The sequence below is a fragment of the Pseudorasbora parva genome, chromosome 13 (assembly GCF_024679245.1).
Source record: "Pseudorasbora parva isolate DD20220531a chromosome 13, ASM2467924v1, whole genome shotgun sequence".
NCBI classification, from domain to species: domain Eukaryota; kingdom Metazoa; phylum Chordata; class Actinopteri; order Cypriniformes; family Gobionidae; genus Pseudorasbora; species Pseudorasbora parva.
In genome coordinates this window covers 30314140-30386228 of record NC_090184.1, presented here as the reverse complement: position 1 = coordinate 30386228, position 72089 = coordinate 30314140, and the positions used below count along the sequence as shown (strand labels likewise).

The following is a 72089-nucleotide window of genomic DNA, read 5'->3' as shown; positions in this document are numbered from 1 at the left end:
AGCATTTGGGTCTGGACACCATTCAATTGTTGGATGTATTCTGTGTTACAGGTTGCTCACCTCTGGGTGCACGGGAAGAAGGTTGGGACACAGTATCTTCTGCGGTCACTGGTGGTCCCTCCCCAGTGACCTCCTCTCTTTTAACGCTTGACTTTTCATGAGACAGCCCACAGCTCTGTGCCCTGCTTGACCACACAAGAAACAGTGAGTACACACTTCAACATTTTAGGAGATACACTGTTTGCATTTACCCTTCGTTTCTGGTTTTAATGGCTGTTGTGCACTTGCTGCAACTATTTTGGTTTGCTGTTGAACAACCGGGCCCATGGACATGACCACTTTCTCCAGATTCTTGGTCAACACAGATACTTGAGCTGAAAGTTCATGAATGGCATCACGATTGGCTTTAACTTCTGCGCGGCTCAGGGGAGAACATTGCCCATCCACCTCATCCTGCTGTGTTACACTTGCAACTGTAACTTTGGATTTGTACGTGTGACCTATTCGTTTTTGTCTTTCAGCGTCCTCACTAACAGACTGTGTAATCAGTTCTAAGATCTGATCATCTGTGATTGCCTGTGTTGCTATTGCGGCTTTAATGTCTCTCCGGACAAATGTGTGTTTTTCATTCAGACCCTGATACAGTGAGTGTAAGAAAACACCTTGGGCTAGTTTCCGATCATACTGAAACTCAGATTCAGTTTGTTCTGAAGCAAACAACACTCTCTGCTTAAGCCCAATTAACCTATATACAAACTGTTGAGGGGATTCTTTGTCTTGCTGTTTTGCATTACTCAGTTCCTGAAATAATTCAGTACTACTTTTGTCCCTAAGATGTGCTCTAAGGAAACGTTTCAACTCAGCTACTGTAAGGCTGTCTTTCGTGATAAGCATCTCTTTGAAAGTACCAGGTTTGATTACCTTTAACACTGTTCGAATGATTTCTGACTCTGTGAAATTTTCAGCAATACCTTCATCAATTTGCTTACAAATGCTGTTGAAACTCAAGTCTGAATTTAAATCAGAAATTTGTCCACCATAAATTTTAAACTCCCTACGTGGCAAAAAGGATGCAACATCGGAGAATTTAATCAGACCAGTCATTTGTTCAGACACTCTAGGCAGTGGAACAGTTTGTTCAGCTCTTGAATGTGATGACAGACCTGTAGTTTGTGCTACCTGCATCTTGGCAGCTACTGATGTCGATGCAGATTGTGATACCAGTCCCACAGTCTCTTCGTTTTCTTCGACGTAGGAAGCGAAACCTTGTCCTGTAGCGGTCAACTCACGAACGAGGTCATGAAGGGTCAGCAAGCGGGCCATTCCTTGGTCCTCTAGACTCTGCAGTTGTTTTCCTCGCATGAAATCAACGATGAAGTCGTAGAGTTCCACCTCTGTTGCATCCACGCCTGGGACCTCTTCTCCTTCCTCCTCCGCACAGCACAGGGCTACATCATAAAGTGCTTTGCAGTTTGAAGAGCTGACCAGCAGGTGGAGCTGCTTCTCGATCTCCCACCGTAGTTCTCGAAGAGTAGCCATGACTGGACTGCTGGTGTCTGCCGTTTAACTCACTGATCTGGGACAAATGACGTTTAACCACTGTGGTTCTTTACTGATCAGCACCCGACCACCAGGTGGCGCTGATCCCGGACGAGCCCCCAAATTGTTACCCGCATCAGGCCTGGAAAGCCTGAATGGGTAAGTTAAATGAATCACTGTAGAAAAATAAGAGAAACGCTGTGAGACAGTAGTACTGGCTGCAAGCTCTGGCAAAGTTTTATTAACTCTGACGCACCCGGTGCAATACCTTAATTCAACAGCGTTAAACGCCCTCTACAGGAGACAATAATAACAGCAACATTTTCTTTACCATAAAAAGAAGGTAACAATGAATTTAACCATCAATAAATGAATGCTCATATATTTTTGAACCATACCAAATTTTAAGGGGGGGGGGGGGGTCCTTTTTCTCTCTCCTTTGCTTTAACATACATGCATATATCTTTCAACCTACTACATTAGCTAAGCTATGTATCTCCCTCAACTCAAGTGTTTTCCACATAACTTAAGTTACTATTCAGATCAAAAAGATGTTAGAAAGCACTTGTTAGAAGAACGAAACTTACTTTTAGTGTTTGGTAACATTATGTGCCTATTAGTACCAACACAATCCAATCTGAAGTTAATACATGCATTGCTGACCGGGCATAATAGCTGTCGTTGTGTTGCAGATGAAGGCGAACAGAACAATCCCAATCACAAAGGCTGATGCCGGAACTTTATCAGAATATTATATATTTTGTGTGTGCGCGTGTGTGTGTGTGTCAAATCATTATAAATTGTTTCAACTTATTAAAATATCTTATTTTACTTCAACTCTCTGTTTCTGCTTCTTTATCATATAGATATATTGTGTGGTTTTATAAATCCCCGTATATCCTATATCACATATTTTGATTTTGGACGTCTGGACACTTTATATCTTATATCAGAATATTATGTAACTGTTAAGCCCACTATAGCCCTATTCGGATGGTAATGTTAATTGTTTCTCATGTGGACGTCTGTAAAATACATTTGCATGCCACCTCAGTGATAAAACTAGTCTATTCGGATGGCGATATATTCCCGGTGGAGGAGCGAGTGTTCCTCCGCACCTGGGAAACAATGCTCACGTGGTAATTCAAATGATTGTCTGCTGTAAAAATGTCATATGCTTGGAATAAAAAGAATTAAAAAAATCATATTTAACAATAAGACATTATTTTATTTAAATGTCTTGTTTAAAAAAAAGTAATTTTAAAAATGAGCGGAAATAACGGCTCATTTCAAATGTTTAAGTGTTTTTTTCTCTTTCTCTTTTAAGTGGTGATGAAAGATTATTCTTGTAAATACTTTCCAGCATTTTAGTAATAAAAGTGTAGGCTTTAGATCTTTAAAATGCATCCGAAAAATACCTTACGACCCCACGTGAAACAATTACCATCCGAATATGGCTTAAGAATATTAAAATACGCTGAACCATGTGTCCTGTATCATAGCTACATTAATGACCTTTGCAGCAAAAAAACCCGCGTTAAAATCGGTTAGGTATTCAGTGAGATGTGATTAATTAAATGCGCTGACAGCTCACTGCGCCTGGCAAACAAGTTACACTGAGTGGAGCTGGCGACCGGTTCAAGATGGCGGCTCCACGGCTCGACCGTGCCAATAGGCAGTAGCGCTCGATAGGGCGTCTATCTATATGATGTCTATGGTTGACATAGGCTACAGCCTAGGCTGTAAGAAAAATAAATGATTGCACGGACAATTCCTATCCAGTGTCTCTCTTTCTGTAAGGGAAATTTAAAAGATAGATTCTGGAAACAAAATCTAAATTTAGCTGGATCAGTCGGGTCGGGAATAAAATAATTTATAGCGGGTGAGCACCGAGTGAATTTTGCGCGATCGGAATTGTGCGGTGCGGTGCGGAATAGCGGGAGCAGGACGAAAATACAGCCCCGCGCAGATTATATTTTGAAGGCTATTTAAAGAAAGTGTATGGGGAAAAAAGAAACAGCGAAAAGGGTGATAATGGACTGATTCCTCTTCTTGAGATAATGGTTGAGAAATAAATAGCATTTAAAAATTGGGAAATTAAAGTTTATCTTGCTCAGGGCAGGGAACTGGGAACTTTTTATTTACTTCAAGCGCTTGCGCTGTTGTGTTCAATAGTACCCAGGCGGAAACTTTTCAAATGGACTGAACTGGAACGCCCTAAGCCCTTGATCACTTAGAATCCACTATGGAGTTGATATATTATTTATTTTTTACCTCTACGAAACTGTTTAATGCAGCATTCTATATGTATATGGATGTGTTTGGGTTGTTTTAAATGTTTTTAAAAATAGTTATAGTTGTTTGTGGTGGGGTAAATTAAACGTGATATGTGGTGACGTCACAATCGCGTTGCATTGTGGTATATGAAGCTGCCTGAAGTGTACATATGAAGTAGACTCGCTCACTCGGTCAAAATCGAGGGAGCAAGGGTCTGTCCATACAAACTTCCCTTGTCCACTTCACGAAGTGGAACACACTTAAAAATGGCGGCAGGGATTCCCCCAAGGGGAAGTGCTTAGGGAAGTTTGCAAGTGCGTGTCTTGTGCGTGGAGTGGAACGCAGCACTGCTGTACCCTTCCTTTGCCTGAGAACCGAAGGGCGCATTTTGAAGTCGCTCATGAATTGCGGCAGCCTTCGTCGCACCGCTGTGACGTAATCGCACTTCAAATGCGGCCTTCAGAGCGCTTCAGAGGTGCAGCTTTCACTTTGGGACAGCCTACGTAGTGCCGCTGTGACGTAATCGCACTTCAAATGCGGCCTTCAGAGGGTGCAGCCTTCACATTGGGACAGTCTTCGTAGTGCAGGTATGACATAATCGCACTTCAAATGCGGCCTTTGAAGTGCGCGCACTTCACTTTGGGACACAGCTATGGTGCTCCATTGGATTTTTCTGACATCCTTTACTCTTCCCTGATGACCTCTGGCCTACTTTCTGTAAGATCTGAATTTCTGCGATCTGAATTTTAGAACATTGAATTTGATGATCTGAATTTTAGAATATTGAATTTGATGATCTGAATTTTAGAATATTGAATTTGATGATCTGAATTTTAGAATATTGAATTTGATGATCTGAATTTTAGAATATTGAATTTGATGATCTGTATTTTAGAATATTGAATTTGATGATCTGAATTTCTTCTTCATCTGAAATCTTGAATCTGTATTTTCAAAAACTGAATATTTCCAGTTGATTAATTCAGAACAAAATATCTGCTGTTTGAAAATACATGTCTAAACAATTTCGACATAAAAACATTTCAAATGTGTTCAATTTCAAAGGTTCTATATTCAACATTTTAAAAAATTCAAATTCAGAACTATGTAAAATGCAACATAATATTCAGTTTTGTTAGATTACACTTGTCAATAATTCAGATTTATACAATTCAAATTCAGATCATTTTGTCATATTTCAAGCTCCATACAAACGAATGTGTAAATAGTTTGAATACATGATGAAAGAAACACCACCCTTGTTCAAGAATGTATTTATTTATAGACCTCTTTTACTTCAATAATTGCACAAAAGGCAACAACAACAACAAAATCTTCCCTTTATAACTCTTATAGCTTGACCAGTGCAAAGATGGTTATAGTGTGGATCTCGGAGAACTCACAAAGCAATCGTTTTCACAGCTGAGAGGCGCTGTTATATTTTATGTGTACCATCAGGTTCCACTATGTGAGGAAAGAAACCTGAATGCATTTATAACACATGACAGCCTGTTCCATTTTAAGTGAGCCTGCTATGGATGTCTCAGCCCCAGCATTTCAAAAACTGATGTCTACAATCCTCAGATATGTTTCGGGTGTCCAGTTTTATCTGGATGATATAATTGTATTTAGAGAGTGGGTTGAACACAACTCGCTCAAGTGTCTTTGCAATGAAAGGCAGAGGGGATACCGGTCTGTAGTTTTCTTAAAGTGCTGGATTCAGAGAGGGTTTCTTAAGCAGCGAAGGGTTACCCGAGCCTGCTTAAATGCTGTGGGAAGATCCCGTGCGAAGAGAAGTGTTGATTTGTGAGTGAGTGCAGGAGAAATTGAAGAAGAAATGGCCTGAAGGAGGGGAGAGGGTATATCGGATCAAGCGGACAGGTACTAGGGTGAGTTTAGAGATTTCTGCCTCGAAGAGCAGGAAGAAGTGTGTGTGTTAGTTGTTAAGATGTGCATGTCAGTTTGCGGTGAGGAGAACTGGCTGCTGATGAAGAAAGTTTGTTTGTGAAAAATGATACAAAGTCATCAGCTGTAAGAGTTGATCAACGAGGGGGAGGAGGAGGACAAAGAAGAGAGGAGACTGTTTTGAAGAGTGTGCGAGAGTCAGAGCAATTGTTGATTTTGTTGTGGTAGTATGTTGTTTTAGCAGTGGAGACATTTGTAGAGAAAGAAGACTGATACAAAGTGTCCAGGAGAGTTTTTAGATTTCCGCAATTTCTTCTTTGCCGCCCTGAGTCCAGATTTCTGTTCACAGAGAACATCAGACAACCAGGGTGCAAACGGGGTGGGGCGGGCTGGTCTGGATGAAAGGGGGGGAAAGCTGTCTAAGCAAGATGTTAGAGTGGAGCAAAGAGTGTCAGTAGCACTTTAACTGTCCAGTACAGAGAACTGTGCAGGTGGAGGAAGTGAAAAAAATGTGAAAAAAATCTGCACCTGTAGCCTATGCAGAGAGCACGCGCGCGCTGCCTGCACGACATCCACTGTAGTCCCACGTTGGTTTGATTCGACAGTATCCATAGCTCCGCGTACAACACGTGACTTTGGGCTTCTTTTTTTGGCAAGTCGCGGTAAAAAATCTTAATTTGCGGGGTCGCGGTTCCCTTTATCGAGGGAACTCGCACTGCGTCATCGTAGATGACACATTGGGGAACGCCCTCGGCGTGACGCTGCTGAGTTCATATCAAAAAAGTCCAATCTTGATTGGTGTTGCGTGATGACGTAACGAGTGACGGCATACCCGGAGGTATAAAGGGACGCCGGCACAAGCAAACGCAGCTTCCTGCTTTCAGCGGTCGCGCTCTGTGTTCTGTCTGTCTATTTGGTGTTGTTTATCCCGTAGGGCTTTCATTATCATTAGAGAATGGCGAGCGAGCAATTCAGACGGTGTGTGCCTCCCTGTCCGCGTTTTATTTCGAGCACGGACACACACCAGCTCTGTGTGCAGTGTCTCTCGAGGGAGCGGCTTGCGGCGAGTGTGATAAGCTGCCACTGAGAGTACTGCGCCCGCGGCTGGCGGTCTTTGACGAGGCCGGCCAGCCTCGCGAGCCTCTCGGTTCTGGGCCCGCTGTTGCCAAGGCAGAGCGGCGCCGCAGATCGTGGGGCTCGCAGATGGATCTGTCAGCTGGATTAGGGAATGTTGAGGCATCTCTCTCTTCCTCTGACGATTCAGAGGATCTTCCGCCACGTGTGGAAGCCCGCGCTGCGGCTTCTTCCCACGAGGCGGAGGATCAGGTGCTCATGCTGTCCGATTCTGAGGGGTCGTTGACGATGAGCACCGAAGCAGGCGCAGTGGGGCAGTCGCCACCCCACTCGCAGGCTATGGAGGAGCTCGTGGAGGTTTTGACTCGCGCTGTGGCCAAGCTTAGTCTAGATTGGCCACAAGAAGAGGTGCACGTCCAGCCGCCAAATAAGCTGGACGAGCGCTTCTTCAAGCAACGAGCCCAGCCTCCACGCCGGGGTCTGCCGTTTTTCCCCGACCTGCACAGTGAGCTGTGTAGGGCGTGGGAGAAACCCTTCTCAGCGCGTTTGACTACACCCCTGCGCTTGACTTCGCTAATGTGCTGGGGGCGTCTGAGAAGGGATATGTTGCGCTGCCGAGGGTTGAAGAGGCGCTCGCGGGCCACCTCTCACCCGAGACAGCAGCTTCATTGAAGACCCCGGCATTGCCCTCGAAACCATGCCGAGAGACATCAAAGCTGGTGGGAAGGGAATATAGTGCGGCTGGTCGCGCTGGTGGGTGCCTGCACACTCTCGCGGTTCTGCAGGCCTACCAAGCGGACTTGTTGAAGGAGCTCGACGAGGGTCCCTCTCCGGAGGATGTGACTGAGCTGAGGAAGGCAGCGGATTTGTCTCTCCACGTCACCAAAGAGGCGGCCCGTGCTATCGGCCGCTCCATGGCGGGTTTGGTGTGCCCAAACCCGCCATGATATTCTGATATATTATCAGAATATCTCGGCGCATGGTCATGCCGTCCGAATATCTCTGTGTGGGCCCTGCGCACTGTAGAACGGGGCTACAGACTGCAGTTCAGAGTTCCCCCCCCCAAAATTTGGGGGGATAGTCTGGACAGTGGTCGGTCCCGAGCAGGTGGGGGTAAGGGGGCAGAAAGTACACTCTCTGCTGGTAAAAGGGGCGATAGAAAGGGTCCCCCCGCCAGAGAGGGAGGTCGGGTTCTACAGCCGGTACTTCATAGTCCCCAAGAAGGATGGGGGGTTGCGTCCAATTTTAGATCTCAGGCTTCTGAATCGGTCTCTGAGGAGATACATGTTCAGGATGCTAACTATTCCTGTTATCGTGAGTCAGATCCAGTTCGAGGACTGGTTCGTCACGATAGATCTAAAGGACGCTTACTTCCATATATCCATCCTTCCCAGTCACAGGAAGTTCCTGAAGTTCGCTTTCGGGGGCGAAGCATTCCAATATCGGGTCCTTCCCTTTGGCCTAGCCTTGTCACCTCGCACCTTAACAAAGTGCATGGACGCAGCCCAGGGCATCCGTGTACTGAATTATATCGACGACTGGTTGATCATGGCCAGATCGTACGATATGGCAGTTCAGCATCGAGATGCTGTTCTAGCCCACATGAGGTGCTTGGGACTGAGACTCAACGTGAAAAAGAGCGCGTTGACGCCCTCCCCGAGAATCACGTTCCTGGGAATAGTGTGGGACTCGGTAACGATGCGGGCACACATGTCACCCGCACGTATCGAGACCATACGGGTGGAAGTCTCCAGTATAAGGTTGGGCCACAGTATCACTGTCAAGCAGTTCCAGAGACTGCTGGGTCTCATGGCAGCAGCGTCCAGTGTGATTCCACTCGGCCTGCTCCACATGAGACCACTACAGTGGTGGCTGAGAACCAAGGGGTTTTCTCCGAAGGGGAATCCCTTCCGTATGATCAGGGTAACGCGCAAATGCATTCGTTCCCTCGTTATATGGAAGAAACCTTGGTTTCTGTCCCTGGGGCTGGTATTGGGAGCATCATGTTGCCGGAAAACCGTTTCAACAGATGCATCCCTTACTGGTTGGGGCGCGGTCATGGAAGGCAGAGGAGTGAGAGGTCCTTGGACAGCCCAGCATGCTTCATGGCGCATCAACTGCCTAGAGATGCTGGCGGTCTGGAAAGCTCTGAGAAATTTTCTCGAGGACCTTCGCGGCCACCATGTCCTGATACGATCCGACAACACTGCCGTAGTATCGTATCTAAATCATCTGGGGGGTCTGAGATCGCGCCCTCTGTACAGACTGGCGCATCAGGTCCTCCTGTGGTACCACGGGAAACTGTCGTCTCTCAGGGCAGTTTACATCCCGGGGGACCAGAACCAGGGAGCAGACATCCTGTCGAGGCAGGGGCTGAGGCCCGGGGAGTGGCGTCTCCATCCAGAGGTGGTGGAGGCCATATGCGAGAGGTTTGGCCAAATGGAAGTGGATTTGTTTGCGTCTCGAGAGACGACCCACTGTCCACTTTGGTTCTCCCTCAGGCATCCGGCTCCGTTGGGCCTGGATGCCATGTCACAGGCGTGGCCGAGGCTGCGTCTGTACGCATTTCCCCCGATTGCTCTGCTCCCGGGAGTTCTGGAGCGTGTCCGCCGGGAAGGCATTCGCCTGCTTCTGATAGCACCCCGGTGGCCGACCAGGGTATGGTTCTCCGACATTATGGACCTGCTAGACGACCTTCCATGGCAGATTCCTCTGAGGAGGGATCTGTTGACTCAGGCGGGGGGCTCGATCTTTCACCCCCAGCCAGAGTTATGGAACCTGTGGGCCTGGCCCCTGAGGGGGCAGAGCTCATAGAGGAAGGTCTGTCAGCAGGTGTCGTGGAGACTATACTCAGCTCCGGGGCTCCTTCCACCAGGAGGCTGTACAACTTGAAGTGGAGAGTGTTTTCCATGTGGTGTAGAGACCGTGAAGTAGACCCAGTTAACTGCGCTGTGGCTTCAGTACTGAAGTTTCTGCGAGATCGGTTTTCCGCCGGGCTTACCCTGTCCATACTTAAGGTGTATGTGGCAGCGATAGGAGCTTTCCACGCACCGTTAGGTGAAGGACCTCTGGGGAGGCACCATCTGGTTGTACGGTTCCTCCGAGGAGCGCGGAGGATGAGACCTGTGGCTCGTTCCAGGATCCCTGCGTGGGATCTGGCAGTGGTGCTCGAAGGGTTGGTTGAGGCCCCCTTCGAACCGCTGGAGTTGGCTGAGGCCAAGAACCTTATGCTTAAGGTAGCTTTTCTCTTAGCCATCACCTCTCTGAGGAGAGTGGGGGACCTTCAGGCATTGGCAGTCACACCCAATTGCTTGGAGTTTGCCCCAGGCGGAGTGAAAGCTATCTTGCGGCCGATCCCGGGATACTTTCCCAAGGTACCGTCTAATGCGGTACGGTCGGTGGTTCTCCAGGCTTTTCATCCCCCGCCTCATGTGACGGCAGATGAGGGCAGGCTTCACCTCCTCTGCCCGGTGCGGGCATTGAGGATTTATTTGGAGAGGTCTGCCCAGTGGAGGAAGTCAGATCAGTTGTTAGTGTGCTTTGGTCCACCTAGGAAAGGGCTGCCTGCGGCAAAACAGACGATTAGTAACTGGATTGTCCAGGCAATAGCCACGGCCTATCAGGTGCGCAACTTGACTTCACCGATAGCCGTGAGGGCTCATTCTACCAGGGGCATGGCCTCCTCGGTAGCCCTCCTTTCCGGAGCTTCTTTGCAAGAGATTTGCGAGGCGGCTGGGTGGGCCACACCGCATACTTTCGTGAGATATTATAGTCTGCACCTCCCGGCGCTAGGGTGCTCGCCCCCTGATTATGCACTCCGGTTCATATCATGGGGCCCAAGATAGGCGAGGACTAGTGGGTACTCGTTCCCCGATGCGTCATCTACGATGACGCAGTGCGAGTTCCCTCGATAAAGGAGAGGGAACGAGACACTGTGGCCCCGGGTCTCGTGGCCCCGCCTATCTACAGAGCGTCCCGCTTCATAGCAGTAAGCTGCGTTTGCTTGTGCCGGCGTCCCTTTATACCTCCGGGTATGCCGTCACTCGTTACGTCATCACGCAACACCAATCAAGATTGGACTTTTTTGATATGAACTCAGCAGCGTCACGCCGAGGGCGTTCCCCGATGTGTCATCTACGATGACGCAGTGTCTCGTTCCCTCTCAGGGAACATGGGTTATATTCATAACCCGAGACGTTTTTTGGGCTTATTTGAAAAAAATGTGGTTGCTTGTTAGGAAAATACGACAAGCTACTTCGTTTCTTTACATTTATGGTCGCTGTTTTGTCCAAATACATTGCCTGACACTGTCTTCTCAAAGCTAATAGCCATAGTACAACAATACAAGTGCTGTATTCATTCGTCCTCATACATCCTTCCTCCTTCCACTCATTGAAGAAAAATCGCGTTCAACGTGCAGGCATGGGATGTGATGTTATCAATGTAATGATAGTTCGTAGACGTAAGTCTTAGACGTAAAAAAAGTAGTTTTTTTTTTTTTTTTTACAAACAATGCAACCAGGAGAGGAAAAATGGAGGTAAGCCGCCTAATTTAATTTTAAAAATATTTTTTATAATGTAGGCTATTTATTATGACTATTGTTATTTGGCTATTATAAAAATAAAAAAAAAATAAAAAAAAAAGTATAGGCTACTAATAATAACAGTAGGCTAGGTATGGTTCGAATGTATATTATTATAAACATGTCTCTATATTGCAGTGCTCCCAGTTTTCCTGTGCACCCACTCCCAATCATATACTGTAAAAAAAAGTGCATATTAATCCTAAATAGTAGCTATGGGAAATTAGTAATTTTCAATACTATTTAGAGCAGATTGCACATTGATATGCAGGGCTTATCCTTTTCACGGGTTATAGTGTGTATGTTCACCACTGCTCCTTATATGTGTGCAATAACTCCGACTGAAATTACCATATTCCTTCACGTCCCTTTTTTCTTTTTCCATCTCCAAACCTCTTCTGTTCACAGTCTTTATTGCAACTTGAAGAATTTTGAAAAATCCCATCTGTTTTTGTTTTTTAAACTCCACGAGATTTCAATTTAATATGTTGCAGGCTCATTTATTTATAAATTATTGATCATAAATTATACTGATGATAATAAATAATATAATAATATTGGGCTTGTTTTGGGCCCCCCACCCCTCTAGGTATTCTTCATACCTGAGAAGAATATGAAGCAGATGTCAGAAAATTCCTTATAGCCTCACATGTTGTATTTGAAACTACTCTTTACTCATATCAATGTTGTTGTGTTAATATTCATTGTCTATTATACACTACGGTATACGATAATATTTCAGTTTCAGTGTATGCAATATTAAGAATATTTTCGCTGCTTCAGAAGTCATAAGAAAGCCCTTTCCCTCAGGAAACTGAAGTCATATGCTTTATAGCAGTGGTTTTCAAAGTGGGGACAGGGACTCCTGGGTACCGCGAGGGGATGCTAGGGGGGCCCTGGCAATCTGGCATAAAAAGTATAGCAAAACAAAATAATTGAATAAATTAAATTATTAAAGTAAACCAAATTAAACCAAATATAAGCTAAACAATATTGCCATAATGGCCTTAAGTTTAGGCTAAAAGGACCCGTGTCTATTTGAAAGTTAACTGTTTTGCTATATGAGGTCAATACAGTTCAGGACTGAAGCTGCTGTGCATTGTTCTAGTGCAATAGGCTGTCGAAATACAAGCATTTTCTGTGAAAATTTACATTTTCTTTTTTTTTTACTGTATTTGCTTAATGTCATTGTATAAAAAGAGGTTTAAATAGATACAAATCTTACAGACATACATGATTTGTATAATTTTTATTTCTGTGGTAAGATGACTTGAAGTGACTCGAAACTAAATTGGTAGGACTTTGGACTCGACTTGAGACTTGGTGGCTTTGACTTCTGACTCGACTCGAGACTTGCCTCATTTTTGACTCGACTTGACTCGGGACTCGAGGGCAAAGACTTGAGACTTACTTGTAACTTGTATAACAATGACTTTGTCCCACCTCTGGTTAGAACCAAACATGCTCTACTGACCCCAGTTCAGTACCCAGAAAGTCTTGGCAGAAACTGGGCTTTGACTTGGTAGCCCTTTTTAAGATGGTGATTATGGAGCAACCATTCACTACCATAGTAGGAAAATACTATGGTAGTAAATGGTTGCTTTATCTGCTTGGTTACAAACATTCTTACGAATATCTTATTTTGTGTTCAGCAGAACAAAGAAAATTATACAGGATTTGAACAACATGAGGGTGAGTAAATGCGGACAGAATTTTCATTTTTGGTGAACTATCCCTTTACCAGCTGAAACACTGGCAGGTAGCAAGAATGCACTGTTTAAGGCCGCCCAATTCGTCCCAATGGAGGCCAACGATCGGCGGGTGAAGGTCGCTGCGCGTTCGTCTTTTCAGCGGGGAAAAGGGGATTTTATTCCAATTCCTCGTTAATCTGACTCCATTTAATGATAATTTAGAATTTAGGTTAGAATGCCATTTGGTTATTTGGTCATTTATATTTAACAGTTTAACTACACATTTAATTATTCCGCTTAACCCTTTGTTGAAATTATATCCAACCTGAATAATTCCAGAGCAAGTCAGAATCAATCAAAGTGTAACAATTTATTAACAGTCAGGTAAATGTATAAAGCCAATTACATAGTCAATTCAAAGGTAATCCGTATATAACATCAAATACTCTGAAGTAAAGAATGAAATGTATAGCTGACTTCTGAAAATTACATAATGCTGGCTATCTTGAGACATCCAGCATTACGGGCTGACCGGTTTAAAGTGTCAAGCCCTGAGCTCTTTGCAACATTTCCTTAAATACCCAGAAACAAATGCACAAACTCTTTGAAGTGTAAACACGAGTTCACAATGGGAATTTGATTTGTTCAAGACTTGTATTGATGTAAAGGCCAAATGGCTGAAAGCCACACCCACCAAACTAAGACAAGATATCTCTAAACTCTTAAAACATTGATTACCTTTTGGTTAACTTCTGTGGGGATGAGATTTTTCTACCAGTAGCACTGAGACATTTCAAACGATATCAAACACATATAATACTGTATCGTGTGGATTGACATTGTAATATAGAGATTCTGGGTGTATTTTAAGTGATCTCAGCATGAGAGAGGGAAGGAATTGGGGGAGAGTGGGTCAAAAGGGAAAGATGTAGATTAGCTGATAGTGAGGTGAGACTTGCGTCTCCAGTGGTGTGTGAGGGACAATTCAGATGTTAATTTCCTTTATATTCTCAGAGAGTCCTTGTTCCTCATTCAGACATTTCGGCATATACTAGTTTTTTCAGTCTTAAAACTGTATCTACTTTGACTGTGTGTGTATTTTCAAAACTAAAGGTGCATTAACCTGTTAAGCTGACTTCCAAATTTTGAAAAAATCCCAAGAAATGTATACTCAGACTAAAACAAATACAGTTTGTGAATCCTTTGCACTAAAAGCATAACTATGGTCTCATTTGAAAGCAGACACCTAGCAGTTTACTGTAAAGTCAAAATGATAATATTTTTTATAATCAAAAAAAGCTATAATAAGCTTCAAAGTTTTGTAAAGTTATTAGAAATGTATTTGTATGAAATATCTTTATGAAAATAAAATTGAAGTGGGCCTTGGAGAAATCTAGAAATGCACTACAGCTAAAGCCACAAGTCTGACCATGTTATATTTCAGATCTGAAGATGATCAGTCTAAAACTCTGAATTTTATTAAACGTTTTACAAGATCGTTTCATGTGATTTTATTTTGAGATATCTCTGAAATATCAACTGATGTTTATTGCCACATCTTCTCAGCTTTCATTCGCTATTTTGCCTCTGTTTAGAGGTGCAAACTGCCCCATTCAGTTTGTCTCCCCGGCACACATTCACACTTCTGCGGACTGGTTATGGCTCTAATTATTATTCTTTTGTCTGCATTATAATTACTAACGATTCTCTATTCATACTGTTCTATTCAAACCTCATTTCTAAATCAAACCTCTTACTTTACCCTCACTGAGACTCTATCGAATGCATTTCGTCCAAATAAGCATTTCAGTAGTTTTACATTTAGAAAATGTTCATAAAAATAAAGTATTTACTCAGTGGCAGGTGCATCTAGGGCAAGCTAGCATGTTAGCTTAGCACACCAGCAAAACAACAATTTATACGATTAAAATCATGTTTTATTCAAAACTTGCTTCATATCACTTTATAATTTATAAGTCGAGTGTTTTATATAACAATATGTGATCTCATGTAGCTTCGGGTCAAAAAATCTGACAGAAAATATACAATGCTAAAAGCTATGTGGAATAGCATTGCATTATAAATATCATCTATTATGAAACCACCCAACATGGCATAAAGAACACAGACCAAACATATATTGCCGCGATTGTGTGTTTATTGTCTTAAAACGTGTCTATCTCAAGCCTGCAGTCTCCCTCTCATTTACTGAAGCTTTCGCGCCTCGATCGCCCCCCGGTGACCGGTCCCAGTATAGCCGCCCCTCTGTGTTTTCTAATGGACGCGAGGCAAACTAAATATTAATATTACACCTCAAAAATGTTTCCCCAAAGTTAGTTTATGTCACTGAAGGCAGTTATCATCACGATGATTTCATTTCAGGTGTTCGTTTTAAAAATAAGTTTAGTTTGAGTTAGTTATTTGATGCTATAAAAACGGGGGGTGTGACGTCATGATTGACAGCTGAGACTGACGGCTTCTCTGAGTGAAGTTGTCACTGAGGCACTAACGGACTTTTTTCGAAATTTTTGGGAGCAGATTAGAGCTTTAGCTTTAATTTCTACATTTCCATAACTGTTTATTTCACACCAACATTATTAATTGTTCTGCGTCTGTGAGAGTGTGGGCGGGCTTTTGATATCGCGACTGTACTTCCTGCTCTACTTCCTGCGCTCTACTGCGCAACTCCGGTCCCGAAATCGCTACTGCGCAGACTCGGTCCCAAGATGTCCGCGCCGTGCAAGGCCGCCTGAAAGCTTCAAATATGGCAAGCGGAAACGGATGATGTCGAGTCGTCCATATTTTTTTACGGTCTATGGTCTATCTGCATAAAATAGCGATCTCACGATCACTAGAAAGCTGTTTTGGTCATGTCAGATACTTCCTGAATGTCACATGGTGTGTCTGTTCTTCGTGAGCTAAATATGGGGTGAATTTTCAGTAGTACAGCTTTCCAGCGCCCTCCGGCTGCCAGAATGAATTGAAAACACAGCATATCACTGTCTACTGCTCTCATAATCATACATCCGCGGATTTTGGATAAAGATTGAATAAATAATACTTCTCTGTATAGAAATTTGACTCAAACATGTGAGAATCTATCAATATTTCTCCACATCTGCACACATTTGAAGTAAAAGCCCTGAGGGAAGTTGTTTTGTCGAGTGTCTTCATGACGACCAAAGAGGAGTTTTTAATGAATGGGAGCAAATGACGCGCATATTACAATCAAAAGGTAGCGACGCCCATGATCTCATATTCATAACTCCTGGCACATATTAACACATTACGGTCACTATAAGACTTTGAGAATAAAACAGGTAAAAAAAATTAAACTTTAGTCTTAGATCTTTTTAATGATGTTTGTCAAGGTAATTACTTACACCTGATAGTAATTTTGAGCTAATTTAAGCAAAGAGAGCTTCAGCACGTCCTCGTCCTCGTGACGGTTATCAGGTTTTAAAGACATTATAGAAAAGTGACAAGGGCTTTGGTCATTTTTTTTATTATTTAAAGACATTTGAAATGAATTCTTATGAAAATGTATTGTTTGTATGACAAATGTTATAAATGCAGATGATACAATGTGCTTTAATTTGTTTTTATCCTCACTATAACATGTTGTAACTAGTTCCACCACTGCAATTTCTAGTAACAATTAAAACCATTTAAAAATGAAACCCCTAATTAAAACGTTTTAGTTGATTTAATTATAAAAACAGGTAGTAAACGTACATTTTAAAGTTGAAGTCAAGTTTGAGCCAACTAAAAATTATTAATTCCATTAACTTTAAAAATAATTGAGCAAACGTACATTTTAATGTTCAAGTAAAGTTTGAGCCAATTAAAAAATATTAATTCAGGTAACAATTTCTAGAATGAAATGAGTGAACGTAAAAAATCCGTGGAACTAGTTACTAAATAATAATTCGTTGAAAGCACTAGAAATTTTTTACAGTGTATCAGTAATGTCTGATTAAACACTTTTAAGGACCCAACTTTCCTATTGTGATCACAGTACATTTTACACAAATTTACCTTGCATCAAAATGACGAGAATCATTTATCCATCACATAGACATCAAACAGCTTGCTATTCCCATGATGGGAGTAGGAGATAGTAAAGATTCATATGTAATACGTTTTGCGTACAGAGAAATTCTACAAGTTACATGAAAATATACATAATACCTTAGTATATGTTTAAGTCGATGTTGGGTGGATTAATTCATGTTATTGAATCTATGGTTTTAAGTTTACTCCTCATGTCTGCATTGGTGTGAGGTCTTTGTGTGATGTTCAAAGAGCCTTTGGAATGCGCGGGTCAAGAAAGGACGTGCACGACGAGGTGTCCTGCATAGTGTCAGGGTTGACTTCGACCCTTCGAAAAGCTCTTAGCGACTCTGTGTCCCGATAACGATTTATTGATGCCTGTCGGTAATAAATGAGTCCCTTCTTCATGAGGTTCTACCCGTTGTTACACTTGTAGAACAAAAAGGAAACACGTCATGTGACTCATCTTGTCCTTGTGCTGGTTTTGAGATAACGCAGGTAAAGAGATGTTGTCTTTGTCCCAGTTGGGGCATCCTTGATTAGTTTTATGATCGTTTCAGGTTTCGGGTTTTGGAGACAGGGTCTCTGGAATGCTTTATTGTGTCGACTCACTGCTGGAATATACATATTCCTACACATTATATATTATTTATTATCCATTAATCATCCAAACAAGCCTTAATCGCAAGCCCTGAAACTAATCAGAAAATGTAATGGAATGTTGTAAAAATGTAGTGGAGTAGAAAGTAAAATATTTGCTGCAAAATGTAACGAAGTAAAAGTAAAAAGTATGCACTATTGATTCTACTTAAGTAAAGTACAGATACGGGAAAAATGTACTTAAGTAAAGTAACGAAGTATTTGTACTTTGTTACATTCCACCACTGGTAAAAACTTTACGAAGTATGATTCTTGTCAAAGAGTGGTCCTGTTTATATGCTTCCGTCCTTTGGATGAGACATCAAACCGAGGTCCTGAGGAAAAAGAGTAGGGGAGTAACCCCGGCATCCTGGCCAAATTTGCCCATTGGCCGGTGTCCATCATGGCCTCCTAATCATCCCCCTCTCCTGCTGATCAATTTTAATTTTCCTTCAGTACTACGTCTAGGACTGCGATGTATTCTTAGGTTTTCTCTGAACAAATTTTTACCGGTCTAATCAGCGAACAGAGGGAGTGGCTGAGAACGATGATGTTGATGTCATGCGCTAGTTTGAGTTGTAGTTCAGTAATGGCGGCGGAGAAAGATCATAGACAGTAAAAGAAATGGACACAGCGTTCCCATAGATTTCAACGGCGGAAAATGAAGTCAATCAGACTGAGCTTGAGGACGTAGATGTGGCGTGAGCAACCTGTCTGACAATTGTAGGTCTTCTAGTTGTGGAAAGTGAAATCTGAATCACGTTGTTTAAATGTTTTGTCCCGTTGCTTTTGGCTCACTATGGGCTTCTCCCCATTCTTCTCCCTTGACTTTATCAGACTTTATGTCTCCACGTCCCCCCGACCGTTTCATAGACAGTAAAAGATAGCTTCTTATCGTCTCCTCCTGTCTATACGGTAATTTCTAAACTGTGCGTTGGTTATAACGCAATCGTTAGCCTATTTTTACAAAAACAGCTTCTACGGGGCGATGGTGTAAAATACAAGGTAATGGGGCCTTTTACACGTTGTTGTGTTTCTTTAGAAATAAACAATGGACAAATGGAGTCTTTAAACGCCTCAGATGTAAAGTTATTCACTGTCAAAGTGACTCAAAAATGAATGGGAGTCAATGGGATGCTAACAGCAGGTGATGGCTTGGTTAGCAATGGCCTGCCCTATGGGTGGAACGCTTTCCGAGTGCTAGATTACCCCCGTGAGAAAGATGCGAACAAAGCCATTAATTCCGTTGTGGAACCGCTGCTGAATATCCAGAAGTTAAAGCCGGAGCAATAAAACCTCAGGACAAAGGCAGGGAGACACCCTGGACAGACTCTCCAGACCTCTCAGGGCTTGCAATTAATGAAGTAGATGAGTCACAGAGTTTTGTGATGTCTGTAAAAAGTTAAGGAGATTTCATTAAAATACAAAAGATTACTAATTATTGAATAGTTTTATCAAATATCTGTACTGTACTCATGTTTTAAAGGGGTCATTTTTGCATTTATTTAGAAAGATGCAGAATGGTGTGTGCTGTACACATTCAGGCACAGCACAGAGTTTGGATAACTTTTTACTCTTATTAGGAGTTTTAAAATTAATAGTTTATTCTCCTTCATCTCACTCTTACTGGGTGGATCAAGTGTCTGAAATAAGAATAAACTCAAAAACATAACTAAAAATAAAGAAGAAAAACACATAAATAAATAAAATATGCTGAACTCTTTTAACTCATTAAATCAAATATAATGGTTTTCTTCATGAAATGACTCTCTAAAGTTCTGTTTGTTTTGTTAAATTGTTTCATAAACATAGATCATTTATTCACTTACGTGTTCAGGGTCACATTGACTTTGCATAGAGCCACACTCCTGTATAGGTAGTTGGAGATTATTTCCTAAAACATTTTTAAAAAGTATTAACACTTGCACATGTTAAAATTTTAATAGATTTTTTTATTATTATAGTCTTACCTATTCCATTGGTCTGTCTTTTATGTTTTATTTTGATATATATTAATGAGAGGCCAAGAGCAGTCACCAAAAAAACACCAAATGTAACAACTGTCGCAGCAATGATGCCAACTAGAGCTGAACTCCCACACTCAGCATCAGCTGAGACTGTTCCTGGTTTTATTTCTACTTGTCCTTTAGTCTCACACCTGTAAGGGCGGGCAATGAGAGCAATGTTAAAATGTATGGACCTATTAGAACAGTTTATTGAATTATCAACTTAATCTACACTGTAAAAAAAAAAAAAAGTCTCCAATTGAATTTTTTAATCTAAATTTTTCAGTTGGCCAAATTGAAATTCTGTGAAGTGATGCAATTTAATTCACAGAAATTCAATTCGGCCAACTGAAAAATGTTGATGTGATCAGTCACTTAAAAATGTTCAATTGGAGACCTGATTTTTTTTTACAGTGTATGTAAAGCTATGGTGATCACTTACTTTGAATGTGGTTGACAGGTAATGAAAGAGCCATTAGAGTAAGTGCCTTCTGTACAGTCAGCACATTCAGTATCAGTAAATGCTGTTCCTGTAAGGATATATTAAGGCAATGACTGTCTTTATAACAATCTAGCATTAAAAGTACTGGCAGTTCTCATGTCTGAGTAAACCATTTTAGTAAAGCTAGTTGTCCTTCAACTTTATGGCTATTGTTCAAGTTCTCCTGTTTAGTAAAAACACATATACACACACACACCTGCTTGTCTGATATATTGTCCAGGGTGACATTCAGAGTGTTTCAGAGCAAATATACAGCTGCCTTTATTTTGCTCAACGCAGTAGAATCCCTCCAGTGGCTCACAAACAGTGTCTGCAGTGCGTGTGCAGTTTCTCTTTACTCTTAGACTTTGTACTGTGAAGAGGAAAATATCTTGTCATTTAAAGAGAAGTTCTGTATTAGACCTTTTTATTTCAAGTCTTATTTTTGGAGAATATACTCACTTGCTTTACACACACTGCAGGAAATGCACTTATTTAAATTATTGGGCTCATCAGTGTAAGTTAATGGAGGACATGGAACACACGTGGTGCTGGTATCTATAGTACAATCCCAATAAACATGATTTCCTACAAGCATTAAAAAAAAGCATTAGCAAACATTAACACACACATTAAAAATTGCCAAGAAAAACATGGGTTCCCTTATATGGGTCATATAACAGGGAACAGTTATCTTGTGTAACTAAGGCTTAGCTACACAAGTAAATTGTTCCCTGTAATAATGTCACACTGTTATATGCATCATAAGTTATATGATTCAATGTTTCACAGCGATCTCAAATAAGCACATGACCTCACTTTTGTATGCAATGTCTAGTTTTCACATGCACATGCAGGTTACAGGCAAACATAAAATATGAGCTGGTTTGTAGTTTACTGGAACATTTTAAATGTGCCTTTAAAACTGAACTGCTTCTTCAGGCCATTTAACTGTAACAATATGCAGTCTTTGTTAAAAAGCTTTGATTTTGTTAACAAGGCTTCACAATGTAATTTTTTTTTATCACCAGGTGGCGTAATTTTCTCAGGTTCGGCCTATAGGCCTATAACTTAACATTTGAAACACAACTTTCCAGCTTTGACTTGGCATGTTACATGATTTATAAAATATATATTGTATATAAAAATTGCCAATAAATATTTCAATAAATATTAAAACTTCCATAACTTTTTTGTTGTTGTTTCACTTTTCTAACTTTTTTTACTTGAACAATCATCTGCCATGGGTACTTTCAAAATTAAACCAAATTTAAATCTGTGCTCTCAAGCTTCAAATTTATATGACTATTTTTTGATGAAGACATTTTTGTTCTCAAAGTAACTTGACTAAAAATTGATGCACAAGGTTCACAATTCTGTTAGATGGCCCGCAGAACCCAACATTACACAATGTGTACTGTACCTGGCGCACACATGGGGCAGCATTCTCCATTAACCTCATACTCAGCACGAGTACATGCACGAGCAGTGATACATAGTTGATAAGATATGAAAAAGATAAATCCAAACTTGATCATGTTCAATAAAGTAAAATGCAGGTTTATTCAGTCCGTTCATCATCATCAGCTACAGCTTGTGGAGTATTTGAGTTCTTTGATAAAACACCCTTATTTATATTGGAAAGGGTTTTTTGCATCCGACTGCAGCTTCCCAGACACAATAACTCAATTTCTCTGTCCAGGTCTCCTCTTGAAACCGGTGCATAAGCAGCTGTCTTGTGGAAAGAGCTGAAATGACAAAATAGGTGCATTAAAGGGTTAGTTAGTTCACCCAAAAATGAAATTTGTCATCAATGACTCTAATGTCCCTAATGTCGTTTCTCACCCGTAAGACGTTCATCTTCGGAACACAGTTTAAGATATTTTATATTTAGTCTGAGAGCTTATGCAAGTGTATGCACACTATACTTTCCATGTCCAGAAAGGGAATAAAAACATTATCAAAGTAGTCCATTATGTGACATCAGTTGGTTAATTAGAATCTCCTGAAGCATCGAAAATAAATTTTTGGTCCAAAAATAACAAAAACTATGACTTTATTCAGCACTGTCTTCTCTTCCAGGCTTGTTTTCAATCTTCAAATAAAGATTTGAACGGTCATGAATCAGCGTATTTCAACCGACTCAGACCTTTATGAAAGCTTTAGCATAAGTTCTGCCAGGAAGACTTAATTGTTACGTCACTTCAACTTCTATCTATCCAATCACATTCTAATACTTGGGTATAAAAGATCGGTACTTACTCATGTTTGAGTTCGCAGATGCTGACGCAACTGTAATGGCAGCCATTTTGCGCCAGAACGGCCACCACACACCAGCTGATTGGTGGAGAGGAGACCGAGTGATTAAGCCAATCAGGATATGGGGATTATAAGGAGGCCATGATGGACAGAGGCCAATGGGCAAATTTATCGAAGGACATCGAAGGATTTTTAATGACCACAGAGAGTCGGGACCTCGGTTTAACGTCTCATCCGAAAGACGGTGCTCTTTGTCAGTATAGTGTCCCCATCACTATACTGGGGTGTTAGGACCCACACAGACCACAGGGTGAGCACCCCCTGCTGGCCTCACTAATACCTCTACCAGCAGCAACCTGGTTTTCCCAATTGGTCTCCCATCCAGGTACTGACCAGGCTCAGCCCTGCTTAGCTTCAGTGGGAAACCAGTCTTGGGCTACAGGGTGATATGGCTGCTGGCGAAGCCAAGCAATGTCATTATCGGCTCTACTAGCCAAGATATGGCTATGGCTGCATGCTTGAAGCAATATGGAGCGAGCCAGACTGTGGAGATCCACTTTTGCGACACGACTGAAGAGTGATGTTGTGACGCTTCCCCTCATTTGTGCGTTGAGGGGCGTTCCTCAAGTTTACTGCTATGTGCGTGCTTTTGAGCCGGCCCAGCGGGGAATGAAAAACAAACGACCCAAGAGAGATTTCCCCTAGTCTCCATGTGCTCTACTTCTATTGGATAGTCGCGTCACGTTCAACGGATTCATTTGCATAAAGATGGGAATCGGTCAGCTTTTTAGATGCGCAGCATTTTTTCAAATGCAGCGCTGCCTTCCCGGAATGCTATGCGGGCACGTTAAAGTCGCTTGACGACACCCATAGGAATAAAGTGGAGTGCGGCGCGACAGAAGTGTTGCACGGACAAGTGGATCTGCACCTAAAAGGAATCAGTCGTTTGAATGAATCATTTGAATTAATGTCTCAATGACTCACTCATTAAGACTCACCTACTGCTACTGCCACCTACTGGGGGTTTAGTTTCCTATATTTTTCAACATTTATTTTGTTTATTCAAAAATACAAATCACATAACATTATTTAATGCAGTAGTAATTTTTCTGGGTAAACAATTTGATTGGTAACATCCCTATAGTGTCTTATTTTAATTTAATGTATAGATCAAATTTAAGAATATAATATGAAACCTGAAGCATAGCTTCGGGGAAGATTATATAAAAATGCCCTTTATAAAGGTAAAATATCACTAATATGCAGATTTATTATATGTCAAAGCTGATTGAACACTGAGAATATTACTTCAGAATAAGTTATATTTACAACACACACACACACACACACACACACACACACACAAATCTAACTTTTTTCCGGACAAGCTAATTTTTTTAGCAAGTAAGAACAGCAAGTGAATGACCATTTTACTTATCGGAAGGAGAGACATGAGCATGCTTAATGTCGAGCCCTAAATTATATTTTAGATTTGAATGCACAATTGTTTTTTTAAATAAATAAGAATTCAACACTTTGCATACATTTGTTATTTTGTCTTATTATCTTTATTTAGTAGTCTTGTGTCTTTAGTCTCTTCAAGGAAGGTATACAGTTTATTATTAATTTAACAATAGTATCGGATCGGTATCGGGTATCAACAGATAAACAAAGCCCAGGCATCGGAATCGGGGACTGAAAAAGTCGGATCGGTGCACCCCTAAATTTAAGGATGCAAATATAGCCTTTTAATAAAAATAAGTGCGTTATAATTATTAGAAAAATATAATATTCTGTGGATCTGTATAAATAAGTAAATATATACTAAAATAAGTACCCTATACCGCACACTATATGCCTACCTAAAACCTTGCATAATGCTTTTTTATTTTGAAAATGAAAATATGGAGGTGAGAAGGCAGGTGGGATGGTTTACACCTGATTCAACTCTTGCAGTCTTAAGCGTTCCCAAGAAGCACTACACAATTCGAACACAGACAACAAACATTTTGCACTGCATGTACACTCCTAGAAAACATATAATGCACTATAGAGAACAATGTAAATAAGAAAAGGAATGTATAACAACTTAAGTGGAGTATAACAACTTAAGTGGACCTGGGGCAATATATATACAGAGACTGTGTTGTGTTATATTAGGACTTGTACAGAAAATGTGACTGTCACCCAAGCTATGGTTCTACATTTACATTTAGCTGTTTACAGTGCCCAGCAGCGCTCTCTGTTAATGGATCTAAACGTCTAAATCACTCACACAAATACAACAACACAAAAATGCATTAAAATAGTATTAAGAATCTAAATATGTTTAACACATATTTGTCGGTATAATAAACATTCCTCATTTATTTGTAATATAAATAAGATGCTAAAATTGCTATCTATACAGTGATGCTGTCATTTACAGTAATGAAACTATAAAAGAGAATTTGCACTAAAGTAAATGACAAAAACATTACCCTGAATTATGAAACTTCTACTTCAGCTTATATTGCAGGCTATTAACAATGAGCTTGACCGGTAAAGTTCATCACAAGTATTCACTACATTTACTTTTTTTTTTATATAATCCAACAATAAAAGTGTTTTTTTGGCATTTCACTGAATGACCTGTTTTTGTAACTATATCACACCATGAAAAGGAGAAATTATAAAATATAAAAAGACCAATAAACTCACTTTTGCTGCAGAACCTCATCTTTAGGGCGCCTTTTCCTGAATTCACACACTATTAAACGACTATCAGTTTTTATATGATTTTAGAGTGCATTCTTTTCCCTTTTTACACTAAATGACCTGTAACAAACTGTATGTTCAGGAAAGTCCCCTCGTTTTTTTTATACTTTAAAATAAACAGTAAGACATGTCTTCTTAATATAACTACCAAAACATATTTAATGCCAAGAAAAACAAAATAGGCCTGTACTGTCCAGACCATTACACTGAATGACAATTTTACACTTTAATTATTTCAGACATATTGTGACATTTTGTTTTCACTTAAGTTATTTGAAACATAAAAGTAGACACATTAGTTGCATAATTTTTTTTAAAAAAAGTATATAAAACCACTTTAGTATTTTAGGACGCCAAAATAACATTGTCTTTTACCCATTTATGTTAATGAATTTACATTTAATTTTTTACTTTTATAACTCAGACACTGTGGGTAGTTTTGAAAACGGAGCTTACATTAGTAAGTCAATGCAAATAAATGAATGAGTAAATTAAGTGATAGGCTACATAATAAATGTTGACTAAAAGTGAAGTGAATGTTAACTAATCACAAAAGAAATATATATATATTATTTTACACAAATCTAGTTAGCAACACGCACAAACAGAAAAATGTGAAATAATTCTGTAATATAGATCGGTGGCCTTGTTTCATGATCCTGTCATGTGATATGGCGGAGCAGAATAAAAATTGTGTAATGTGTTGATAAAGCTAGGCCCGGGTGCTATTACAATAACCAAAAATAATTCAATATCAAAAACTATTTTATAGATGAAAAACATATTTAACTTTTTTTGGTATATAGCCTACGAGTGGCCTAATCTTTCGCCAACAAGCACAACAGTTGCAGTTGAAAACAGTTGCGTCATGGTGAATTTGAACACAAAACATTTAATGGATTATTCTGTCTAAACCTGTCTAAACTAATGGATTCAAACTCAGTGACTGACAAAACTAAGTATAGGCTACTTATAAGTATCAATTGAAAACAAATATAGGCTCTCTCTCACCTTTAAAGGTCGCTTGGAGAGTAATGAATGAAAGCCTTTTTTCCGCTCTCTGTCCTAAGGTTTCGGTTCAGTTGGTCTCTGCAGGAATGGTTGTGGGAGTTACTTGCTTGTGGGAGTTAACAGTGGTCGAGGCCATATAGGGATGTTTATGGCAAGCCGTTTTAGCATTAAATACCCCTGGTTGTACCAGTCATAATTTAGGTCTGACTGTTCAAAACTCCTATTTCAGATATCTATTCTGCAATTTTGACTAATCGTGATTGGAATTAAGATATCTACAATATGATTAGGACTAATCATAATATTTATTGAAGATATTTACAATGTCATTTTGACTAGTCATAATATACATTCAAGATATCTATAATGCTATTTTTACTAGTCATATTCATCCATTGACTTCCATTGGAAAATATTTCCGGATATCTTCAAATGAGTTTTGACTAGTAGAAATCTGAATTAAAGATATCTATAATTGATTTTATACTAGGCATAATTCTAATTAGAGATATCTCAAATTACAATTGTACTTGTGGTAATTTAATTAGATATCTCTAACTAAATTATTACCAGTAAAAAATAATTAGATATATCTAACTGGTGTTTGACTAGTCCTAATCACATTTAAGATATATTTAATTAATCAATTTAAAAGATATCTAAAATACATGTCTAGATATCTGAAAGTAATTTATTACTAGTCAAATTAATATTGAAGATATCTTGAATTGGATTTTTGTCTAGGCAAAACTCATTAAAAAATATCTGCAATTTAATTATTGCCTATAAAGATCTTTCTTAAAAGATATCTACATTTAGCTTTCTGACTAAGAAGAATTTAAATGTAAGCCTAGATATCTGGAATTAGCATTCTGACTAGTAAAAACTCCTTTATAGATATCTTAAATATGCATGCAAATATGCCTTAGCTAAGCCACACCTTAAACATTTTATTAACCAATCCTAACGCGGAAACCGTTGTCATCTGCTATTTTATTTAAGAATTGTATAATAAAGGTCCTGCATCTTTGGGACATTTTAAACTCATTTATACAGAAGGAAATCAAACGTATGAAAATAAAAATGTAGCTGGGACGTGTGTAGAAGTGACATGCAAAGAAGACTCAAGAAGGTTTTTGTTTTATTCTTCATATTAAAGTAGAATACTGTTGAGATCTGCATGCTGTGGATTAAGTTGTGTTAGCTTTTACTCCCTAAACAAACACATTTAAAATCGTTAGGCTAAGCATTGTATGTGGCCTTATTTCTGGTGCAGCGTTACATATGCTATAACTTTAAAACAACTTTTCAACGCACTGTGTATTGTATTATAGATAAATATCTGTGATGTGATATTCTGCTTTGTTGAGTGATGAGCGCCAGTGCTTTAAAAAGGTGTTTTAAAATTATAGCAAATGTAACGCTGCACATGAAATAAGGCCAAATACAGGAAGTACTCAATCTCAGTAGCTACTTAAAGGGGTACTTCAGCGCTGGGAAGATGAATCTGTATTTAAACTGGGTCATCAATGCAGTAGAAATGTGAAATTATTTATTATTTATTATATAGTCTTCTAGACTGAGAAAAGACAGAATGTATTTTTGTCCCATGGGGATGAAAGACTACAATTCCCAGAATGTTTCGCTGCCCTGTGAGGCCATTCCCAACGCCACCAACTTCATTACTGTGACTGAGTTAGAGAAGACACTAAAATTAAAAACTGAACGTGTCTGTTCAATATAATGAGTCACCGCGCGAGTGTCACAGCCCTGAGCACTAACTGCACGAGTGATGAGAGCTGAGGTAATCGCGACTACACTCGCGGCATACATTCACAACTCGAGTTCAGTCTGGCACGTTTCAGTTCATGCCTTTGCAAGCTTGACTTTCATAGAAATTAATTTAAGAAGTTAAAAGACTTGCATTGCTCACCATAGCTCCGTTTAAATGATCCTGTCTGCAAGCTGAGTGTAATCTCCCATCCCCCAATGCCGGATTCAAAACATGCGGAAATGGCTCCCTCTGCTGGCTGTAGTCTTTAGCCTCTGGGCCAACATTCCTCCTATGATGCAAAAATCGTCATTTTGCATCATAGGAGGAATTTTTCCAGAAATAAAATGCATAAATCTCTCATCTCAGGGAGATATGAGGGGGGAAAGCACAATAATTAGAATATTCTCCAGGGTTTCTACTGATACAAAGCCATATGCTAATCGCTGAAGTAACCCTTTAAGTAAAAGTACAAAAAAGCAGAATATCACATCACAGATATTTATCTATAATACAATACACACATATAAACACAACGCAATGTATTAAACAATGCCATCAGTACATGTCAATATCATGTAAACATTTATTAACCTGTAATCTTTTTTAAATCATCCTTCAACTTTTTTGACTGGGTCTGGCTTGATTCTGAAGCACAATTAGCCTACATTAACCCAAAACAAACTTAATTAAAACGCAACAGCCCATACTGTTTTCTTCTTTTTAATTATTAGAGTAGACATTAAGGGTGCGTTCACACTTGTCATGTTTGGTTCGATTAAAACGAACCCTGGTGCGGTTGCTCGGTTAGTGCGGTTCATTTGAACATATGTGAACGCTGCCACCCAACTCTGGTGCGCACCAAACAAGCGGACCGAGACCGCTAAAAAGATGGGTCTCGGTCCGCTTCCAAACGAACTCTGGTGCGGTTCGATTGATATATGAACGCAACACGGACCAAAGACATGTAAACGGACCAAAAACTGGACGTATAATGTCACAAGATGCCACGCATAATGCAGCTGATTTGACGACGCAGAAAGATCGGTGTACGTTATCCAAAATGAGTAACTTTAACGTTAGAGGGCAAACGTAGAGCAACGAGGAAGAGCTCATCAATATTTGGTCTGACGAGCATGTTTCGAAAATGCTAGAAAAAACACACCAAAAGCATACCTGGCTCTTCTCATCAAAGTTCCTGTGTTGCCCATTATTAGCAGACGACAGAACGGCCGTCTCTTTTGCACAACGGAGGAAATCCTGCTGCTGTTTTGAATGTTTTGAATATTTTATGAGCTCTTCATGAGTTCTCAGCGGGTAAAAATAATGCCACATGTACACGCATAAAATGATCGCGTTTAATCATGCACAGAGCGTTGTTTTGAACATTTCATGAGCTCTTCATGAGTTCTCTGGTAAAAAATAATGCCATATGTGTTACACGCATAAAATGATCGCGTTTAATCCAGCACACAGCGTTGTTTTGAATGTTGTGAACATTTCATGAGCTCTTCATGAGTTCTCTGGTAAAAAATAATGCCATATGTACAGGCATAAAATGCCCGCGCGTGTAATCCGCACACAGCATTGTTTTGCATGTTCGGTAAACGAGCTCCTACGTCATATAAACCGGCCAATCAGGTTGTGAGCGTCTCCCTGTGCCTTTGGTTCGGTAACTTTAGGTTCGCTGTTAAAAATGCCCGTGTGAACGCTAAGCGGACCAGGACTATTATGTTTGTTTTTGTTTTTTGGTCCGGACCAAACTAACCAAACGAACCGAACTACAAGTGTGAACGCACCCTAAGAGACTAAATTGTTATTCAAGTACTTTTACCTTTAATATTTAAAGTACATTTAAAATCAAGTACTTTTTTACTTTTACTTAAGTAGGGTTGTCGTTGTAGTAGGCTACTTCTAATTTTACTAAAGTATATGGCCCTGGTTATTTGTACTTTTACTTAAGTAGCTACTGAGATTCAATACTTCCTCCACCACTGTTTTTTACGCAAAGACACATTTTTAAGGCATTAAAGTATTTTTTTTATCTACAGTATTTTTTTTCCTAATACTGTCTTAACCATTAATGTCTATGAATTTAAATCTGTTTTGTTTTGATGACATTCTGTTGTCTAAAAATGTATATATATTTGTCACACATTAGCTTCGTTGTTTCTTGCTAGCAGGGTAGCTTGTCATGGGGTGGTACAGTCAGGGGCAATTCAATTAGGCTTGTTTGAGATGAGCAAAATCTGCGCAGAACTGATCACCGGTAATCAGTGCAAGATGCATGCCGGTTAGAAATCTGTCCGAGGGTTGTCCACCTTGCTCTTACGACATGCTGACATATGTCAAAAATCTCTCATGAGCAAAAGGCGCGACTGCGCGGAGCAAAAGCATGATGGGAAACGACTTGCTGCCGACACAGCTTAATGGTTATTGGTTTAAACAACCATGATGTATGGTTCTTTTTTTTAAATGTTTGATTTTAAAACTCTGATATCATGTTTTAATGTGTATAAATTATGTGTGAATAATCCAGAACTCTCGGACAGTGCGATCTCTCTGTGGGTTATGCGATTGTTGTCATATTTATAAAAACATATAAAACATGTATGTAATTAAATTAAAAATGCTTGATAAACAGGTCTTTTGAAAGGAAATAAATAACAAAAACTCTGGGTGTCTTGTTCATAATATTTATTTTTATATAAAAACAACAGAACTTAAAGGTGCCCTAGAATGAAAAATTGAATTAACCTTGCCATGGCGAAATAATAAGAGTTCAGTACATGGACATCACAAACTGTGAGTCTCAAACATCATTCCCTCCTACTTCTTATGTAAATCTCATGAATCCGAAACTTCCGAAATGTGCTTTTCAACATAAACCCAACCATGACGCAAGCGTTGGGGATCATTTATATGCACGTCCCCAAAATTTGCATCTGTCCAAACATGTGCATTGTCGGGCGGAAATGGAGCGAATCATCAAAACAAGCTGCTTGCATGGACACACGTCATGTTTTAGGCTGTTCAGGAGACTTGTCTACCCTTCCCACAGATAAAAAATGTCAACAGTCATGGTTGAGGTTTATAAGCCGATACCAAAACAATTTAATTCAAAATCGTTTGTTTGTTCGGCCCATTTCAAGCAAGCTTCTCTCAGAGTCTTAAACTGAAGAAAGTGGCAACTATAGTCCTGCAAGCAGTAAGTAGCGATTTATCTATTTATTGGAAACGCCAAGTACCATACAAAACTAAATAGTGTGTCTAATGAAAAAGGGTAATATTACTTTGTATTCAGTGGTGGAAAGAGTACTGAAAAAGCATACTCAAGTAGAAGTACTGTTACTTGTCAAATTTTTTTATTTAAGTAGCGTAAAAGTACCTGTCCTAAAGACTACTCAAAGTAGGAGTAAAAAGTAGCCCTTTTAAAAGTACTCAAGAGTAGTGAGTATTATGCTATGAATGTTAGTCCATCTTTTACCCTGCAAATTAAAAATGTAGCTTACTCTTTTATGGATGATTCTCAGTAAGAACAAAAAACATGATATCAAAAATATTTCTTTTTATTTTTGACTGTTAGCACTAGGAATACAGCCATGCAAAATTTGAGAAATCAAATATATTTGTATGGGCCACCTGATGGCCAGACACCCCTTTTCTATGGTGCTGTACTTAGTCTCTCTCTTATACCCCTTTTCCACCAAGGCAGTGCTGGTGCTAAATCGGAGCCAGAGCCTAGTTTCAAATCGGTTCTTTGTGTTTCCACAGCCAAATCACCAGCTCCGAGCCAGGAAAAGTGGTTCTTAAGTAACACCAAAACATTGCTGGGCTAGAAGTAAGAACCGCTTGCGTCACCGGCTGGGGGCGGCGTTACCGTGATCAACAAGATGAACACAAACCTGTGACCGCCATTTTTTCAATAGCAGCTAATCAAGCTAACAGCTGCTGGATTGTAATCTCCGTCTATACAAATCATGGAGAGCTGCACAAATGCGTTGGATTTGCGGCATTTTAATGCTGATGTAGGATCATAAAGCCATGAGCCACTGAGGGAAGGCTTGTTCGAGATGCATCGGCGCGCGCTGTGCAGACTGATTGCGTATGACATCAAAGTAGAGCGAGCGCCAACGACCCCTTATGCTTTTGAATCGCTCGCGCAGTATTTGGATATCATATGTGGGTTGGTCTGCGCAGCGTCAATGCATTAGATAGAACACGCCTGGAAATTGTGTGTGTGTGTGTTTCCCGCTGCCTCGCTAGCAGTAGAGTCCTGCAACGGGTCGGGTACCCGCGGGCATAAAAGTGGCTAAAACAGGTGGATTGTGACATAAATTATAAAATACACGGGCGGGGTGCGGGCGGATAATTAATTCCGTGCGAGCGGGTAGAAGCGCGGATGAAAAATATGTGCAATATTTTTCTGTGCTGTGGCGAGGCGGAGGAGCGAGCGAGACCGGGGCGTGATGGCGAATGAGTGTCACCTGTGAGCCACACCGGTCTCAAATCCTCTCACGAGGGAGCTCGGCGGCATATAAGGACGAGAGATCACCACCAGACCTGGATTTTACGTTGAGTTGTGTTTGTTTTATTATGTGTGTGCGTGGCAGATGTCCGTGAGGGGCCGCGTTACTTTCGCTTTGTTTGGTTAAGTCTTTTAAATGTTCGCCGGTTCTCGAAAAACAATCAAAACGATCCGGTCGTCCTTCTTCCCCCCCAAACATACTGTATTACAATTTCTATGTCCAATTTACCATTACACATACACGCAACAACTATTTGCCATTTGATCCATCACGTCACCACCACTGTGACTTTTGTTGATGCCACTCGTAGCCCAGATGGAGCGAGCGTTGCAGGATAAGCAATGGATGAAGTAAAAGTAAAGTTGGTGAGTGAAGTATATAAAATTGTTGACAACGAGTCTATAAAGGCACTTTAGCCTGTTTCTTTAGCCCATTCATGATGCTGTTGATGTTGAGAGAAGTGCAATATTAAAAAAAATAAAGCATTTTAATTGGAATGATTTTAGCGTGTGTGATTTATTGCGGGCACGGATCGGGTAACGGGCAAATATTAACGGGTCTGGGATGGACCCGTGCAGGACTCTGGTATGACGTAAGACCTGGCTCTGTTGTGGCTCTTAGCATGTGGAAAAGAAAACGGTTCTTAGAAGGCTCTCAAGTCGAACCAACTTAGAACTGACACTAGCACTGGCTCCGAACTAGCACCCGGTTCATTCTGGTGGAAAAGGGGTATTAGAGAGCTTACAACTAACGTACAGCACTGGCCGCTCCTCACCCCCCACCTCCTGGGCCAGGACTGGCCGGCAACAGGAGGACGCCAACAGGCCGGCCCGGACCTTCCCGCTGCTCTATTGGTAGAAAGTGGGTCAAGTGATTGACTTGGAGAAAGGCAAGGAACAGGGTTTAAATCCGGACCCGGCTGGGTCAGCCCAGCCTCCTGGGAGGCGCCGGAACGGTGTGCGGGGCCTCCCTCATTCCCCCAGACCTCCATCGGGGTGGGCCTCCCGGTGGCAAGCTCCGGTGAGTCCGTGCCATCAGGACCGGCCTAGGAGAGGGAGAGAGAGAGACAGGGGAAGGGGTGGAGAGAGGAACTGAAGGAAGGGGTCCGCCGACCATGCCACCTGCTGATCCTCTGCCAGTTGGATGGCCAAGTCCAGCGACTCCGGGCGGTGGCACTAGACCCACTGTGATGTTTTTGTGGGCAGACGGGCTATGAATTGTTCCAGCACCACTATGTCGATGATTTTGTCTGTGTCGCTTCTCTCATTGTCCATGAACGCCTCGCAGTCCTCCTGCTGGGAGTGGACGAGGATCTGGAACCGCCGTTCCTGATCCTCTCTCATGTCCACTTGTGCCTGATGATGTTTTTTGTGGAGGCCCGCGAGTGATGCGATGACATCCGCAAACGGCGATCCTGACGGGCTCTGCATACTGGCGGCAGCACTCTTCTTCCTCCCGGGTTTCGGCACCACTGTAGTAAATGTTCGTATTGGTATGGAGGAAGAATCGGCATGTCTGGCACTCATGGCTTTTATTTTATCACTCTTGCAACACAACATAAACATGTGCACACCGTGCTCACTAAACTCAGCCCCAGATAACTTGTACACCAACAATCTTGTCTCTGTATTCCCAGCCAGCCACGAGTGTCCAGAATGTTTCCCTCTCCCTGTTGCCTGTTCTCTGCTGGCTTATATATCGTCTCTCCATGCCAATCACTGCAATCAGACACAGGTGTTCATCATTATGCACTCACTGTCACTCTCCCGGCTCTTTCTCTCCGTGCAGACCTCGCTGAACCACGCCCCTTTTGCCACACTTACATGGTGGAAAAGGTGAAAATTGCTAGAAGGATCGAGTGAACGATCTGTAAGCAACGTATCTACAGTTGTATTTTGTAATACAAAATAATATTACCCTTTGTCATTAGACACACTATTTAGTTTGGTATGGTTCTTGGTGTTTCCTATTGTTACTGTAAGCATCTTGCGTTATCTAGACAATGCGGTCTCTCTAAGAAACTTTCAATTTAATCAGAAATTGTTTAAACAGCTAGTCAATAAGTGGATAAATCGCTACATACTGCTTGCAGGAATACAGTTGCCCCTTTCTTCAGTTTAAGACGCTGAGCGAAGCCTGCTTGAAATGGGCCAAACAAACAGCAATATTGAAATAAATTGTTGTGGTATCCGATTATAAACATCAACTATGACTGTTGACATATGAAAAGTTCAGATGAGAGACGTTTTTGCTATCCTCTAGTGTCTTGTTGCAAATTGCAGTCCCAGTTACCATCAGTTTCGCCTGACATGTTTGGACAGATGCAAATGTTAGGGGCGTGCATATAAATGATTCCAACGCTTGCATCACGGTTGGTTTTATGTTGAGAAAAACTTATTTTACCATAGTGTTTTTGACTCACGAGATTTACATAAGAAGTAGGAGGCAATGATGTTTGAGAAAGTATGTGATGTCCATGTATTATTTTTTCTTATTATTTCACTATGGCAAGGTTAATTCAATTTTTATTCTAGGGCACCTTTAAACATTACACTTCAGGTCCGTTTGGCAAAATAATTCAGTTAAAATCACACCGCTAAATGCACGCTTGCTGGAGACATTTTATCATATGCATCCAGATGTTGTCACACGTCGATTAACAGGTGGAAAAATGTCCTCATGCCACATCACTACACAACAACAGATTTGACTAGAAGCAGGTACAATTTAGATATTTAAAAGGAGTGGTTGCATACGATTTCACTTTTTAAACTTTAGTTAGTGTGCTTGAGCATAAACAGTATCTGCAAAGTTACAGCACTGAAAGTTCAATGCAAACAGAGATATTGTCTTTTAAAGTTATGGCAGTTTATTGCCTACAAAAACGGCCGATTTGGACTAAAACGAGCTTCTTCCCGGGTTGGTGACATCATAAACCCTTGCTATTAACATAAACACTGCCCCAGATGTGACTTCTACCCATAATGGTAACGGGCGTGGCATTTCCGGACAACCTGTGCACAGCACTTCAGCCAATAAAAATACATGAAACTACATTTGGCCGTCTAACCAATCTAAGACCATTGCGTTTTTTGGAGGGATGGGCTTCATAGAAGCAGGAAGCAGACCTATAAAATGTTCAAAGGACAGTGGAGACAGCGGTGTGGAATAAAGGTAAAATATAAGAAAAATATGGTGTTTTAAAAAAAAAAAAAAGTATTAAGACATGTTATATACTGTGCCCCATAAACACAGCCAAGCCTAGAAAAAAAAACACGGAACCACCTCTTTAAAATAGAATTGTGACTAGTCGCTACAACACTACACTACAAACTATTACAGGAAAACACATTAACAAAAAATAAATCATATTTACAGGTTATGGCCCGTAAACAGCTTCTGTTTTTAAAGTTGGAACTGCTCCATCTTTAAGGACAAGCAATTGTGCGAATCCTGCTTTGAACTCGCAACAATTGTGAGCTTTCCTCTGTGAAAATCTGCAGCACAGAGAGCGAGATTTAAATTTTAACCATTGATCCCTAACTCCCCCGTCCCTAGGAAGGCTGAACAAAGTGGACCTACAATCCATAACAGTGTTTCATCGGCTTTGCAAAATGGCCTTATTTAATATTCTCGGAGGAGGGGGTTAAGTATATATTGCTGTAGTCCTTAGAAATTGATTTCTTTAAAAGCAAATATCTACTTTTGCTTTAAACTTTGAATGTTGTAACTTTGCAGATGTTGCTTATGCTCAAACAGCAACATTACACACTAGCTAAAGTTAGAAAAGTGAAATCATGTTTTACCACTCCTTTAAACAGAGTTTTTACAAATCAAAATGTATTTCGAGATTTGTTTAAATGCTAAAATGGCTTGCGATAAGCCTAGTCAAAACTCTATTTAAGATATCTGTAATGACGTCATAGATATCTTCAATAGATGCATCACACATACGCAAAGGTAATTAGAGATATCTCTTATTTAGTTTCGACTAGTCACAATTCTATTTTAAAATATCTGAATTGTACCTCCTCCTAGTCAAATCTGCTGTTGTGTAGTGATGTGACGTGAGGAAATTTTGCCACCTGTTAATAGACGTGTGAAAACATCTGGATGCATATGATAAAATGTCTCCAAGCATGCATTTAGCGGTGTGATTTTAAAGGTGCTCTATGCAACTTTCCGTCCACTGGATTGCACCTATTCTAAACAAAGGTGTAGTTTGATGACGCCAAGTGTGAGCGCAGTATCTTGGGACATGTGGTCTTCACCTCGCACTTCCGCTTTTGATTATAAGGTAAAGCAGCTCTGTTTATCATATTAGACACATTTAAGTTTAAAATGATGTTATGACGTTACTCTGTGGGTGCTTCCCAATTCTTATTTGTGCATCCTCATTTCCTTTCCTAGCTTCCTTTACTCGCTCCCTAGCTCCGCCTCTTCAGGATGCGAGGGAAGGACGCGAGGAAAAGACACGAGGACGGAGGAATTTAATCAAGTGAATTGATATTTCCTCGCTGCCTTTAACGTCACTTCAAAGCGGTGTCAATTAATGATGACACCGCTGGATTTAGTCGGGATTCTTGAACATTAGAGATAACTATTTATATTGTGAGCTTCAGCCTCCACAAAATACCACATTTGTCCATATTTTAATTAATATTACCAGTTAATATTAACAACGAATTCCAGTTATTAACTGCTTTTTATTCATTGTATATTATTGGTTTCTATTTGTTTCTCTATTTGTTTCGTTCATTTTCTTGTGCTTTGATATAATTCTGCAACTGTCAGTTGTTGTTATTTGACAAACATTTGTGTCTTGTAGATGTGATGAATAAACTGTGGCACGATATGAAGGGGGAGGAGAATTAATGCGTGCGTCACGTTTAGTCGATAAAACACTTCTGCAAAGGATACACCTGTGTATCCTCGCTCATGACTCCTCAAGAAGCCTCCTCACTCCTCCAACCTCGCCTCTTCGCGGGGCAATTAGAGAATTGAGATCTCCTACAAGATGGCTGAGCTTCATCGGTTTAAGGGTCATAGGATGGAGGACGGAGGAGCGAGGAAACGAGGAGGGATATTGAGAAGCACCCCGTGCGTTCGCTCGGTGCTGCTGTGACATGTTCACACTGCTAAGAGAAAAGTGCATCTGCAGAATAAAACTAAGGGTAACGGTATGGCGTTATTTCCCTGTCAAATGTCGAGAGCGCATTATTGTAGCGCGAAAGTACATAAATATAGTGCGCGAGCGCGAATCTCTCTGCTCGCGAGCAGAATGCAATGTGCGAGCGCGAATCTCCCTGCTCGCGTGCGGAATATAATGCGCGAGCGCAAATCTCTCTATGCTCGCACGCGGAATGTAATGTGCGAGCGCGAATCTCCCTGCTCGTTCGCGAGAACTCTGCGTGCGCTCTCAGATACGCTGCTCTTGTTAGAATTTTTTGCCTGGGCTCACTCTGAGAATATGCCTGCACTTAAAACGATTATGCAATGTTATTATGTTTCATTACTTAATTTCTGTACCTGAATCACTGTGTCCTGCAACTTCAACTGTTCACTTGTATTATATAATGTTTTACATTTATATTATTAGGCTGAGAATTGTGAAATTTCACTGATATCTACAGTTGTTGGTGCTTATTTATTGTTACATATTTAAGGTTACATTGGTCAAAACAATGAAAACAAATAAGTATAACATGATATTCACGGTCTCTGGACCCCCTAAATCAGCCTTGACCACCCCATGTATAAAAGTCTAGTTCCGCCACTGCCAGTGGATTATTTAGAAATGTATGCCAACTTTTGAGGTGAAAGGTAACTTAACTCACAAATTGCAGTAACATTTTCCCAACAAAATGGATTTCATTAATTTAGTAGTCAGTATTATTAATTCGTTTTATTCTGTTGCATTTGTGTTTGATGCAGTTAGATATAGCATCATTTTACTGGGGCATTTTGCCCCCTTATCTATTATTACATTATAATTCTTATATTATATCTATTAGGGGGCATTTTGTTCAGATTTTAATTATTTTTGCCTTTTGGAATCTGCATTTAAATCCATTTGGCTCAAAAATCTCACTTTCAAATGGGCATGGCACCTGTAGTGTGAACAAAGTGGCTGTGCATATAGGCTAGAGCAGTCTAGGTTAATATGTAAAATAATCCAATCGCCCTCTTCCCAGACATTTCTAAGATATATTTGACCTAGGCCTATTTTACATAAAAACAAAAATATCGTCGATTCTGCGGATCCATCTCACTCATCTTTATTGAAGTCACTGAACTCAAGTGATTCTGATTCCATGTGGGGTTCAATATAAGATTTAATGTACGATGTCGCGTTTTCATTGGTCAGTCGTTGAAGCCTATTTCTGATTGGTTGTTGCCGTTTATGCCAAGAGCAAAGAGAACGAAACCGTAAAGAAGAGTATTTCTCTTCTTGCGAGCGCACGGAACACAGTCTGTGCATATACAGGCTTAGTTTAAGCGAAGATGAGAGATTCGAGATTGCACTGGACACGATTTAAGTGCAGGCATAGTCTCTGAGTGAGCCCAGACAAAAAAGTCTAACAAGAGCAGCGTATCTGAGAGCGCACGCAGAGTTCTCGCGCACGAGCAGGGAGATTCGCGCTCTCACATTACATTCCGCTCGCGAGCAGAGAGAGATTTGCGCTCGCGCATTATATGCCGCTCGCGAGCAGAGAGAGATTTGCGCTCGCGCACTATATTAATGTACTTTCGCGCTACAATAATGCGCTCTCGACAGGCGACTTCCACAAACGCTATGCTGAAACGTCCCAGTTCTTGGTTAAAATAGCAATTTTCTTACAATTTACAAATAGTTGGAAACATCTGGAATATTGTAAGTACTTAACTGAACAAAATATATAACACTGGCTTAGTGGTTTTTGGATATTTTACTGCAAAAATACTACATTGTGCACCTTTAATTTAATCATGTTGCCAAACGGACCTGAAGTGAAATGTTTAATAAAGAATGCAAACTGCTCATCTGTGTTAAGAATAATGGAATTAAACCCCCGACCCAGAGAACATGAATATTGCTTCAGAATCAAGGCAGTTATAATCAGTTAATTTACTCATTCATTTATTTGCATTGACTTACTAATGTAAGCTCCGTTTTCAAAACTACCCACAGTGTCTGAGTTATAAAAGTAAAAAATTAAATGTAAATTCATTAACATATAAATGGGTAAAAGACAAGATGTAAAAGACCCAGAGAACATGAAAATAAACGTGTGATGGACAAGAATATTGCTTCAGAATCAAGGCAGACCCAGTCAAAAAAGTTGAAGGATTATTTAAAAAAGATTACAGGTTAATAAATGTTTACATGATATTGACATGTACTGATGTCATTGTTTAGTACATTGCATTGTGTTTATATGTGTGTATTGTATTATAGCAAAATATCTGTGATGTGATATTCTGCTTTGTTGAGTGATGAGCGCCAGTGCGTTGAAAAGTTGTTTTAAAATTATAACAAATGTAACGCTGCACCAGAAATAAGGCCACATACAATGCTTAGCCTAACGATTTTAAATGTGTTTGTTTAGGGAGTAAAAGCTAACACAACTTAATCCACAGCATGCACATCTCAACAGTATTCTACTTTAATATGAAGAATAAAACAAAAACCTTCTTGAGTCTTCTTTGCATGTCACTTCTACACACGTCCCAGCTACATTTTTATTTTCATACGTTTGATTTCCTTCTGTATAAATGAGTTTAAAATGTCCCAAAGATGCAGGACCTTTATTATACAATTCTTAAATAAAATAGCAGATGACAACGGTTTCCGCGTTAGGATTGGTTAATAAAATGTTTAAGGTGTGGCTTAGCTAAGGCATATTTGCATGCATATTTAAGATATCTATAAAGGAGTTTTTACTAGTCAGAATGTTAATTCCAGATATCTAGGCTTACATTTAAATTCTTCTTAGTCAGAAAGCTAAATGTAAATATCTTTTAAGAAAGATCTTTCTAGTCAATAATTAAATTGCAGATATCTTTAAATGAGTTTTGCCTAGACAAAAATCCAATTCAAGATATCTTCAATAATAATTTGACTAGTAATAAATTACTTTCAGATATCTAGACATGTATTTTAGATATCTTTAAAATTAATGAATTAAATATATCTTAAATGTGATTAGGACTAGTCAAACACCAGTTAGATATATCTAATTATAATTTTTACTGGTAATAATTTAGTTAGAGATATCTAATTAAATTACCACAAGTACAATTGTAATTTGAGATATCTCTAATTAGAATTATGCCTAGTATAAAATCAATTATAGATATCTTTAATTCAGATTTCTACTAGTCAAAACTCATTTGAAGATATCCGGAAATATTTTCCAATGGAAGTCAATGGATGAATATGACTAGTAAAAATAGCATTATAGATATCTTGAATGTATATTATGACTAGTCAAAATGACATTGTAAATATCTTCAATAAATATTATGATTAGTCCTAATCACATTGTAGATATCTTAATTCCAATCACGACTAGTCAAAATTGCAGAATAGATATCTGAAATAGGAGTTTTGACTAGTCAGACCTAAATTATGACTAGTACAACCAGGGGTATTTAATGCTAACACGGCTTGCCATAAACGTCCCTATATGGCCTCGCCCACTGTTAACTCCCACAAACAAGTAACTCCCACAACCATTCCTGCAGAGACCAACTGAACCGAAACCTTTGGACAAAGCGGAAATAAGGCTTTCATTCCCAGATTACTCTCCAAGCGATCTTTAAAGGTGAGAGAGAGCCTATTGGTTTTCAATTGATACTTATAAGTAGCCTATACTTAGTTCTGTCAGTCACTGAGTTTGAATCCATTAGTTTAGACAGATTTAGACAGAATAATCCATTAAATGTTTTGTGTTCAAATTCACCATGACGCAACTGTTTTTAACTGCAACTGTTGTGCTTGTTGGCGAAAGATTAGGCCACTCGTAGGCTATATACCAAAAAAAAAAGTTCAATATGTTTTTCATCTATAAAATAGTTTTTGATATTCAATTATTTTTGGTTATTGTAAAAGCACCCGGGCCTTGCTTCATCAACACATTAGGCCTAACGTTACACAATTCTGCTCCGCCTCCGCCACATCACATGACAGGATCATGAAACAAGGACAGCGATCTATATTACAGAATTATTTCACATTTTTCTGTTTGTGCGTGTTGCTAACTAGATTTGTGTAAAATAATGTATTTTTTTGTGATTAGTTAACATTCACTTCACTTTTAGTCAACATTTATTATGTAGCCTATAATCAGTTAATTTACTCATTCATTTATTTGCATTGACTTACTAATGTAAGCTCCGTTTTCAAAACTACCCACAGTGTCTGAGTTATAAAAGTAAAAAATTAAATGTAAATTCATTAACATATAAATGGTTAAAAGACAAGATGTTATTTTGGCGTCCTAAAATACTAAAGTGGTTTTATATACTTATATATTTTATGTTTCAAATAACTTAAGTGAAAACAAAATGTCACAATATGTCTGAAATAATTAAAGTGTAAAATTGTCATTCAGTGTAATGGTCTGGACAGTACAGGTCTATTTTGTTTTTCTTGGCATTAAATATGTTTTGGTAGTTATATTAAGACGACATGTCTTACTGTTTATTTTAAAGTATATAAAAAAAACGAGGGGACTTTCCTGAACATACAGTTTGTTACAGGTCATTTAGTGTAAAAAGGGAAAAGAATGCATTCTGAAATCATATAAAAACTGATAGTCGTTTAATAGTGTGTGAATTCAGGAAAAGGCGCCCTAAAGATGAGGTTCTGCAGCAAAAGAGAGTTTATTGGTCTTTTTATATTTTATAATTTCTCCTTTTCGTGGTGTGATATAGTTACAAAAACAGGTCATTCAGTGAAATGCCAAAAAAAAAAAACACTTTTATTGTTGGATTATATAAAAAATAAGTAAATGTAGTGAATACTTGTGATGAACTTTACCGGTCAAGCTCATTGTTAATAGCCTGCAATATAAGCTGAAGTAGAAGTTTCATAATTCAGGGTAATGTTTTTGTCATTTACTTTAATGCAAATTCTCTTTTATAGTTTCATTACTGTAAATGACAGCATCACGGTATAGATAGCAATTTTAGCATCTTATTTATATTACAAATAAATGAGGAATGTTTATTATACCGACAAATATGTGTTAAACATATTTAGATTCTTAATACTATTTTAATGCATTTTTGTGTTGTTGTATTTGTGTGAGTGATTTAGACGTTTAGATCCATTAACAGAGAGCGCTGCTGGGCACTGTAAACAGCTAAATGTAAATGTAGAACCATAGCTTGGGTGACAGTCACATTTTCTGTACAAGTCCTAATATAACACAACACAGTCTCTGTATATATATTGCCCCAGGTCCACTTAAGTTGTTATACTCCACTTAAGTTGTTATACATTCCTTTTCTTATTTACATTGTTCTCTATTGTGCATTATATGTTTTCTAGGAGTGTACATGCAGTGCAAAATGTTTGTTGTCTGTGTTCGAATTGTGTAGTGCTTCTTGGGAACACTTAACCAAGCATTATGCAAGGTTTTAGGTAGGCCTATAGTGTGCGGTATAGGGTACTTATTTTAGTATATATTTACTTATTTATACAGATCCACAGATTATTATATTTTTCTAATAATTATAAATCACTTATTTTTATTAAAAGGCTATATTTGCATCCTTAAATTTAGGGGTGCACCGATCCGACTTTTTCAGTCCCCGATACCGATGCCTGGGCTTTGTGTATCTGTCGATACCAATCCGATACTATTGTTAAATTAATAATAAACTGTATACCTTCCTTGAAGAGACTAAAGACACAAGACTACTAAATAAAGATAATAAGACAAAATAACAAATGTATGCAAAGTGTTGAATTCTTATTTATTCAAAAAAAACAATTGTGCATTCAAATCTAAAATATAATTTAGGGCTCGACATTAAGCATGCTCATGTCTCTCCTTTGGATAAGTAAAATGGTCATTCACTTGTCCGAGTAAAAAATTTGCTTGTCCAGAAAAAAGTTAGATGTGTGTGTGTGTGTGTGTGTGTGTGTGTGTGTGTGTGTGTGTGTGTGTGTGTGTGTGTGTGTTGTAAATATAACTTATTCTGAAGCAATATTCTCAGTGTTCAATCAGCTTTGACATATTTTAAATCTGCATATAAGTGATATTTTACCTTTATAAAGGGCATTTCCCCCTAATCTTATTAAATATAAGCTGTGCTTCAGGTTTCATATTATATTCTTAAATTTGATCTATACATTAAATTAAAATAAGACACTATAGGGATGTTACCAATCAAATTAAATGATTTACCCAGAAAAATTACTACTGCATTAAATAATGTTATGTGATTTGTATTTTTGAATAAACAAAATAAATGTTGAAAAATATAGGAAACTAAACGCCCAGTAGGTTGCAGTAGGTGAGTCTTAATGAGTGAGTCATTGAGTCATTAATTCAAACGATTCATTCAAACGACTGATTCCTTTTAAGCCACCTTTCCACTGCACACGACATTCGGACACGACTGTCGGATACAGCAGTAAAAATTCTAGTGTGAAACTGCAAAACTGCTGAAATCACGTGACATTGGCGATCCAAATCATGAATCAATACGCTGATTCATAACAGTTCTAATCTTTATTTGAGGATTGAAAACAAGCCCGGAAGAGAAGACAACGCTGAATAAAGTCATATTTTTGGACCAAAATGTATTTTCGATGCTTCAGGAGATTCTAATTAACCAACTGATGTCACATATGGACTACTCTGATGATGTTTTTATTCCCTTTCTGGACATGGACAGTATAGTGTGCATACACTTGCATAAGCTCTCAGACTAAATATATAATATCTTAAGCTGTGTTCCGAAGATGAACGGAGGTCTTACGGGTATGGAACAACATTAGGGACATTAGAGTCATTGATGACATAAATTTCATTTTTGGGTTAACTAACTAACCCTTTAATGCACCTATTTTGTCATTTCAGCTCTTTCCACAAGACAGCTGCTTATGCACCGGTTTCAAGAGGAGACCTGGACAGAGAAATTTAGTTATTGTGTCTGGGAAGCTGCAGTCGGATGCAAAAGACCCTTTCCAATATAAATAAGGGTGTTCTTACCATTGGACTCAGAATGTTTTATCAAAGAACTCAAATACTCCACAAGCTATAGCTGATGAGGAACCCTAAAGGGCTACCAATGTATCCGTGACGAAAAGTTCATCCATCTTATGTGTTGAAGAAATCATAAGGAAACTCATGAAGTCTGATGATGAAACGTTTGCCTCCACTTTCAAACGGACTGAATAAACCTGCATTTTACTTTATTGAACATGATCAAGTTTGGATTTATCTTTTTCATATCTTATCAACTATGTTTCACTGCTCGTGCATGTGCTCGTGCTGAGTATGAGGTTGATGGAGAATGCTGCCCCATGTGTGCGCCAGGTACAGTACACATTGTGTAATGTTGGGTTCTGCAGGGCATCTAACAGAATTGTGAACCTTGTGCATCAATTTTTAGTCAAGTTACTTTAGACAATGGACGCACGTATCCGGCCCAGAGGGTGGGAGTGACGTTGCAAGCCGACACTTAGAACGGGCACTTAGCGCTACTGGCCACTAGGGGCGAGAATGCGGGAAGATACCGGCTCTACGCGGAGGCTATAGAATCCAGCCCGCAGCTCTACAAATGTCTGTCAGCAAGGGGCCTTGAGCCAGCGCCCAGGAAGATGCTACACTACTTGTGGAGTGTGCTCGCAACCCAAACGGGCAAAAAATCCAAAGGTTCGAAGGGAGGGCTCTGAAGTGCTCTGAGCACTAAAGCTAAGTCCCAAGAGGGTAACGAGTTTGGACGAGGAGGATTAAGTCTCCTCGCACCTCTGAGGAACCTGACGACTAGGTAGTGTTTCCCTACGGACTTACCTTCGACTGCGTCGTGGTACACCGATATTGTGGCGACAGCTCCTCATCCTCCCTGACTTTGCACAAGTCTGAGCAAGAAGGCTCACTGGGGGAAACGCATTCTTGCGTAGGCCCTGGGGCCAGCGGTCTCATATGAAGCAATCCGGGCGGCGTCACCGCGGCTGCAGATGCCATATGCCCCAGGAGCCTCTGAAAAAGTTTCAGTGGGACCGCTGTCCTGCTCTTGAACGAATTCAAGCAGTTCAACACCGACCGGACTCGCTCCTCCGTGAGGTGCGCAGTCTGGCTGACCGAATTCAGCTCCATACCGAGGTAAGAGATTCTCTGAGTAGGACAGAGCTTGCTCTTCTCTCGGTTGACCCGAAGGCCCAACAGGCTGAGGTGACTGAGCACCATGTCCCTGTGTTCGCACAACTCCTCCCGAGACTGGGCGAGAAAGTTGAGGATGCGCACGCCGCGTTCTCGGAGTGGAACAATGGCTGCCTCCGCGATCTTCGTGAAGACGCGAGGCGACAAGGACAGCCTGAAGGGCAGGACCTTGTACTGGTATGCCTTCCCCTCGAACGCAAAGCTTAGGAACGGTCTGTGTCGAGGGAGGATAGAGACATGAAAGTACACGATCTCCGGAGAGCTGGTGGCAGATGTAAACAACCAGTCAGGGCCCCCCGGTCCTCCTCCGGGGGGTGGGGGAGGGATGCGGACATCATCTCCCTCAGAGCAGCTCCTGTTCTCCCTGGGCTGCCTGTCTCAGGGTCGCTTCCCCTTGCACTTGCTGGCCGGCTTAGCGCCCTGGACAGGTTGGGCGCCACCCTTGTGCCCGGCACCCCTTTTAAGGTTGCCTGGAGAGGAGAGGTATCCAAAACACATCAACTGACCACGGGGGTTCCTCAAGGCTCAGTGCTTGGACCTCTCCTCTTCTCCATTTACACTACATCACTGGGACCCATCATTCAGGCACATGGTCTCTCTTATCATTGCTATGCTGATGACACACAGCTTTACCTCTCATTTCAACCAGATGATCCCACAGTAGCTGCACGAATCTCAAACTGTCTGGCGGACATCTCGGCATGGATGAAAAAACATCACCTGCAGCTCAATCTAGCAAAGACTGAGCTGCTTGTTTTCCCTGCTAACCCCACCATACAACACGATTTTACCATCCAGCTAGGTTCATCTCTGATTACTCCTTCGGGGTCGGTCAGAAATCTTGGAGTAATCTTTGATGACCAGCTGTCCTTCAAAGACCACATCTCGAAGACGGCTCGGTCATGCAGGTTTGCATTGCACAATATCAGGAAAATCAGACCGTTCCTTACGGAGCATGCAACACAGCTTCTTGTCCAAGCCCTGGTCATTTCTAGACTTGACTATTGCAACGCGCTTCTGGCTGGACTTCCATCTTGTGCAATCAAACCGTTGCAAATGATCCAGAACGCTGCAGCACGTCTTGTATTCAATGAGCCCAAAAGGGCTCATGTCACACCTCTATTCATCTCTCTGCATTGGCTACCACTCACTGCCTGGATCAAATTCAAAGCCCTGACTCTTGCTTATGGATCTTCCACAAGCGCAGCACTCGCATACTTCGACTCACTCCTACGCGTCTACACACCCACCAGAAGCCTTCGCTCAGCTAATGAGCGAAGGCTTGTGGTACCATCACAGAGAGGCATGAAATCCCTCTCTCGAACTTTTTCTTTCATTGTTCCGGGTTGGTGGAACGATCTTCCGTCCTCCATACGCACAACAGAATCACTCACTTCGTTCAAAAGACAGGTAAAAACTCATCTCTTCCATGAGCACTTAATCTTACATAAAAAAAAAATAAAAAATAAAAAAAATTCCCCCTCTATTTCTCCTTTCTTCTTTCCTTTTCTGGTCTTTGCTACTCTGAGCAGTGTACAAATCTTAGTATTTAGGGCACTTTTTGTGTTTCGTTGCCTCTTCTTGACGGATCGCTTCCTGTTCTCCTGAGTTGTAAGTCGCTTTGGATAAAAGCGTCTGCTAAATGCATAAATGTAAATGAGGCCGGTGGAGGCTGCTGCTTTGGCTTGGCAGGGGCAGAGGCAGACGCCGGGGGACGCCCTCGGTGACGGGCAGACGGCGCAGTTGCGGCCGGCGATCGGGTGGAGGCAGCAGCGGGTCGCCAGGGCAGGATGTTTTTAATAGCCTCCTTCTGCTTCTGGGCCACCAAGAACTGCTGGGCAAAGTCCTTGATGGCATCGCCGAAGAGGCCGGCCAGGCAGATCGGGGCGTTCAGTAATTGTACCTTGTCCGCATCACGCATATCTGCCAGGTTCAGCCACAGGTGGCGTTCCTGGACCACCAGCGTGGCCATCGCCCGACCCAGGGAGCGTGCAGTGACTTTCGTCGCCTGTAGGGCGAGGTCCGTCGCCTCACGCAGTTCCTGCATGACGCCCTGGTCGGAACTGCCCTCGTGCAATTCCATGAGCACCTTGGCCTGGAAGACCAGCAGGAGCGCCATGGCATGCAATGCCGATGACGCGGGGCACCCGGCCAGTCTGCAGCGGTCTTGGGACACAGATGCATCGCGACCGACTGCTCGACTGGGGGGATTCACCCAGGTCATCAGCCAGAGTAGCAGACCTCTGCTTAGGCGCAGAAGGACCGCTAGACCGGGGGATGCGCGAGGGTGCTCCACCTGCCTTGAGGTATTGGAGTCTGGAACTCAACACTGCGATGGTCATGTTCCCGCAGTGGGAACATGACTCATTCACGAACGCAGCCTCAGCGTGCTGAACGCCCAAACACGTGAGACAACGAACGTGACCATCAAGCGGGGACAAGAAGCGACCGCACCCAGAAACACACGGTTGGAATGACATCTTGAAAAAGACGCAGGGTCAAACCGTGTTGCTCTTTTAGAATGGAAAACCGCACTTTTAGATGTGCTGAAGCACTCAGGGAGATGACCGCGGCTAGCACACAGTCCACAGTGCAAGCCTGTGTGTAGCACTCAAGTTTGGGAAAACGCCCAGCGAACCAACTAAAAGCTCTTTTTGTGAATGCAAACGATTGCAGCTGTCGATCACTCACTGAAGCGCCGTTTCACCCGCACTGGCAGTTCTCCTTCTCTCACGAGACTCAATTTACACCCTTTGTAGGAAACAGTAGTAGTACTGCTCGGCTCCGAAGTAGAAAGTATTGATCTGCCATTCCACTTCCTATTTATACCCGTGCTGCGGGGCGGAGCATGGGATGTGCAGATCACATACCAATCTCCGATTGGCTCGTTTTTATACACTCGAAGTAGATAGCTCTCTGAGATCAGATCCCAATTCGTCTGTCTAAGTCTGACGTACGTCGAACGTGACCGACTGAAAGGGAACTAGACATTGCATACAAAAGTGAGGTCATGTGCTTATTTGAGATTGAAACATTGTGTGAAACTGAAACTGTGAAACATTGAATCATATGACTTGATGGCATGATGCACATAACAGTGTGACATTATTACAGGGAACAATTTACTTGTGTAGCTAAGCCTTAGTTACACAAGTAAACTGTTCCCTGTTATAATGTAACGCATATAAGGGAACCCATGTTTTTCTTGGCAATATTTAATGCTTGTATTAATGTTTGCTAATGCTTATCTCTTTAAAGATGTACAGTACAGGCCAAAAGATTGGACACATTACTATTTGTAATGTTTTTTTTTTAAAGTTTCTTCTGCTCATCAAGCCTGCATTTATTAGATCAAAATACATATTTTCTTTTTATATTGTGATATATTATTACAATTTAAATATTTGGTTTTCAATTTATTATACTTTAAATTATAGTATTCTTATACTTTTAGAATACTTTATTTCTGTGATGCAAAGCTGAATTTTCACATGATCCTTCAGAAATCATTCTAATATTCTGATTTATTATGAGTGTTGGAAACAGTTCTGCTGCCTAATATATTTGAGAATAAAAGGTTCAAAAGAACTGCATTTATTCAAAATAAATAAAACATTTTCAAATAATATAAATCTCCTTTACTATCAATTTTTGATAGTAAGAAAGAAAAAAAATGACTGACCCCAAATTATTGACCAGTATTGTATATTGTTGTTACAAAAGATTTCTATTTTTAAAACATTTGCTTCTTTTATTTTTATTTTGTTTTACTTTTTAGTCATCAAAGTATTATAAAAAAGTATCACAGATTATGAAAAATATTAGGCAGCAGAACTGTTTCCAACATTGAAAATTAATTATCGTATTAGAATGATTTCTGAAGGATCGTGCATGTGACACTGAAGATTGGAGGAATGGTCCTGAAAATTCAGCTTTGCATCACAGAAATAATTGATCATTTAAAGTATAATAAAATCACAATATTACATTTCTTTCTGTATTTTTTATCAAATAAATGCAGGCTTGATGAGCAGAAGAAACTTCTTTCGAAAACATTAGTAAATAGTACAAATAGTAATGTCCAAACTTTTGGCCAGTACTGTGTGTGTGTGTATATATATATATATATATATATATATATATATATATATATATATATATATATATATATATATATATATATATATATATATATATATATATATATATTTATTTATATTGTTTTTTATGTTTGTAGGAAATCATGTTTATTGGCATTGTACTATAGATACCAGCACCACGTGTGTTCCATGTCCTCCATCAACTTACACTGATGAGCCCAATGGTTTAAATAACTGCATTTCCTGCAGTTTGTGTAATGCAAGTGAGTATATTCTCCAAAAATAAGACTTGAAATAAAAAGGTCTAATACAGCGCTTTTCTTTAAATGACAAGATATTTTCCTCTTCACAGTACAAAGTCTAAGAGTAAAGAGAAGCTGCACACGCACTGCAGACACTGTTTGTGAGCCACTGGAGGGATTCTACTGCGTTGAGCAAAATAAAGGCAGCTGTATATTTGCTCTGAAACACTCTGAATGTCACCCTGGACAATATATCAGACAAGCAGGTGTGTGTGTGTGTGTATATGTGTTTTTACTAAACAGGAGAACTTGAACAATAGCCATAAAGTTGAAGGACAGCTAGCTTTACTAAAATGGTTTACTCAGACATGAGAACTGCCAGTACTTTTAATGCTAGATTGTTATAAAGACAGTCATTGCCTTAATATATCCTTACAGGAACAGCATTTACTGATACTGAATGTGCTGACTGTACAGAAGGCACTTACTCTAATGGCTCTTTCATTACCTGTCAACCACATTCAAAGTAAGTGATCACCATAGATTAAGTTGATGATTCAATAAACTGTTCTAATAGGTCCATACATTTTAACATTGCTCTCATTGCCCGCCCTTACAGGTGTGAGACTAAAGGACAAGTAGAAATAAAACCAGGAACAGTCTCAGCTGATGCTGAGTGTGGGAGTTCAGCTCCAGTTGGCATCATTGCTGCGACAGTTGTTATATTTGGTGTTTTTTTGGTGACTGCTCTTGGCCTCTCATTAATATATATCAAAATAAAACATAAAAGACAGACCAATGGAATAGGTAAGACTATAAAAATAAAAAATATATTAAAATTTTAACATGTGCAAGTGTTAATACTTTTTAAAAATGTTTTAGGAAATAATCCCCAACTACCTATACAGGAGTGTGGCTCTATGCAAAGTCAATGTGACCTTGAACCAGTAAGTGAATAAATGATCTATGTTTATGAAACAATTTAACAAAACAAACAGAACTTTAGAGAGTCATTTCATGAAGAAAACCATTATATTTGATTTAATGAGTTAAAAGAGTTCTGCATATTTTGTTTATTTGTGTTTTTCTTCTTTATTTTTAGTTATGTTTTTGAATTTATTCTTATTTCAGACACTTGATCCACCCAGTAACAGTGAGATGAAGGAGAATAAACTATTATTTTTAAAACTCCTAATAAGAGTAAAAAGTTATCCAAACTCTGTGCTGTGCCTGAATGTGTACAGCACACACCATTCTGCATCTTTCTAAATAAATGCAAAAATTACCCCTTTAAAACATGAGTACACAAACCAAGTACAGTTATTTGATAAAACTATTATATTAATAATATTATAGTAATCTTTTGTATTTTAATGAAATCTCCTTAACTTTTTACAGACATCACAAAACTCGGCGACTCCTCTTACTTCATTAATTGCAAGCCCTGAGAGGTCTGGAGAGACTGTCCAGGGTGTCTCCCTGCCTTTGTCCTGAGACGCTGGATCTAAAGATCTGAGACAACATTTAAAAATAATAATAATTCATTACATTTATATAGTGCTCAAAGCGCTTTACATTTAGAAGGGGGAATCTCCTCAACCACCACCAGTGTGCAGCATCCAACTGGTTGATGCGACGGCAGCCGTATTGCGTCAGAACGCTCACCACACACCAGCTGATTGGTGGAGAGGAGACCGAGTGATTAATCCATAAGGAGAGGAGGATGATTAGGAGGCCATGATGGTCAGCGGCCAATGGGCAAATTTGGCCAGGATGCTGGGATTACACCTCTTCTCTTTTTCCGAAGAACATCCTGGGATTTTTAATGACCACAGAGAGTCAGGACCTCGGTTTGATATCTTATCTGAAGGACAGAAGCATATAAACGGCACAACTCTTTGATAAGAATCATACTAGGTAAACTTTTTACTCAAAGATTGATTTTTAAAGAATTAAAGTATTTTTTCCCTAATACTGTCTTTACCATTAATGTCTATGCATTTAAATCTGTTTTGTTTTGATGACCATTCTTTTTTCGGATTCGAATTTGAATTAAAGGAAGCAGAATTTAATTCAATAAAAATTCAAAGAAATGTATATACCTGTCCATCTTGCCATAGCAGCTTCATCTGCACCTGTTGAGAGAATCTTTACTGTTGCATTAAAGATCTTCAGACCAGAACGATGCAGACTTAATGATAAAACATTTGAGGAGTGATTGAGAATTAGATACATCAGTGTTGCTTATTGAGTTTTGCATTGGAATAAATGATAACTGCATTTACAGTGACTTTGTACAGTAACAGTAATATATTTTTAAGTAAATAGTGTGTAATATTTTTTACAGTGTAGTTACATGTAATGAAATTATTAAATTACAAAATCAATGTTATTGTATTTAGTATTACTGAGGTAAAATGTGTAATTCACTAATCAAGTTAAAAGTTTGCTTTTCAGCACATTGTGTGACTGTGTGGAAATATAAAAGGAATAAATTAAATGAAAGACAAATCCATATTTCATATCTAGAAGGCGGGCTAAGTGAGCAAACATTGTTTTTGCACTCCTGACATGTTAAGGGTGTGTGATGCCTCGAAAATCCAAACACGCGACCTTGTTGCAAGTGTTTAGTGACACATCACACATCTCTAGGCCAGACCCTCAGTCACTCCTCAGAGACTAAATATACACTTTACAAAACAAGAAAGATAAAGCAAAATCATATCTGGAAGGAATAATTATAATAATATAGGAAGATAAATATTGATTAAGGTTTTGATTTCAGAATCGCCCTTTCAATGTATTCTAGTTTAATTAATGACGCTACTTTTTAAAATCTTTATTTGAATATGGCAACATTCTTATTTTAAACTGAATATAGCAACATGAAACCTCGTTTAACTCAATACTTCTATAATTAAAATCACAGACAGAGATCCCTCCCCTCTATCAGCCAATCACTGTGGACATAGGAGGTTAACCCCGCCCTTAGCTTTAAGACTTCTCTCTATTCCCTAGTAAATGAATGGAATACAGTCTATAATATGTATACTGTCTTCAATATATTAAAAGGTCATGAAACCCCAAAACACTTTTTTGAGATATAAACAGATATGTATAGGTTGCACATCATTGAAAAAACTAAAGGTACTCATTATTCTAATTCATAAGTGAAACATATTTATTTTTGCATATTTCAGAGCGATTTCTGTCTTCCCGTTTGAAAAGTTTAGTCAGAGCCAAGTCACGGAATCTGACGTCAGTGCGGGCTTTTCGGTCCATGTATGGGCTGGTGGGGACATGCTGACGTCAACCGCTCCGAGCGATTCTCAATATATATTCATGACATAAAGCTCATTCAGTCCAATCCCTGCGCTGTAGTATGCATACAAGATAATTTATTTAATATGCATGAGACAGTCACTTCTGTCAGGTTCATCATCTTCCATCATTATTGTATCTTAAGGAAGTTTTGAAAGCAGCCTACGAAAAGTCAAGGAGGAAAGTGAGGCATTGTGCTGATACGAAGTAACGTGGGCGCCACGTTAATGAACATTAATGAACAATATTTTTGATGAAATAAATGAAAGCCACGTTTTATTTGTGGTCATAGACATGCACTAAACCGCATGTGTTCGGGCTCCTAGTGAAACAGCGTGCTGCATATTTGGACAAATATAGATTTAGCTGCCGAGTGATAAACAGCGCGGATTGTCACGGCAACCGAGCGCGTCGCTCTGTGCTTCAGATGCGCGGTCAAGACTATGAAACCTCAAACCCCTTCGCTTTTACCGATCTAGAATTATGCTGCCTTCACGTGCCATCGGAAATTGTATCATTCCGACTTCTGAAGTCGTGATTATGAAATCATTGCATTCAAGTTTCAAAATGTGAGAGCTTTCATGTGCAATTTTTACCTATGAAACTCGTATTTACGATAATTCCGAGAGCACCTGAAGGCAGCATTACACCTCTATCGCATTGCAAACATGTTTGTGAGTGGTTCATGTTCTCTTAGTCTTATCACGTCGGCACGTTGTTCATTTTGCCAAACAGCGTGCATTTTTGGACAAATATAGTTTAATTATCACGTTTGCAAATATTTCGTCATACAGAATAACATTTATTTTCATTTCTCACTGAATGCTGATTTGAAGAGCTGAAAAACTTGCGATCTCTGCTGCACGCCACTTAATGTCTCATAGCTCTCTCATTCGCTGTACTCATCCCTCATTTAATCTCACTGTTGTAAACAATGCCAACGGGAACCAAGAACATGTCTCAGAATCGCTCTAACTGCTGCTGTTGGTATCGCTAATCTTAATGCACATAATGACACTCCCCTATTCATGCAAACCATTCCCTCTTTCCACACAATACCCATCCCACCTTTTCAGTCGACCACTCCCCTTTTAACAAGCCTTTTCAAATCGAAGGTGTGAAAAAACACAGCTGCAACAGGAGGGTTTCATGACCCTTTAAGTGGCATAATCCAGAGGTTAAAATATTTGCCTCTCAAAAGGGTCCATTTTACTGAGCAGGCCCTGTACACTCGCTCTTCACAGCATGCCTATAGGTTTAGACCAAGGAAAACAGCAAGGGGAGGTCTCACTGTCCATACTGGAGGTTTATTGTGGTCCTTGGTATTTATATGAAGGTATTACATGTTGTTAATTGCCCCCATATGCTGTTACAATCATGTGGGAGTAGATGTGTCATGATTAGTGACGTTCAGTTCTTGAGCGAATCGTTCTTTTGAGCCGGTTCTCAGCAAGTAACCGGTTGAGCTGGTTCATTATGCAAACTGAATCGAAGTGTAGTTCTGGGTTGATGACGCAAGAGCCGAAGACTAAAAAAAAGAAGGTTTAACCAGCTGTCGAAGTTTGCAGAGGATTGTCAAGAAATCTGATAGAGTTGGGTGCAAGTCTGAGGCACATAGGCTACTGAAAATATGCATATTATGACTACTGTTATAAAATAACATTTTATTAATACCAAAAAGCTTTCTTTAAAGAGATTTTTACGACCCTCCTTTGACTGCTAACAATCAGGTTCGGGTAAACAACCTTTAAATTCCTCAAGCAGAACTAATTCTCTTAGGGATTTAAAGTCACCAGTCTTAGTTGCACTACACCATTTATCAAAGAGAAGAGCTTTCTCTTGCGAAAATTTTACAAAAGTCTGGGAATAGTTCTTCTTATGGCCTCTAAATTTCTGTCGGTAAGCTTTAGGAACTAACTCGTAAGCATGTGAAATTGCCAGTTTTACTGCATCGTAATCTAAACTATCCTCTAACAAAAGAGTAGAGAAATCCACTGCCGCTTCAATATACCTGTATATATTTATATCCTAATTAACTTCATAATCAAAACTCTAATCAATATTTATCCTATAAATAATTCAATCCAGTTATGATTTAGCTTTTAGTTTCTTGTTTTCTAAAGTGTATATTTGGTCTCTGAAGAGTGACTGAGGGTCTGGCCTAGAGATTTGTGATGTGTCACTAAACACTTGCAACAAGGTCGTGTGTTTGGATTTTTGCGGTATCACACATCCCTAACATGTCAGGAGTGCAGTAACAGGGTTTGCTCACTTAGCCCAGCTTCCAGAGATAAAATATGGATTTGTCTTTCATTTAATTTATTATATTTTATTCCTTTTATATTTACTTTTACTGAAACACTAAAAACTCAAGATGAATATTGCCTGTACTATTGTGTGTCCCACTCACTGAAAGAAAGCACATGTTATCAGTATGTTTTGGTTAGAATTGGTTAGAACTGGAGCTTAATCAGCTCCAACCTTGGAGAGACTGTGTATCTGTGTATGTGCACAATATTCTGTGTTACAGATCAGTGTTGAGAATAGTGTACAATGGGCATCCTAAAAGATGGCTGGACTTGTTGTTCTGGGCAAGCTGGTGCCTGCTACAGATCTGGAAGGTCACTATGGGCCTAATTCTGGGGTAAAAGCGTCAACAAGTGACACATCAGTGGAAACGTGCATCTGATTAACTGACTCGAATGGAAATTTACCATGACTGTGCATTGTCTCTGAGCCAATCAGAACCATCCACATTGCAGTAATGATGTGGATAAGACCTTGAAAACAGTATAACTGTTGGGACAATTGTATGTACGATAGGCCGAGGCAACGAGACGGTGAGAGAGGGAGCGCGGCCTAAGAACTCCTTGTGCGAAGTTGAAGCTGGCTTCTGCTTTTGAAACTGCAAACTATTCTTAAGTAAATTTTTCTTTTAATTAATTGCAATCCTAACTCTGTCTTCATTTCTTCACTACTGGTCCTGGGTCATAAGCTGTTAACCCCCAACACCTCCATCGCTTTTCCTACTAAACGACACTGCAAATAACAAAATTTACTCACATCGAATGACTCAGTTGCTTCGGATGACACAGCTATCAGGCCAACAGTGGGAGTAGGCACTACAGAAGGAACCCAGACAGCAGGACCAGCAGGACTTACTCGAGGAAGAACTGGTGGCGTAGCGGACCCTCCCCCAATTCGCATTGCATCAAGCTCCAGCTGTCGCATTTTCACCTGCCTCTCCTCCTCGACCTCAAGTTTGCGAATTTGCAACTGCAAATCCATCTCCGCCTGCCGATTCTGAATCTTCTCCTGTGATTCAAGTTGTAGACGGGTCAAACAGACCTTAAGACTCATTTCCCCTTTTGAACTAAAGACATAGGGGACACCGCTTCAAAGGAAGGCAACCCTGCCCTAGCATCAGCCACGATCTCCGCCGCAGACATTAGGATTCTCACTCCTACCAGACGTAAGCCTATCCACCTCCACACTGTCCCCACCTGTAGATGCTCTTTCCAGCACACCAAGTACATTCATCTCCACTAAACGATTACACGCCACCGACTTAATCTCTCTCTTAAGGGACTGCTTTTTTACTAAAATCTGAAAATGACTTGCTATAGCCACCAAGTTATCTTTCCTACACACATCTAAATCTTTTAACAAAGGACTTTCAAGGAACCTCTCTAAATTAAACACAACCATAGTGATAACGATGTGCAACAGCACAAACAAATTCTCAAATCAAGCACAGTGAATCAAGAGACAGGATCATGAACTGGTTCTTTGTATATGGGATCATTAACTCAAATTTCAGGAATAATTAAATGTGTGATCCCGGACGAGCCCCCATATGTTACGACCCTCCTTTGGCTGGTTAAAATCTAGGGATTGGAGGAGGGGAACATTTTAAACCCAGTTCTGAAATACTGTCTGCAATGACCAATATGTGTGTGAATGGAAAACGAGACCATGCAAATAACTTCTTAAACAATAATTTAATTAATATTGAACCCAATAATTAACCACAAATGAATAAACCCATAAAGAAAAACAAAAACATACATAAAAATATGATCTGGGGAGAACCAAGGGGAAATTGGATTGTGCCAAAGAAACAAAAATATTATAATCAAAACAGTTTTGCTAAATGGTTTCAAACTAATCCTAAACTAAGAAAAGAAAGAAAAGAAAAAAGTCTTCAGTGTCTCTGACGCCTTAAAGTTCCCTACACAAGCTGCCAAACAAAAATACAGGGTGTGGCACAAACGCACTAACCTAGTGTGTCTAAATAGTTAACCTTAACCTGCGTGTGCCCATGTATGTCATATGACATCTTACCTAGCCCCTTGTCTCCATCCAGATTGAACTTCTCTATAACATTATTCAAAAGGACTTCAAATCTCTCACATAAGAAGTTTTAAAGGGTAAACATGACAAAAGGCAAAATGGCAACACAAACTAAGTTCAAATAAAAGAGAACCAAAAACAAACATAACAAATCTTAATCAGAACAAAAAGCATGTTCCTTAAAGGGGGGGTGAAATGCTGTTTCATGCATACTGAGCTTTGCCAGCCTTTGTTTCCTCGTTATATGGAAGAATCCTTGGTTTCTGTCCCTGGGACTGGTATTGGGAGCACCGTGTTGCCGGAAAACCGTTTCAACAGATGAATCCCTTACTGGTTGGGGCGCGGTCGTGGAAGCCGTGGGGCAAGCGGTCCGTGGACAGCCCAGCATGCTTTTTGGCATATCAATTGCCTAGAAATGCTGGCGGTCTGGAAAGCTCTGAGGAGTTTTCTGGCAGACCTCCGCGGCCACCATGTCTTGATACGATCCGACAACACTGCCGTAGTATCGTATCTAAATCATCAGGGGGGTCTGAGATTGCGTCCTCTGTACAGACTTGCGCATCAGGTCCTCCTGTGGTCCCAAGGGAAACTGTCATCACTCAGGGCAGTTTACATCCCGGGGGACCAAAATCAAGGAGCAGACATCCTGTCGAGGCAGGGGCTGAGGCCCGGGGAATGGCGTCTCCATCCAGAGGTGGTGAAGACCATATGCGAGAGGTTTGGCCAGGTGGAAGTGGATCTGTTCGCGTCTCGAGAGACGACCCACTGCCCACTTTGGTTCTCCCTCAGGCATCCGGCTCCATTGGGCCTGGATGCTATGTCTCAGACGTGGCCGAGGCTGCGTCTGTACGCATTTCCCCCTATTGCTCTGCTCCCCGGGAGTTTTGGAGCGTGTCCGCCGGGAAGGCATTCGCCTACTTTTGATAGCACCCCGGTGGCCGTACCCCGGTCACCCCGACCACACTTAATAGTACCCCGACCACACTTAAGGTGTATGTGGAAGCGATAGGGGCTTTCCACGCACCATTAGGTGAAGGACCTCTGGGGAGGCACCACCTGGTTGTACGGTTCCTCCGAGGAGAGCGGAGGATGAGACCTGTGGCTCATTCCAGGATCCCTACATGGGACCTGGGAGTGGTGCTTGAAGGGTTGGTTGAGGCCCCCTTTGAGCCGCTGGAGTTGGCCGAGGCAAAGAACCTTACGCTTAAGGTGGCTTTTCTCCTAGCCATCACTTCTCTGAGGAGAGTGGGGGACCTCCAGGCATTGGCAGTCACGCCCAATTGCTTGGAGTTTGCCCCAGGCGGAGTAAAGGCTATCTTGCGTCCGACTCCGGGTTACGTACCCAAGGTACCGTCTAATATTGTAAGGTTGGTGGTTCTCCAGGCTTTTCATCCCCCGCCTCATGTGACGGCAGATGAGGGCAGGCTTCACCTCCTCTGCCCAGTTCGGGCATTGAGGATTTATCTGGAGAGGTCTGCCCAGTGGAGGAAGTCAGATCAGTTGTTAGTGTGCTTTGGTCCACCCAGGAAAGGGCTGCCTGCGGCAAAACAGACCATTAGTAACTGAATTGTCCAGGCAATAGCCATGGCTTATCAGGTGCGCAACTTGCCTTCACCTATAGCCGTGAGGGCTCACTCTACCAGAGGCATGGCCTCTTCAGTAGCCCTCCTTTCCGGAGCTTCTTTGCAGGAAGTCTGCGAAGCGGCTGGGTGGGCCACTCCGCATACTTTCATCAGACATTACAGTCTGCACCTCCCGCCGACGCCAGGCGCTAGGGTGCTCGCCTCCTGAGTATGCACTCCGGTCCATACCAAGGGGCTCGAGATAGGCGAGGACTAGTGGGTACTCATTCCCCGATGTGTCATCTACGATGACGCAGTGCGAGTTCCCTCGATAAAGGGAACGTCTCGGGTTATGCATATAACCCATGTTCCCTGAGAGGGAATGAGACACTGCGTCTTGTAGCCCCGCCTATCGACAGAGCGTCCCGCTTCATAGCAGTAAGCTGTGTTTGCTTGTGCCGGCGTCCCTTTATACCTCCGGGTATGCCGTCACTCGTTACGTCATGACGCAACACCAATCAGGATTGGACTTTTTTTATATGAACTCAGCAGCGTCACGCCGAGGGCGTTCCCCGATGTGTCATCTACGATGACGCAGTGTCTCGCTCCCTCTCAGGGAACATGGGTTATATGCATAACCCGAGACGTTTTTTCCGGAAAGACTCGGTACAGCCCATATTTCTTTTATAAATATAATAAAACTAAAGACTTTTCCGAGATATGAAGGATGCAATACTACTCTATAGGTACTCAAGATTGACATGAGACAAACTGAGTGTACTTCGAGTCCGCAAGAACAGAGAAAAAAGTTCTTGCTCCTAGGGCTGCGAGAACAGAATGACGATATTTTGTTCTAGCAGCCCTTGTTCAGAAGTTCTCGCAGCTTGTTCTCGACACATCGCCTGAGCAGAACTTTTTTCTTGCGTGTGTCCGAGAACTGTTGTGTGATTGGTCATACAATTAAATTGGCATGGTTAATGCAGAAAATGCAGATGATCGCACCTGCTTTTCTCGTGAAGTATGGAATGTACTGGTCCAACGAACTTTGTTCTTGTTCTTGCCACCTCAAGAAAACAAACAAATTTCTTTGTTCTTGCAGAGTATGTTCCAAGCTTTAAATGGGATGAGAAGAGCACGCCCTCATGGCAGCACAGCCAATCACGTCTGCAGGAATGATTAACAGATCAGACAGCCAATCACCACCTGTTAAAGTGATAGCTCAAGAGACAGAAGGAAAACCTAAAAAAGAAACAGGGAAGAAATCCCCCAAAATACTCTGATGTCCCTACACTGTAAAAAAAAAAAAAAAAGAAGGAAAAAAGGGAAAAATTTTACCTTTTGCAGTACAATCAACTTCAAACTATGATACCTATGTTTGAACCCTAGTAAATGGACCCATTTCAAACAACCCAATTTCTGGGTTTGTCCATTTTCATCCCAACTTGGGTTGTTTTTAACCCAGAATTTTTAGAGTGTAAGGTGCTATGGGTATTTACTTACTTATTTACCTCAGGTTTTGTAATCAAATGTTGATGTTATCCGCTTACTCTGAGTACTCTGGGTATGTTGCATAATTTGCTTTCTGGAAAATCCCCTGGATGACCAGCATTGCACATTTTGTATGTCTCCCTTATCTGACACACACAATTCAGATCTCACTGTCTACTTATGAGCTGATGAGTTGAATCAGTTGTGTTAGCTCATTTAAAATACAAAATGTAAGGGTACTCAAGCACAGTAGTGTGCTCCAGCCTTAAAGGGTTAGTTCACCCAAAAATATAAATTATCCTGATTTACTCACCCTTAAGTTCTCCTAGGTGTATAAGACATTCTTCTTTCAGACGAACACAATTAGAGTTATATTACAAAAATGTCCTGGCTCTTCCAAGCTTTAAACTGGAATATGTCTGTCATAAAAGAAGCAATTTATTATTTATAATATAAATAATAATTTATTTTTATCCACATGATAAAGGCCTTCTGAAGCGAATCGATACATTTGTGTGAGAAAAATAACCATATTTAAAACGTTACAAAGCAAAATAACTAGCTTCCAGCAGACAGCGAAGTATGCTTTAAAGTCCAGATGGCCAAAAATGCACTGTTTTTACATTTTTATTTCACAAATAACTAATTTAAACAACTGATTTGGTAAAAAAATCATGTGTCATTTATGTGTAAATGTTTTTGCCTGTAACCACACATCTTTATGACTAGAATTCAGTTGAACAGACACATTTTACCTTTTTAGGAAACTAAAAAGCCAGTGTTTTTTTGGCATTGCAATGTGGATACCAGTATAACTTGTATTCCATGTCCTGCCTCAACGTGCACAGATGAACCTAACAGACTCACAGCATGTTTTCACTGCACTGTGTGTAATGCAGGTGTGTGCCCTAAACGCATTAACTTGTGATAAACATATGTGAACTAATGATGAAGTGCCATCTAATACATTACACTGTAGTTATGATTAGGTACTTTGTTTTTGTGTCCACAGTCCAAGGATTAAGAAAAGCCGGCACACGCTCTACAGACACAATTTGTGAGCAACAAAAAGGATTTTCATTGCATTAAACAAAATAAAGGCAACTTTGAATTAGCTGTGAAACTAAACTAAACAATATATTAAAGGGGGGGTGAAATGCTGTTTCATGCATACTGATCTTTTTACACTGTTAAAGACTTGCATTCCCATACTAAACATAGACAAAGTTTCAAAAGTTAAGGTGGACGTTTGATGGGAGTATTTCTTTGTCAAAAATACTACTTCCGGTTAGTCATAAGTTTCGGCAAGTTTTTTGCGATCATGCGTCCCCTTTGACGTTAATGGGGGCGGAATTTCCTTGTATGGGCCTTACGGACAATTCTACCGGAAGAGCGTGAGAGAGAGAGAGAGGGAGAGAGCGAAAGTAACAGGCTACCCCCATCAAAGCGCTGGCTTGTAGGCTGCTGCACAGGTGATGTGCACAATTACAATGTCACCAAAAAAGTGCGTTTTTGGTTGCCAGACCAAGACAGTCCTGCACAGATTCCCCAAAAACCCCGCGTTAAGGCAACAGTGGATGTAATTTGCTTTTCCGGATCAGCAACTGAGTTGCGCGAATGTTTATATCTGTTCGCTGCATTTCGGTGCCGACTGTTTCATAAACAAGGCCCAGCTCGACACTGGATTTTCCGATCGCCTAATGCTGAAGGATGGAGCAGTCCCAACGATAAAGGTCCCAACGTTAGAACCGCGGGCGGTGAGTAAGACTGCTTCAAATGTCTGTGTTTTTGCCTATGCTCATCAAGTAGCCCAAACATGATCACGTTTAGTTAATTGATCAATGGAGTCCTGCGATGTGTAGTGCGTGTACATTTGTTTAGCTGGCCACTATATGTGTAACTTTATGTTTGTGTATTGTAAAAGCACTCCAAACAACAATACACAAAGAGGGGGGAAATATGTTGAACTAAATAAGCGTGCTTCTTCATTCAAATGCGCTACTATTCCGTGTCTTTCTATGTAAACACTAACTTAGCCTGCCGTGCAAAACCAGTCCGCTTACTAACGTTACAATAGTCTAAACCACGCGTAAACACACGTGCACAACTGCACTTCCCACATGTACACCTTCAAAGACAAAAATACGACGATATAATTCAAGTATAAATACGTAAATAACACAAGCCGCTAAGCATATTATATAGTTAGTGTATAACTTGTACCACATAGACGTCCTGCTCTAGTCGTTTTTGCTGCTGCTCCTGTTCAACTGCAGCCTCTGGGTCTGATTCCGGATCATAGATATATGGCTGTATCTGATTAAAAGCCATATTTTTATTTTGAATAAAGTTTTTTTCCCGCTGTTAGGGATGACACAGCTTTACGACGCACTCGACTCAACACAACAGCGGCGCGCACACGTCATTATTTAGCTCCGCTCACACGACACGCACCCACCCGCTCGGCTTTTTTCGGAAAGACTCGGAACAGCGCATCTTTCTTATATAATTATAAAAAAAATAAAGACTTTTCGGAGATATGCAGGATGCAATGCTACTCTATAGGTACTCAAGATTGACATGACAATGACTGAAACTGAGTGTTTCACCCCCCCTTTAAAGAAATAGGTGAGTGTGTATGAATTTACTAAATTGTAGAATTTTTAAAGCAGTAATGCAAATCATTTTTAATATTTAGTAGAAGCTTTTTTTTCCTGTATTGAATAATTTTGATTCATTAAGGTAATGTTTTTTTTTTGTAACCTTAGTATCAGCTTTGTTGACATTTTATAACTCATTCGGTCAGTCAATATCTTTACAGGAACAGCATTTACCGATACTGTATGTGCTGACTGCACAGATGGCACTTACTCAAATGGCTCTCTAATGGCCTGCCAACCACATTCAAAGTGAGTGTTCATAGATGTATGTAAATATTAATTAAATACATAAATATTGTTAAACATTATTATTAAACAATATTATTAAACATTGTTAAACATTTTCAGATGTAAGATTTAGGGACTTACAGAAATAAAAGCAGGAACAATGTCATCTTATGCTGAATGTGAGAAAGTGACTTCAGTAACACTTATAATTGGAGTCACAGTTACAGAACTTTTTGTTTTGGTGCAATTAATAGCATACATCATATACAGAAAACATAAAGCACAGCGCTCTACCGAATGTAAGAACTAAATTATTGTAATTAGATTCCATTAAGCACTAAGTTTAACATGTTAATATTATTAGAAGTGTTAAAAAAATTTTTTAGGTCGCTATAAAAAACCACAACAAGCAACTGAGGATGATTCAAAACCAGTAAGTGAACATTTAACCTGTTCTTTCAAGTTAAACCTTTAAAATAGGATTATTATAGGAAACACCTTGCTAAATTGTTGATGTAGTCTAAAGGTTGTACATAAAGCATTTTTTTGCTGAAATAATTAATGTTTATGTACATAAAGGGCAGATTCTGTTGAACCTTGATAAAGCCAGGATTAGGTAAGAACCAAAAGCTGATCATTAGGGTCTGTATATTATGGTGCTCAATTGAAACCAGTTGTGAAATTCTTCCTTTGAAAAAGTGCTTTATAGTGAATGTCCGACATTTCTGAATGTATGTCCCACAGCCTCCAAATGGCATCCAGTTGCTTTTTAGCAATCAGTACGTTGCTGACAGTTTAAAACTGCCATACTGACGGTATACTTTCCCTCCAACTCTAAAAACAGATTCAAGTTTTTATTCAGTGTGTATTGTGTTGTGTCACAATGTAATGCAGGCTTTGCAAGAAGCATTACTTTGTAATTATTATAATGAATTGATTAATAGGAAAAATTATGTTGGCCCTAACAAAGAAAGGAAGAGAAAAAATGGCTAAGCAGTGGAGCAAATGATCAATTATCCTTTTTATTTCACAGAATCACAACAGTTCAGAATCCATCCCAGACTCTGTTGGTCCCCTAGGCAAGATTTTAGTTAGTACAGTCATAGTTTCTTTTAAAAGAAGACACTTAAAAGAGTTTTTTGGACAAGTAAAAGCAAGTAGCAATATAACTTTAAAAAATGTTTAATTTATTTTATTAATTTATTTTAAAGAAAATACACTAGGCTATACTTTACCTGAATAGATTTCTGAAATGTAAACTGAGCACGTTTTTTTTTTATTATTATTGATGTGGGTTCCCTAAATTATTATTAACAATAATAATTATGATTAATTTTGATTATTACACTGTAAAAAAAACTGAAAATGTTCGACTGAACATATCTAAAATTTTGGAATTTACATTCCATCCTGGAAATGTGTGCAACAGCCACCCTCATCTGTCCTGTCATTGTTCCCCATTGACCCTGCTGTTATAACTGTCATTCCTCCACTCCCCTCTGTCTTGTCCAACTGTCCTGTCAATAAATTATTTGTTTATCTGGGTCCACCATTTCCATATCCTGACACTGGGTGCGGCTTCAGAAGAGGCGGAAGCACTAAGAGGAAGTTACAAAATGGTGGTTTAAACAACAATGTTTAAACAACTATGTAGGACTTTTTTCTTTTTACAGTTTTTTTTAACAAGCTATCCGACATTAAAACGATGTTCGTGGTTGCCATTTTTCTTTACGGTAAGAGTGTGTCCCTGTTGTGTAGTGGGAGTTTGTTAAAGTTACAACGTAGACCTATAAAAGAAGCTGCTGCACCGATAGGTACAGCTGATACACCAATTGAGGAAGTTAGGTTACGTCAATGCTCAGAAATCTCACGATCGACAAAAGCCGATGAACATCATTTTAAACGGCAAAACAAGCGCCGAACGAGGGCAAGTAACGCAAAACCCGATTACCGAAGTCTGTCGTTGGAGTACGTGTGAACGGGCATTTACATGATAATGACAAAGACGAAAGTGAAAGTTAAAGTAGCTAGCCGATTCGCATTCTCATTCAGATGATCATTAAATAGCGTTACATGTCGTGGTTGGTAGCCTACTTAAATGTGTGTGTTTTCCCCACAGTTCACACTTGTTGGATTTGGAAAAGCTTGTGGTCCGAGTGAATATAAATCAGCTGCTGGAGAGTGTTGCCCAATGTGCGATAGTGGTAAGCTCACTAAAACCATTAAGCAAATTTCAAATAAGTCCTAACACTGTCACTCTTTTATTTTACAATGTGCAGCTCCCAGGTGCCATTCTAGTTGTTGATGCCCTGAGAGAGGCTGCTCGCTTTAAACGGCAACGCTAAGGTCACTCCTACTAGAAAAACGTCAATCAAAATGACTCTGCAGCATGCAGGGCTCTCAAGTCTGACGCCCGTTTCACACATACTCCGTCTGCAGTGCGTGTGCAATGCGTGTTGCGTTGCGTGTGCGGTGCAGGAGCCCCACACCCTGTAGTCCTTTCACATATGCTGCGTTTGCAGTCCGCAACTGATCTGCTTTTACATTCCACAAACACAGCATTTATTAATGATTTTTTAATTTAAAATCCAGAAGTTGTTACTGATCTTGGCTCATCAGAATTGCAATTCTCTTTGTTTAATCTTTCTGAGTAGACAGGTTAACGTAGGCTACAAGCCTACATTTAAACAACATTTTTTCAATTCATTAATTCATATTTATATATTAATATACTTTAGATTTAGCTCACACAAAAGGCAAAACATTTAAACATAGTTTATAGCCTAAAATCATAAACATTTTAAATTAGAAACTTAGAATAGTCTATTCAAAAACAGCCGACTCTCGTCTTTTCTTTCGTTTTTAAACCCTTTGAAAAGAAATCCTGTAGGTCAAAAAGAACTTTGCTTTTCACCTCCAAGAAAGTACGAGTGCTCTCCATTATGGCACATTTTTTACCTAAATGCCAGGTAAGGTGTCGTTTTGTTGCTTTACTTGAGAAAAAAAGCCATGTGTTGACTTTGAAACAAGAGTATATTTTAAATGATATGCATCCGTGTTGAAATTACTAGATTTTCGCGTCAGTACATGTTTATTTTAATGCGAACAATGTTCTATCACTTTAATGCAGCAACGCAGCGCAGCAAAAATAGACTCTGTACGAAAACGATCCGTGCACTGCTGCAGACGCAATGCTCCTGGAACGGACTGATGGACCGCATCCGCGTGCAGTGTGAAAGCTATCATCCGTTAACATGGGTACGGGAAAAAATACGCAACGCACACGCACTGCAGACGGAGTATGTGTGAAACGGGCGTGAGACACACGCATTTCAACCCGCTCACACGCCACACCTTGTATTTCTCACGCAGATAAATCGCCAGGGTAACACACACTAAGTTGCGTGTTATCACGCGTGTTGCGTGTCACACTAAGTTGCGTGTTATTAGAGGAATCAAGGGTGTTCCCCGTATGTTATTGCGGTCTCACTCAGTGAACATCTGTGCTCACCTGCACTCGTGAATGCGGTGATGGACTGCTGTCCACATTCCACTGGTGTTTGGATGTGATTATTATTTTTTTTAACTCACTTTCATTAATTAATTTATTAAAAGTAACTCCATTTTGTAAGATCATTTTCATCTAAGTAATTCCAAACATCACGAGGCAGACGACATTAGTGATCAAATACAGTCGAGTTATTAACACGCTCCACAGCACCGCCCAGTGGATTTAGTTATAACTGCGAGATTTAGAGGGATTTATAATGGATTCACTGCATTTACGGCCAGCGAAGCAATATAGTAAAATTTCAAATTTATTATTATTTTTCGAATATTAATTACAAATCGAATATATTCGTGCTCACCCCTATTTTTGGAAGTTGAAGTGTAGCGATATAATATTTGCACTGCAAAATGGCAATGCATTTCAGTATTTAAATTTACATTTTCCATACCATGTGTGCAACATTTGGAACAAAATGATAATTCAAATTGAATAATATAATTTACATTTGCTATTTCCTACACTTGTTTTACCATATAATTTAAACATAAATTGTATATTGTAATACTTTGTATAAGTTGCAAAATTAAAATGAATGAATTACAGAAATAATTAGATGTGTTTAACATGTTCAAGCAAAAATTGTAGCAAAATGATAATTTAAATGTTATTTTTCTAAATTGCATTTAAACTTCCATTTAAGATACTTGCGATTGCATTTAGATGATATATCCCGCGATGAATGTAGCAAAATTCAATGTGGAATTGAAAATGCAAAACTCCATCTCGCCTAGAGCTAGAGCCGGCCCTGCCGCTGTCATAAAGAGAGGAAAAAATACAACCATACTAATATAGCAAACAATAATTATAGGCAGCTTGTCTAAGATTATTTGAGAGTAAAATAATCTCAGTTGTAAACCACAGCTCACTTTAGCGCGACCGTGCTCATGTTAAGGTGCAACCAACCTCTGGGCTGAAGGCCTCAAAAACCTGCTACCAAACACCAATAAACAACACTAACCATTCTCTCTCTCTCTCTCTCTCTCTCTCTCTCTCTCTCTCTCTCTCTCTCTCTCTCTCTCTCTCTCTCTCTCTCTCTCTCTCTGTCTCGCACGCACACACGCGCACGCACGCACTCACACACACAAATGAAAGCATATTTTTTTATTTGTATGATTTCTGTCATCTTTCATATCAGACCCCCGTACCCATCCAAACCCCGTTGCTACCGCCACGGCCGAAATCTCACTCTGAACTCAGTTTAAAACTTGAGAGCCCTGAGCATGTATGAATAATAAAACGCCTAATAGTGAAACCATTGTATCCATTAAATTATGCACGCTTTGCTCATATCCAATGTAAATAGTTTGTTACACCTGTTTAATTCTGTCATCAGAATAACTATACGGTTACTATCGTCATAGCAGGGTCTTATGCATTATGACATTGTTTGAATCTCTGGTCAGCTTTCTTCCCACCCATTGAGGTTAAGAACTGATTAACTGTTACGTTGTGTTGTTTTTAGGATCAGTAGTTGGCAGAGACTGTAGTGGGGATTTGAGCACCACATGCAAACCTTGCGCTCCAGGAACATTCATAAGTGAACCTAATGGTCTTCATAAATGTTTGGCATGCAGAAACTGTGCTGAAAGTATGCTAGATTTAAAAAAAAATGTATATTTAATAATTTTGTCATTTTCTTGCATTGCCTATATGAAAGTGTTGCCAAATGTGCTACCTTAGGTCAAGGCCTTTACATCCTGAGTAAATGCACTAGAAAGGAAAACACAGTTTGTGACGTACTTGATGGATATCACTGCATTGATTACTCTAATACACAATGCAGTCATGCTCAAAAACACAGTGTTTGTAAACCAGGACAAGAAATAAAAACACCAGGTATTGTTTCGGAATACATCAAAGCTCTTTTTATTATCATAATTCAAAATTTAAAGAGGTACTTCACTTAAAATTAAGGGTAATTTCTGAGAACACTGTGTATCTACTTATAGGAACAAACAAATCAGACACCGTATGTGTGGAATGTGCTCCAGGGTTTTATTCTCCATCAGGTCTGAGCTGTACCAAGTGGACCGGGTAGGTGAAATATGATTTTTTATTACTTCTTGTAGTATTGCTTTGTATCTGTTATTAATTGAAATTATTTATTTTCTTGGTTTTACAACTAGGAATGAAATCCAGACAGAAAATGGCAGCTCTGTAAAAAATGGCACAAGCACAGCGAAAAGAGGGGGAAGATATGGTCTCATAGTTGCAGTGGTTTTCACAATATTTCCATTGATCTTCATAATTCAGAGCACAAGTGAGTACATGCAGGATTCATCTGAAGTAAATTGTGTAAAAGTCCAAAATGGTTTGATATATGTGATAGATTTTTGCTGAAACCTGTATAGGAAACAATATGATTTATAATGAATTAATGTGATTCTGTTTGTATAGAGATCCGTTTAGTGAACCTGATTTTAAGTTTATTTTTATTCTCACTAGGTCCAGAAACATGTTATGTTAAAAACATAAAATCATGCAATCTAAACAAATACCCCCAATTTTAGCAGAGACCTTTTTTTGGGGTTACTTTTTTGCACTAGTCAGTCATGTAAGAGAATGTATTGTGTTTGTTGCACTTGTTTGTATTTTCACTACAAATATTTTTCTTCTTCTAGGAAATAAACTTAAAGTAAGTCCTTTCATTTGTTTTTTGTTTAAATAATGCTGCATTTTTCAATAATTGCAAATAGGTAAAATCACTTATTGTATATTATGCTTGATTCTTTAAAAATTAATCTTTCTCTGATTTGAGGTTATGAAACAGTCTTAATGATTTGCCTGGATGTTGACTGACATTGGTTGATGTTACACTCCACAGTTTCCTGTTGCAGAATCAACCTCTACAAATACAGCACAAATATGCAAAAAACTGTAAGAAGTGATCATATTCTTTATTGTAGTCATGCATGTGACACAATGTTATGATATATTATAACCTCACATATATGATAACCTAATATATGTACATATGGTTGTTTACAGGGAGGAAAACAATGAGGATTAATAGTTGTTTCCAAAAAAAATCACCCCACCTGCTGGATCTTCATGCCTAAATTCCTGCATATTTCAATCTTTGAAACCATTTGTTATTCGGGCATGACAACATTAGTCTTCTCCATATGTTGTGACCTTGCTGTGATGGAGAAGTTGTGTACCCCTGAGAACTTATCACAGTTGGAAGCGTTTACTTTTAAATGCAGGTTTAACAACACCAGAGGCCTTTTGTATGAGTTTCAAAGTAGGTTTAGAGTTGATAAATCCAACCTGGTTTAGATCAAGTTCAATTGTTTCTCAAAGCTTGATAAAAACATTCTCTGTCAACTCAGGTTTAAGCCACAGTTAGCGATTAACTCTGAAGCCAATCACAGTGTCTGATTGATTCACTTCTCTTCTGAAGATTGAGAGATCATTTGAAAAGTATTATGAACTTAAATGTGTTTACAAGGCAGGAATAAAAACTGGTGCTACAGAAAAAGTTTGAGAAGGCAGCTTAAAAATATCTGACTATCAATGCATGATGTAAATCAAAGAAATATGTCTAATAATTATATGTTCACAAAGAGCTCAAATGAATACATGTTGTTTAAAAGAATTATGAAGGCAATTATTATTTTTTTATTACCATTTGGCTACTTGTCAATAAATATATGTATATGAACATATAATATGAAATCAAAGTGATTATTATTAATATAATATCTTCTTCTTTCGGCTTTACCTTTAGGGGTCGCCAGACTCGCCACAGCGAATCATCTGCCTCCATCTATTTCTATCCTCTGTATCCTCTTCTCCCAGACCGACTACCTTCATGTCCTCCTTCACTACATCCATAAACCTCCTCTTTGGTCTTCCTCTTGACCTCCTGCCTGGCAGCTTTAACCTCAGCATCCTTTTACCAATATATTCACTCTCCTGGCCTCTCTAACTTCAAAAATCTCACATGTGCTGTCCCTCTGATGTACTCATTCCTGATCCTATCCATCCTCGTCACTCCCAAAGAGAACCTAAACATCTTCAGCTCTGCTACCTCTAGCTCTTCCTCCGGTCTTTTCCTCAGTGAAACTGTCTCCAAACCATACAACATCGCTGGTCTCACTACTGTTCTGTACACCTTTCCTTTCATTCTTGCTGGTACTCTTTTATCACACAACAGACCTGACACTTTTCTCCACCCATTCCAACCTGCCTGCACACGCTTCGTCACCTTTTTTCCACACTCCCCCTTGCTCTGGACTGTTGACCCTAAGTACGTAAAATCCTGCACCTTCTTTACCTTTTCTCCCTGTAACCTCACTGTTCCACTTGGTTCTCTCTCATTCACACACATGTATTCTGTCTTTCTGCGACTAACCTTCATTCCTCTTCTCTCCAGAGCGAACGAGAGATACAGGTGGTGTGCCTTTATTGCATCTTTACTTGCAGCTGATTGGTCCAGTTTGGGTTTGCGATTTCTAACCCAGAATAAAACCTAAACAGGTTAGCCGTGCAGTGTAAGTTACCATGGTGATGAACATAGATAAAAACCAATCCACCTTCTTGAGCCCGAAAAAACAGTTTGCTCAAACTAATCTCGAACTTACCTGGGCAACAGCTGAAACCAG

The 72089-nt window shown here is 40.0% G+C and overlaps 3 protein-coding genes and 2 pseudogenes across 3 annotated transcripts; 3 read left to right on the top strand and 2 right to left on the bottom strand.

Moving 5' to 3' along the window:
* Nucleotides 1-17536: 17536 nt before the first annotated feature.
* On the bottom strand, nt 17537-21817 carry LOC137039323 (tumor necrosis factor receptor superfamily member 14-like). The gene is made up of 7 exons (XM_067414679.1): nt 21672-21817; nt 20711-20836; nt 20466-20621; nt 20210-20297; nt 19732-19919; nt 19591-19655; nt 17537-17551 (listed from the first exon to the last, which is right to left on the bottom strand). The coding sequence occupies exons 1-7, from the start codon at nt 21784-21786 to the stop codon at nt 17537-17539; spliced, it is 753 nt and encodes a 250-aa protein (XP_067270780.1). The 5' UTR covers nt 21787-21817.
* A 1033-nt stretch (nt 21818-22850) lies between these two features.
* LOC137039342 (5S ribosomal RNA) lies at nt 22851-22967 on the bottom strand (annotated as a pseudogene).
* Nucleotides 22968-41299: 18332 nt separating this feature from the next.
* On the top strand, nt 41300-51273 carry LOC137038223 (tumor necrosis factor receptor superfamily member 14-like). Its single transcript, XM_067412692.1, has 7 exons — nt 41300-41382; nt 44653-45111; nt 50195-50320; nt 50410-50565; nt 50738-50825; nt 50919-51106; nt 51182-51273. The coding sequence occupies exons 2-7, from the start codon at nt 44997-44999 to the stop codon at nt 51256-51258; spliced, it is 750 nt and encodes a 249-aa protein (XP_067268793.1). The 5' UTR covers nt 41300-41382; nt 44653-44996; the 3' UTR covers nt 51259-51273.
* A 9232-nt stretch (nt 51274-60505) lies between these two features.
* LOC137039322 (tumor necrosis factor receptor superfamily member 5-like) lies at nt 60506-64221 on the top strand (annotated as a pseudogene).
* Nucleotides 64222-65849: 1628 nt separating this feature from the next.
* si:ch211-261n11.8 lies at nt 65850-71867 on the top strand. Its single transcript, XM_067412691.1, has 8 exons — nt 65850-66115; nt 68945-69070; nt 69163-69318; nt 69432-69516; nt 69609-69742; nt 70104-70117; nt 70307-70359; nt 70471-71867. The coding sequence occupies exons 1-8, from the start codon at nt 66010-66012 to the stop codon at nt 70490-70492; spliced, it is 696 nt and encodes a 231-aa protein (XP_067268792.1). The 5' UTR covers nt 65850-66009; the 3' UTR covers nt 70493-71867.
* The last annotated feature ends 222 nt before the right edge of the window (nt 71868-72089 follow it).

Excerpts from the sequence above, each read along its gene's own strand:
- LOC137039323 (XM_067414679.1), bottom strand. The coding sequence starts at position 21,786 with ATGATCAAGTTTGGATTTATCTTTTTCATATCTTATCAACTATGTATC. Across the intron at positions 20,622-20,710 it reads CTGCAGTGTGTGTAAAGCAA|TACAAAGTCTAAGAGTAAAG; the intron begins GTGAGTATATTC and ends TCCTCTTCACAG. Across the intron at positions 19,920-20,209 it reads ACCTGTCAACCACATTCAAA|GTGTGAGACTAAAGGACAAG; the intron begins GTAAGTGATCAC and ends CCGCCCTTACAG.
- LOC137038223 (XM_067412692.1), top strand. The coding sequence starts at position 44,997 with ATGATCAAGTTTGGATTTATCTTTTTCATATCTTATCAACTATGTTTC. Across the intron at positions 45,112-50,194 it reads CTGCCCCATGTGTGCGCCAG|GAAATCATGTTTATTGGCAT; the intron begins GTACAGTACACA and ends TTATGTTTGTAG. Across the intron at positions 50,826-50,918 it reads ACCTGTCAACCACATTCAAA|GTGTGAGACTAAAGGACAAG; the intron begins GTAAGTGATCAC and ends CCGCCCTTACAG.
- si:ch211-261n11.8 (XM_067412691.1), top strand. The coding sequence starts at position 66,010 with ATGTGTGTGTTTTCCCCACAGTTCACACTTGTTGGATTTGGAAAAGCT. Across the intron at positions 69,319-69,431 it reads ACAAGAAATAAAAACACCAG|GAACAAACAAATCAGACACC; the intron begins GTATTGTTTCGG and ends ATCTACTTATAG. Across the intron at positions 70,360-70,470 it reads GCACAAATATGCAAAAAACT|GGAGGAAAACAATGAGGATT; the intron begins GTAAGAAGTGAT and ends GGTTGTTTACAG.